We start from the raw sequence: 72,089 nt of genomic DNA, 5'->3' as shown, positions 1-72,089 counted from the left end.
TCCAAGATGTCTGGAATTGTTCCACAATATTCAAGTTTCTCTGCTATAATGTTATTATCTCTTTTACTAGCTCCACTATCTTGGTCAAAACTTGACATTACACTACAATCATATGTGATTCTCTTAGAGTCCGCAAGTTGAGTGCAAAAATGTCAACCTTCTGTCTACATTGCATTATGCACTTTATACTGCAAACCAATTAAAAATCTTAAATATAGCTTATATGTAAGAAATTTAGTATTCAACATTATACATCTCAGCAAAATACAATATATGCTAGTTAAATATTAAAACATCTTTACTTACATAGTAGTCGCATCCCCATTCTTCTCTTGTAATCTTCTCCCTCGTCCTTTCGTCTTGCTCTAGGGCATCTCTAAGCCATTCAATATTACAATCCTTTGGAAGAGCCTTTAGGTTGGGTGCGTATGCCATGTGCCTTTTTGTTGATCTCTTAAATCCTCCTCTATCTTTCTCTTTCTTGCATCTTCATATTTCTCAATCCACTTTTCCATCACAGAAGTCTTAGGAAGACAAAATGTAATGACCTTGTGTTGCATATGGACTCATCCACCTTTCGAATGCAGCCTTTTCCATGTGGCACGTGTGACACCATTCATTCATGGCATCCTTTGATTGATGCCATCTCTTTGACTCACATTCCTATCATGTGGAAATTATTAAGATATAGGCCTTGGAGCCTTAGTGAACAAGGGTGTAGAAGGTGTGTGGGTGTGAATGGTCCTAAGGGAACCACCTAACCCTAGGCCACTAGCAAGCCTATTTAAAGGCACATGCCAAAGGCATTTGTATGAAGTATGGAGCAAGAAGCCTAGTTGTATTTGAGCAACTTAATAAGCAAGATATTTTCTTGTATTTTGTGAGTCTCTCTCCTCCACATAGTTGATCTAGCATGAGCACCACGAATTCTAACATGGTATCAGAGCTTTGGTTGATTAGGCCTTTTTGTGGTGTAGAATAGGTCAATTTTATCCCTTTTTCTCTTATGGAGCTGAACCTCCTGCCAGTGGAGGAGCTCTAGCAACTCGTGGAGGCAAAATCTTGGGGAGCTCTCAACTAAGAAAGTGAAGAGGACATCCGGGCGGACATTTTTGTATAGCTCATCAGCCGAATCGCCCTCTCTCCGTCCTGGCATTGCCGCCTGTGCAGGCCGGCATAGTTCCCGGCGATGTCGTATATGAATTCAACGTCTGCAACACATAATAGGCTGCGTGGGCTTAGGGCTTTTGAAGCCCATAGCCTCAGGAGTCTACAGCTTCATTTTTAGCCCTAATGGCTGCTCCATGCTCTCACAAAATAAGAGAAAAACCATGCGCCTACTGTTTCACTTCTCCATGAAAGCTTGCTCAAGCTTGTTAATAGTGATTCTCTTTCACTAATCTCCTCTTCTTTGCTCTAATCACCTAACTGCTCTTGTGAGGGCTTGCTGATCCTATTTTTGAGTTTGAAGCGGTGGCCATACACCATGAGGTATTCATGAGCCTCATTCTCATCAAGCTCCATCATCATCATCATCTTCAAGTGCACAAAGCTTTTCAAAGTGTGCTTATAAGCACTAATAGTGTTGATCCAACACAAGTATCATTAGATGCTAAACACGTGCTTATAAGAACTAATAGTGTTGCTTAACACTATTAGTGCTTATAAGCACTAATAGTGTTGCTTAACACTAATAGTGGTCATAACCATTAAAGGAGGAGGTCTTTAACACTAAGGAGGATCTTCTTCATCAACATTGGAGGTCGGGCACACACCATAAGTGCCATATTATAAGTCTTCATCATCAACCCGCTTCTATGCTTACCTTGGCAAGCTTCCAAGGAGAAATGGTGCAACCATAAACCATTGTCTTCATCCCATAAGCCAAAGAGGTTGAAGTTTTCTGGTTTTTCATCAACAAACTCAATTTTTTTGAGTAGTTTAAAGTTCGGCACATGTACACTAAGTGCTCATCTTTAATGTTTTTGTGTATCACCCTTGAGGCTCTTGTTTATAAGAGACATAGGCATGTCATAAGCCATATGCTCTCATTTCCCAAGCCCAAGGCATGTTATTCCGTTGCATATTCAACATTTTCATCTTCTAAGATGAGTTGTAAGATTGAGCATACCATCACTAAGTGCTCGACCTTGTTGTTTGTCATGTTTTTAAGCATCTCTTGGCATTGTCTTTGTAAGAGGCATAGGCAACATTATGAGCCATGCCCTCACCTTCTTGAGCCAAGAATGATGTACCTTATTGGTTTGAGCATTTACCTCAACCACTTACTCAGCTTGTACCTTCAAACCCTAATGGGTATCATGTAACCAGCTTGTACCTTCAAACCTTCAAACCCTAATGGGTATCATGTAACCAACATGCACAAAAGCTTTTGTTGTAATCAAGGAGTAGACACTGCCCTTGACCAATCTATAAGAGGCAAGTGGTAAGACCCTCCCTTTCCCTTTCCCATATAAAGCTACCTCTCATAACCATTACTCTAAGGAATTCCCTCATTGCCCATGGAGGAGGTATGGTATGCAGAAAAGCGTCAAGCATGTTGAAGGAACATCTATGTGCAAACCACTTAAGTAAGGGTGGCAGCCTTGTTTTGATCATTGTGTGAGAATGGTCAAGGTGGAAAGCATGTGGAAGCAAATGGCATGTATGTCCAAAGCATGTCAACTACAAGAGGTCAAGCAAGCTCAAAGAGTGGGATGCACCATCATTAATGTGTACATCTTCATCGACATCGAATAAAGACTTAGATGGCATTGATAAGATTTCGTGGTGCTCATGCTAGATCAACTATGTGGAGGAGAGAGACTCACAAAATACAAGAAAATATCTTGCTTATTAAGTTGCTCAAATACAACTAGGCTTCTTGCTCCATACAAATTGCCTTCTAGCTCCACCTTTAAATAGGTGAGCTAGTGGACCATAGGTCCATTCACACACACACACCCTTCTCTTCCCCTTCTATACATAACCTTAGTCTCTTAATACCCCCCCTCAATACCAACTATGAAAGAAAATCGGAATAGGTGGTATTGGACATAGGTTGTCTTTATAACATTAGGCGTACAAGGTTGGGAATATAGGTGTGGTTACATTGAGATTTAAAATGATTTCTTAGTGGAGTTAGAGGCTAATACAAAGTTAGCCCCTCTGACTCTTTGTTAGGACATTTAGAAGTGATATGTCGCGTTTGTTTACACTTGTTACATTTCATTTTGTTGGGATATTTGATCCAACAATTATTTGCCAAATGACCCACCTTTTTGCAATGGGCACATCTTACTTTGATCACTTGATGTGACAAAGCTTGTTCGATATTCGATGAAATGGTTGCATTTTAAGATTCAGCTCCTCCCTTTGGCCTCTTTTCTTCATCAAGACAAGATTGAATGACTCCTTCAAGGGTAAGTTTAGGTATGTTCTTCAAGGTGGTGACTAAGGTGGGGTACACCTTCTTGACTGCTTTTAGCAAAATAGCCACTGCATCATCTTCATCCATTCTCGCATTCACTGATGCAAGTTGAGCCATAAGTTCCTATTAGACCTGCACCTCATTGGACCACCAACTTAGCATTATGTCATAAACTTGAGTCTATTGATATTGTAGATACATATCATGTAGTCGATGAGGATAGTTTAACCGATGATGAGTGTAAATTTTTACTCAAAAATTAAAAGGAGTTTTTTAATAAATAAATAAAGTTTATTTTAAAGGAGGTGGTGGCCAACGCCGACCACCCCCTCCATTCAGTGCTTCATGCAAGTGTCCAACGTTGACCACCCCCCATATATATATATATATATATATATATATATATATATATTAATTTGATTTTTTTCTTCCTCTCCATTCGGCGTTGGATGTAGGCCCCCCTCCGTCTTGTTTTCTTCCTTCTTAGCGCAGCCCCCACAATAAAGAATAATGGATCGTGGAGGACATGTAGAACATGGAGAACATGGGCGTCCTAGGATAATTGATTGTGATGAGGATGCTACTGATCCTCAAATAGAGGTAGCTATAAATGTCCCCCAAGGAAGTGGTGGACCATGTCGCCTTCCCGTTAGCTGTGAATATTGGATCTCCACCTCATCGTGTAAGTAGACCAATCTTGGAAGTTTTGATTAAGGAAAAAGAATTGTCTGATGCATTAAATTAGGAAAATGATTCTTTAAGAAAATAGAGAAAGGATATTTCTCTCATGTGAATATGTTTGTTGCATGATTGCTACGTGAAATGTGGATGCAAGATTTCAACAAGACTGGTACCGTGCTTTAAAGTTGTAAAATTAAATCAAGGGACATGTTCTCTTGTGAATAACCATTCCGAAGTGATCAGTTTGGGGCAACTGGGTATTCGCCCACCCAGGGCAACCAACTCTTGAGTATTACGGAGTTGAGGCAACTCAGCTTATGATGGTTAACCCACCACAAAGCAAGGCGAGGGTTCCTTCCAAGGTTGTAGACCTGAGCTTGATAGGCTTCATGATTAGTATAGGTGAGTGAGGGGACATTTCACCTTACTAATATGTGATAACTTATCACCACAACGGTTGCAATGCCCAGGTTGTATGTAACTCGGTGCACCGAGGGATGTTTTTTTTCCAGATTGTGTTGTAATCCAATTTTATGATTATATATGTTTTGATTTTAAAATGATTTATTGGCATTAAGGGATAAAGGAACCCGTGAAATAATTTAAATCAAAGAATTCTGTTACGTGATGCATCTGTACTAATAAATGTGCTTAGTAATTAAAAACCTCATAGTTCACCGTATCCTAAATCTAGAAAGTGGGTGGTAGGGTGGACCCAATTAGTTGGGTACTTCCAAAGAAGAAAAATATAGATAAATATTAGGTAAGACTCCCAAGATCATGATTGGATAGTCAAGAATTGTCTCCCAATTAGGCGATCTTCATAAGAAATCTTCGGGTGTTACTTATCAGTGAGATTCCTCCCTACCACACGAAGGATTGAAGGGTTTGGGAGGTATCTTACACGTGGTATCAGAGCTAGGTTAGGAGTAGAAAATAATAATTAATTGATTAATTAATTAAGACAATTGAATTACAGGTATGACCCCATATGAGAATTGATCGAATAATAGAAATACTCAAACTGACTTTCAACCACTTATAGCAGCCAAAACAATTGACGAACGGAGAGCTTGGGCAAGTCACTTTTTAGACTTCTATCGACCGAAAGCATCAAGGATGAAGTTTCTACAGTTTCCCTCTACCCGTGAATGTATATTCGCTCTAGGAGATTCAAACTTATGGATGCCGAGCTATGCATCCTTCAAATTTTAGAGAAGCTTAGAGTACTAAAATACTTTGTATTCTATGGAACACTTTTCCCTCATCAAATTGTCATCATAAATGGGGAGCCTCGTTACACATCCCAACATATCTACGATCTAATCACTCAATTCATCCCTAAGAGTAGAGTTTATTGTTGAGGTAGATTTGACCCAGGATTCTCAGGGATCACAGATTCCACAAAAAATCTATGCCTTGGATCTTAATAAACAACCTCCCAAGTTCGTCCTAGGGATAAACAATCTTCAAGAAAGTATTGTAAATCAACATGTAACCTTATCCCAAAATGTAATAAAAAGTGAATATTATCCTTTTTCCCTCTTTGGGCTTCCTTAAATTGGCATTAAATCGTGTTCTATCTTTTCACACCAACAAGATGACGAAGCTGAAAGGAAATTCTTGCTTGAGCACATGCAACCCTCTTCCTTCTCAGGAGAAGAAAAAGATGTGGCTAAAGATGCAGAGGCATGGATAGAGTCCATGACCAACTATTTCTCTCTTGTTGGTACTAATGAAGCCAACCAATCTATGTTGGACCGTTTTTGACTGACTGGGGATGCTAAGCTGTGGTGGAAAGAGTGAAGGGTGTCCAAGAAAGTACTATCACCTAGGAACAAATCAAGGGAGCTGTCAAGGAAAGGTACTTGCCCTTAGACTTTGAAACCCTAAAGAATGAATGAGTTCTATAGATTGAACCAAAAAAATTCATCGGTGGATGCCTACTACTTCCAATTTGTTAAACTCAAGAAGTATGCTCCAACTATGACCTTGGCTCAATCCATTAGTCGCTATGGATTGGCTAAAAGAAAAAAAAGCCACTATCCATTGTGAGACTAGATAAATCTCATTCAAGGATACCAAAAACGAGGAAGTCACAGCTTCAGGGAGGACTGGTAGACCCAACTTACAACTAGTAAAGGGTAGTAAGTTCCTAAAGGGTCTAAGGAAAAATCAAAAGGTGTTTGTAGTAAAGCTCAACAAGGCAAAGAAAGATGCTATAGGGAATGAACCTGATTAGCTGCAGGATTATAAAGATCTTTTTCCATAGGAGCTTACCTAGATGCCTCCACAAAGGAAAATCGACCACAAGATTAAGCTTATTCATGGAGCTCAACCAGTGGCAAGAAGAGCATATAAAATGTCAGTCCCAGAATCAATAGAACTCAAGGAAAAACTCCAACTAATGCTAGAACAAGGATTCATCAGGCCAAGTGTATCTCCTTGGGGAGCCCCGGTCCTATTTCATAAGAAAAAGGATGGAACCTTACAGTTATGCATTGACTATAGGGGCCTAAATCAACTCATATCATGAAGATTAAATATCCAATTCCTAGGATCGATGAACTTCTAGATCGACTTCATGGAGCCCAAGCCTTCACAAAGATTGATTTAAAATCTGGGTACTATCAGATTAGAGTCGAGGAGAAAGACATCCCAAAGATAGCATTCAACTCAAGATATGGGCATTACAAATACACCGTGATGCCGTTTGGATTGACTAATGCCCCAGCAACATTTAACAATCTCATGCAAGATATATTTAGGAAGCAACTTGACAATCATGTCTTGGTGTATTATGATCTACTCTAAGGATGAGAAAGAGCAATTAGCCCAAGTTAGAGAAGTTCTAGAAATTCTAAGAGAACACCAACTCTCTGCTAAAAAGAGTAAGTGTACCTTCCTTAGAGACAAAATTGAATATTTGGGATTCATTGTCTCCAAGGATGGAATTTCAATAGATCTAGCAAAAGTACAAGATATAATGGAATGGCCTCAACCAAAAGTACAAGATATAATGGATGGGCCTCAACCATCCAACATCAAGGAGATTCGAGACTTTCTTGGGATTACACGGTGGTAACGTATCTTTATTTAGGATTATGCAAAGATAGCCATACCTTTGACCAAACTACTTAAAAAGAATACAAAAATAGTTTGGACCAAGGAGCATCAACAAAGTTTTGATAAACTCAAGGTGGCTCTCACAACTGCACCCATCCTTCAACTACCAAATTTTGATGCAGATTTTGAAGTGATCACGGATGCTAGTGGTTTGGTGGAGTAATCACCCAAGAAGGGAAACCAATAGCTTACACTTCACGGAAACTCAAGGATTATGAGAGAAACTATGCTACTCATGATCTAGAACTTTTGGTTGTAATTCATGCTCTTAATTTATGGTGACACTACTTAATAAGCAAAAGGTTCATGCTTGCCATAGATCATAAGAGCTTAAAGTGGATTTTTACTCAGTCAGATCTCAACATGAGACAAAGGTGTTGAATAGAGATTTTATCAGAATTTGACTGTGAAATCAAATATAAACTGGGAAAAGATAACGTAGTTGCAGATGCATTGAGTAGAAAGTCCTTTGTGGCCGCAATCTCTATGCCAAGAAACTCTTTACTTATGGAAGTAAAGGAAAAAATAGATTTGGATGAGTACTTTGGACACATTTTATAACTCATCGCCCAAACAAATCACTCCAAGAAAGAGAGTAGGATAATCAAGAATTACACTCTTAGTGATGGATGCTTATTGTATCAACTAAGGATGTGTACACCAAACATTAGAGAGTTAAAAGATCGAATCCTACGTGAAGCTCATGATGTACCATCTGTCGGACATCCAGGATATGTAAAGATGCTGAATGTTCTACAAAGGAGTTTTTTTTGGCCAGGATTAAAGAAGAATGCAATCAAGTATGTCACACAATGCTTAGCATGTCAGAGAAACAAGGCTGAAAGGGTAAAAATGCCAGGCGAATTGCACCCGCTAGATATTCCTCAGATGAAGTGGGAATGTATTAGTATGGATTTCGTACAAGTCTTCCTTGTGTTCAAGGGCATTATGATTCTATCATGGTGGTGGCGGACAAATTGACAAAAGTAGCCCATTTAATTCCTTTCAAAAAGACCTTTAAGGCAATCGACATTGCAAGAATATTCATCAAGGAGATATATAAACTACATGGGTTGCCGAAAAGGATTGTCAGTGATAGGGATACAAATTCTCGGTTTTGGACGGCTCTGTTTGAGGGAATTAGAACTCAGTTAAACTTCAGCACAGCCTATCACCCAGAACCAGATGGTCATACTGAAACAGTAAATCAAGTCATTGAAGACATACTCAGGTCTTATTGCAATCGCGAGCCAAAGCTATGGCTACATTACCTACCATTGGTAGAATTTGCCTATAACTCAACACATCACAGGAGTATAGGTATATCCCCTTTCAAGGTTTTATATGGCGGCCAAGATTGTATAACACCATTAAACTGGTTTGATCCAATGAATAGAGTAGAGGGCTCTAAACAAATGCTAGATGACATGGATCAACAAATGAAAGCTCTCCAGAAGGAGATAAAGGCTGCCCAGGATAGACAAAAGCATTATGCTGATGCCAAAAGAACTCGACGACTATTCAAAGAAGGAGATATGGTCTTCTTAAGGGTACGTCCAAAAAGAAGCTCTATATCTCTAGGAAAGTACAAAAAGCTGAGCCCTCGCTATTGTGGACCTTATGTCATCACCAAAAAAATCAATGACCAAGCTTATGAACTATTGCTACTGCCTCATCTAAAAGTCCATAATGTATTCCGTGTAAGCCTTTTGAAGGCCTATGTATCTAGTCCTGATCATATCGTAGATGAGAAAATCATTATGCCATCCCAAAGCATCTTGGAAATTCAACCCAATAGAATCCTTAGTTCTAGAGAAAGGACTCTGAGAAATGGAGTCATAAGGAAACATCTAGTTCAGTGGAAAGACTTCCCAGCAGAAGATGCTACATAGGAAGATGAGTCTAAGTTATATCAAGATTTTCCCTACCTACTTTTGAGATGAGGACATCTCGATTTCTTTAAAGGGGAAAGGATGTAAAATTCTACTCAAAAATTATAAGGGGTTTTTTAAAAAATAAATAAATAAATAAAGTTTATTTTAAAGGAGGTAGTAGCAACGCCAACCATTCGTTTGACACGGAACACTAGTCGTTGTTGTGTGGTACCCCCCCCCCCCCCCCTCTCTCTACAAAAACACTCTCCAGTTCTCACCTCCCTCACCTCGCCATTACTCAGCCCCCCTCTCTCTCGACCCCCTCACCACCTCTCCCACAGTCCCTTGCTAGCCAACGCCCTCACCACCTCCCTTACTAGTCAACCCCCTTGCTACCTCCTTTACTAGAGCGAACCCCCTCGCCAACCACCCCCCCCCCCCCCCCTCACAATTTACTCTCACCAACCAACCCCCTCATCGCCCTTTGCTTCGCTCCTTTGTAACTCCTCATCCCCTATACTTCCCCTCCATCGCCAATTCTCTCACCACCCACTCATGTACTTATCTCTGCGTCTTAGTCTCCTTCTCACTCTCTCAATCTCTAGTCCCGCTCTCCCTCTCGAACTACTTCCACCTCTCTTGCTCTCTCGCTCCCATATCTCTCAGTCATTCAAAGTTCTTAATATATTCTACCTAAGAGAGGATTCCCGCTCGACTCCTAGGCCGTGTGAGTTAATTCTTGGCAACAAGAAAAGATTCAACCACAACAAAGAACAATGGCTCGTTGGAGGACGTGCAGAACGTGGGCGCCCTAGGATAATTGATCGTGATGAGGGTGCTACTTAACCTCAAATAGCGGTAGCTATAAATATCCCCTAAGGAAGTGGTGGACTAGGCCACCTTCAGGGAACCGAGAATATTGGATCTCCACCTCATCGTGTAAGTGGACCAATCTTGGAAGTTTTGATTAAGGAAAAAGAATTGTCTTATGCATTTAATTAGGAAAACGTTTCTTTCAAAAAATAGAGAAAGGATATTTCTCTCATGTGAATATGTTTGTTGCATGATTGCTACGTGAAATGTGGATGCAAGATTTTGACAAGACTGGTAACGTGTTTTAAAGTTGTTGTAAAATTAAATCAAGGGGTATGTTCTCTTGTGAATAACCATTCCGACGTCATCGGTTTGGGACAACTGGGTATTTCCCTACCCAGGGCAACCAACTCTTGAGTATTACGGAGTTGGGGCAACTCAGCTTATGATGGTTAACCCACCACAAAACAGGGCGAGGGTTCTTTCCAAGGTTGTAGACCTAAGCTTAATAGGTTTCATGATTAGTATAGGTGAGTGAGGGGACATTTCACCTTACTAATATGCGATAACTTATCGTACAACGATTGCAATGCCTAGATTGTATGTAACTCGATGCGCAGAGGGATGTTTTTTTTCCCCGATTATGTTGTAATCCAATTTTATGATTATATATGTTTTGATTTTAAAATAATTTGTTGGCATTAAGGGATAAAGGAATCCATGAAAGAAATTAAATCAAAGAATTCTGTTGCGTGATGCATCTGTACTAACAAATGTGCTTAGTAATAAAAAACCTCATAGTTGACCGTATCCTAAATCTGGAAAGTGGGTGGTAGGGTGGACCCAATTAGTTGGGTACTTTCCAAAAGGAAGCCTGCCCCAAGAGATTTATCCGACTTTCCAAGTATGCTCCTGATAGCTGCTTCCACCAATGCCAGTACCAGGCCTAATCTTTCTCGCAACACCAATCTGGTGATAAGACCCAAGCCAACTACCAACAGTGTTTCTCATGCGATTACCCTCCTAGATTAAGAAGAAGATGAGCAAGGTTAGGATCATTGAAGCTAGAGGGTGAAATAAGTGAAGCCCAATGATTGAAGCTGAAGCTCAAGGATCTCATTCAGGTACTCCATTTATCTTTCTTATTGATTCTAAGAATACCCATTCACTTTTGTCTCCATCTTGTGTGAAAAAGTTGAATCTTACCGCACAAAAATCTTTATGTGGGCTTGACATGAAATTAGCCAGTGGGATAGGGAAGATAAATCCAATTTGATAACTCAAAACCTTAAATTTACCCTTGTGCCGAGAATGAAACCTCTGCAAAATTTTGAGTGTTACCTCTAGGAATCTATGATGGAATCTTGGGAATGGATCGGCTTGTAGAGCAAAGCAAGTTGATATTGTGTAGGCAAAGGGATTGTGACTTTTTGGGATGATTCCTTTAGCAAGGTTCAACTTCAAGGAAAGCAAGGTCTCAGGTAGTGAAAGACTACCAAATCAACAAGCCCAAAACTCTTTTAGAAGGATATGAACTACAATGGCTTAGTGAATATACCGATGTATTTCCAGATGAACTTTTCCAACTACCGCCCCATCACGAAGTAGATCATGAGAAGAGTCTCAGCTCTTAGGTGAAGGATTTATAGAACCTAGCGTGTCTCGTCTTATTTATGTCAAAAGAACAAGGATGTTTTCCTTAGATTATGTGTATTTAGCCTGACAGGCATTTAGTATGGAACTACTGTCCATGTTATAAAATTAAATACAACACTTGGGTGGCATCAATAAGACAGTTTGAAGAGCGTTGTTTACTTCTCGTTGATTATGTTATGGCCCTCACCTCCACTAGCAAAGCTACTATCAATAACAGTTTTACTCTATCAATAAAGTGGTTAGGAACAAGAAGTTTCAACAGTGGAAGTTACATGTATCAAAGTTTATGGGCTTTTCCTCAAGCCACTCTGAAGAGATTTTACATCCATCTATCTTGACCGTTATTTGAGTAACCGTGGTCAACCAAATCAGCATTGCCAAGTCCAAAGTTGTCCTCATTTGTGCATTCAAAATGACAGCTAATAACACCCTCGCCTGCCGATCTGCAGGGAACCCTGGCACCTATATATTGACTCTCTCAATCAAAGAACACCACCCATAAACAGAAACAGTGTTCAATAATCTAGAACAACCAGCTTCTACAAGTGAGTCATGGGCCAACTGCCAACCAAAAGCCCATCTGAAAGAATTTCAAGATGATAACCCTGTTTATCAGGCAGACCGCTTTGTTGCAATTCTTTTTCTTCCTATCCTGATGAGATGCTGAACAATATCTTCTGTAACTGCTTCCGGTGAAAATCTTTCCACCATAGTCTGCCTGGCAAGCAAACCTTTCGCCTTTGCTTCAGAAGGGTGGGTGAACACATGCCGCATGAGTGACTGCAGATGTGTTACACACGGCTCAGCCCATAGATGACCCTTGAATGGGCCTTCTTGAACTTCTACAAATTCATCTACATGCAAAGGGTAGCTGTTTGCTTCAGTCATATACTCCGTCATGCCAGACCAGTTTGTAGCAATCACTGGCAATGCCATAGACATGGCCTCCACATGCGGCCGCCCCCATCCTTCCCCCCTTGATGGCAAAACAAATGCATTTGCTGCTTTATATAACCTTGGAAGATCCGATTGTGGCACATGGCTATCGCTAACATGCAGTGCCGGCCATCCATGTGTTGGTTCGTGTAAATCCAACCGCTTCACATAGGTTGTAATCTCATCCTCATATACTTTGTCAGTATGATAGGCATTGGTCAGAAGATAAAGAGCAACATTATCTTCAGCTGAAAACTCTCTCATGTAGGCTTTGATCAAGAGGTCCCAGCCTTTGCGGTACTCCCACTTGAATATGCTGAGAAAAACATAGCAGTCACTTGCCACAGACTTCACATGATTTGGGATTTTGGGTCCAAATATACGCCCTGTAGCCAGCAAGGCTAAGGGCTTTACTTTTTGGGGGTCGAAAAACCACACATCAACAGACTGAACTACCTTAACTAGCTTAGAAGGGTCTACACCACTTCTTGCAAAGGTCTCCCTGTTAAATTCACTTGGTACCCAGATCTCATCCATCCTGTTGCATCGCTTCACGTGTTCAGGATTCACCCTGTCTGTTTCAAACATGGTCCGCCCGATGACATACAATGGCTCGGCATAACCAGTGGGTGGGCACGGATGAGTTTCGAAAAGAGGGGGGTACCAAGCTCCAGGTTCACTATGGCAGATAACAACAGTGTCATTTAGAGGCTGCCCTGGCTTATAGGACTTGATAAGAGTGTTCTTTATATCTGCCGGTAGGCCCTTCCAAAAGATCTCACTCGCCAGGTCTCCGTGTTGTTCTATACTTAAGTGGGGAACAAGCCCACTAGTTGCCAGACCAAGAATGAATGACAAGGCTTCAGAGCAGTACCCTCCACCTGACAAGAACGGAGCCATCCATAGTAGCCGATGAGAGAAGACACTTTTCCCCTTTTCTGCAAGTAGTCGTCCTGGTCTTTTCATGAAAAAATGCATCTTTTTCAGGCCCCATGCTAGATTGTAGAAGCCTATGGAATGATACACTCTGCAGAGTAAAGGCTCGGAGCTTGTACAGAGTAACCCACGGGCCAGCAGACTGATAGCGATGGCAAATATGCCTACCCATAGAGCAGCCCCCCAGATGATCCACTTCTTGCATGACATTTTCTGCCACAGATTCTAAACTGCAGAAGCAAAAAGCCATGTCAGTTACCGAGAAAACATTCACAACCGGAAGAAAAGAGGGAGGGAGGGAGGAAGATGTCAGCAAAGTGATCTCCGCAATAGGCAGGAGAGAAAATATGGTGTTTCCAATTTTGAACAGATAAAGACAATAATTAAAGATCTTATTGTTACAGTGTCCCGTGTATGTACACGTACATACATACATGAAAATGTGACCTCTTAAGTGTTTTGAAAATGGCAAAAAATGAAAATCCTAACACCACATTATCTTGCCACATCACACCACGTCGTAGTAGATACATTGTAGTGTTACTTTGAGAACGACACTTTCAAGAAGAACTGAATAATACAATTATTTACATGTGTAGAAAGGAAAGAAAGACTAGCATCAAATGTATTCCAAGACTTGTGTAAAGCTATAATTTCTTGAATTCGAGGAGAAAAAATCCCAACTTGCATGTCAACAGCGTTGGAGTCCATTGAGAACGCCATTGAGAACCGTTGACTGGAAAGTTGGAATGAAAATGTGGGGCATACATGAGAACAGCATTGGGACTCCAAAAAAGAATTGTTTTGACAACAATGTATGTATGGATGTATGTGTATATGTTGCCACATGCATGCTTCTCAATCATTGGATGCATGTGTCATGCAGCTTAAAATTCAGGGTTTTAGGATTAGGCCACCGGTATGTTAGAATTCGGGTGTCGTAGAGAATCAGTCCATGTTGCCAGCCCTAAATTAAAAACGGACCAAAGTGGCTGTTTTAGTGCAGTCAACACAAGACGCAAAATGTCCAGGCTGGTGACACAAACAGCCCAAGAAATCTCCAATCAACACCTCAAATCAGTAAACCCTCGACATCTCACTGTCTCCAAGCTTCAAGCCACCTGGGGCTCTGATACCATGTCAAAATACACAGCAAAAATGAAGACAACTGTTGTAGAGAGCAAAACGCAGATGAGAGAGAGAGAGAGAGAGAGAGAGAGAGAGAGAGAGAGAGAAGCTGTGTAACTCTGCTATATACACATAAGAAAATCTCAGAACTACAACAGACAATGTGGGGGGCAAGGGGCCATTTTATATGGCCCCAGGCTGCTGGTCGGTAGTCTAAAACAGGCCGACAGCAGCACCTGCTCACGACCAGCACTAGGTGTGCTGACGACCTACTATATGCAGGTCAGCCAGGTGACCAGCAGTCGGCCAGGTCACCAGAAGGAGTCGGGTAGGAAATCAGTAATCGGCCAGCATCAGGAATCAACCGACAGCCCAATCACACCTCAAAAAAATGGAAAAAATACATGGAGAGTGAGGAAAAATGGAGAAACACCAAAACTGGGCGAGCACACCCACAACAGAGGCCCTAGTGTAGTGTTCAGACAGGAGATGACTGCTAACAATAATGTGTCCCAAATATTCAACTTTCTTTTGACATAGAAAAGTCTTTTGTTTATTAGCATACAACACATTTTCCCTAAGCACGCCAAATACTATAAACAAGTGTGGTTCGTGCTCCAATAAAGATTTACTATAAACCAAAATATCATCAATAAAATCCACCACAAATTTTCCTATGAATGGCCTAAAGACTGTCAGAATGCAAAGCAGAAATGAAGATAACTGCTGTAGAGAGCAATACACAGATGAAAGAGAGAGAGAAGCTTGTGTAACTCTGCTATATACACCAATAAAATCCCAGAATAATGCATGGAAGAGTGTGGGGGCAAGGAGCCATTTTATATGGCCCCTGGCTACTGGTCAGCCAACCCAGAGTCAGCCGACAACAGCCCATGACCAGTAAATGCACAGTCGGCCAGCAGAAGGGCAATCGGCCAGCACTAAAATACAGTTGGGCATCACTGTAGGATCGCGGGGCAACAACTTCCCGGGAGGTCACCCATCCCAGTAGTGTTCCAGCGCAGGTGCGCTTAACTACAAGGTTACACAAATTGGTCTAGCCATCTAGACCCCAAAACCTTAAGGTGTTAGGGACCTCCGGTCTAGCCAATTTATGCAAGCCTTGCCACAAGTTGGGCTTACCCCAACAACCACCCCCTTAAGCCAAACTTGGGACTCACTTGTCCCCCTTAGTACCAACATGGTCCAACCGGCTCAGAGGTTGAGAGCTTCAACGTGGCCTCTGCCCTGGCTCAGAGGTTGAAGTCACCTTCAACATGGCCCTTTCCATGGACTCAGAGGTGGGACTTTCAACCATGGCTCTGATACCACTTGTAGGATCGCGGGGCAGCAACTTCCCGGGAGGTCACCCATCCCAGTAGTGTTCCAGCGCAGGTGCGCTTAACTACAAGGTTACACAAATTGGTCTAGCCATCTAGACCCCAAAACCTTAAGGTGTTAGGGACCTCCGGTCTAGCCAATTTATGCAAGCCTTGCCACAAGTTGGGCTTACCCCAACAATCACGAGATCAATTGGGCAGCACAAACACAATCGCACAGGCAGCCGACAACCCACACACAGCTCGAGAAAAATAGGAAAAAAATATGGAGAGTGAGGAAAAATGGGAAGACACCAAATACGGGCAAACACACCCACAACAGAGGCCCTGACATAGTGTACAAATAGGAGATGACTGCTAACACCCCCTCTCAGCTCCTGGATGTGGAGTGAGCTAGAGTGCCGCCAGAGCATAGCCTGAGGTAGAGACTTCGTGAAGAGGTCCGCTGCATTGTCCTCCGTCAAACAATAAAGAAGCAAGATGTCACCAGTGAAACCGATCCCGTCAAGTGGGAAAGACTCCGTTGGACACCCACACACTTAATAGCACAACTTTAAAACCACAAATATGAAATGGACAACTTAAAACAACTTGAAATTTAAATGAAATGAAATGGAAAGATGGACACCAGCACTGGGGCCGGAACGGGCCGACCCCCCCCTCAATATATGATATATTTATTGGGAGTATTTAATAAATACAATGCTCCATGGGTTCCAAGAACCAGATGATGTCCATGTACATATGAAAACAGTACCAAACAAATAGGCTCGAATTTCGATGTAGAAGCTCGAAGCAGAACGACCACTAGTGTGGCTCAATCGCTACGGTCCTTGTGCTTTCACTCGACTCCGCGGAGAGCGCCTCACTGGTGTTCCGAGACCACGCACAAACAGGCGCTCTCGTACTAACGCCTGGCTCTCCCGATCTCAGCACCTTTGGACCGAGGTTCGCCAAAATAGCTTGGAAAACCCGGCACCGAACGGGTGTTGGCCGAGCGGGATGAATCTTTTATCAGATTTAAACATATAATACTTTACTCAAATCTGAAAATCACTTACTTGTAGATGGTTGATAGGAAACCAATACCCATGTGTGCAGTTACTAGTGACGAACACCAAGATGCAACAGCACGTCGAGGGGAGTAGTGGCCTGTAGAAAGATATAGCCTCCTGAAGAAGAGAGAGCAACCGCCTATGAAAGAAGACACAACCTCTTGCCAAAAAGAAGTTGGAGTAGCCGCCTTAGGAGAGAAATGCCTTGCTGACTGCAGTGGAGGAAAGGCAGCCTGATGGAGGAGATGGAGGCACACAGCCACCTGCAGCCTGCTGGACAGAGGGAGCAACCACCTTGTTGAGAGAGCACAACTGCCTGCAGGAGAGGAGGTGGAGTATGCGCAGCTGTTTGCTGTAGATGGAGCAACACAGCCACCTGACTTCGAGGAGGAGGTGGTGTAGGCGCCTGCAGGGAAGGTAGGCGCAGCCAGCAGCAGTATAAGCAGTCCCCTGCAAGTTTCAACGCAGCCACCAGCAACAGTATTCAGCCGCCTGTAGAGGGGCAGGCGCAGCAGTAAGGAGGAGATGGTAGTCGCCTGCAGATGGAACGCACAGTCCACCAGAGGAGCATGCGCAGCAGTCTTCTGTCGCCTGGGAGCCAAGGAAAATGCACAGCCGCCGATTCTCACGTAGGGTGGAAGCGATGGATTCTACGCTTGAAGGGGCCCTTTTTTTAATAAAATTTAAGTGTAGTTAACCTTAGTGATACCCACGAATGCATGTGGGGGATTAGTGGGGGTAGGTGACCATGCCCACCCCCACACTCACTTAAAAGTGGGGCTCCCCACCTTGGCCCCAAAGTGGGTGCCCAAAGGGGGTGCCCACTTTTAAATAAGTGTGAACACCTAACCTTATAAAACAAAAGGGTTAGAATTAAATATTAAAAACTACATGTGCAACATACTTACCACCTGTTCACATGCACTAAAACTCGTCAGAATACAGAGCAGACTTCACGACTCACTGGCAGGCGTCCCCGCTCGGTAAGTAACACGTCAAGCAGGCAAACACACAAATACATGTCATGCGAAAACAGTTTCAAACATGCAAAATATGTGTGCATGTGCAAATAGTAACATGGACATATCTCCCGTTCATGGAACAAGTACAAAATATCTGTCGGCACAAAACTGGCACGACATAAAAACATAAAAACCTGGTCTTCCTATGGAGTGACAGTCCCATAGGTAAGACACAGTTCCAGGCACGAGTTTCCCTATGGTGTGACAGTCCCATAGGCAAAACACGGCACGAATACTGGCTCTTCCATGGCGTGACAGTCCCATGGATCGAACACAGTCCAGGTCATACACGGGTGGCACTGGTCTGGCTCCCGTCCATATGACACCATCCTGCTAACACACGGGTGGCACCAGTCTAGCTCCCGTCCATGTCAGCAAAATACTGGCCTCTTCACATGAGACACCGGCCTGGCCTCAAGTGAACGAGACGCAAAAACTAGGAATGGACCAAATGGTCGGCCAATTGGTGACATCCCCCCGGGCTTCTAAAGAGTTGACCTCAACTGAAAAGCCTCAAGATATGCCTGCAACAACTGCGGATAATCTGCAAAATAATCCTCATTTACCCATTTGGCATCAATAGGCAAATAATTCTTAAACTTCACAAGGTATCTCCTGGAAAGCTTTCCTGTAGGTAGCTTTCTCTCCTTGTGAAAAACAATCTGTTCTGGCTGGAGGATCTCCTCAAGCTCTTCAATCTCTGGCGGATCTTCTGTGACAAGCTCATCAGGATCTGGCCCCACATATTTCCGAAATAGACTCACATGAAAAGCATTGTGAATCTTCCAATGACTAGGTAAAGCAAGCCTGTAGGACACTTCATTGATCTTGTGAATCACCTTGAAGGGTCCATAATAGCGAGGAGAAAGCTTAGGATATGATCCTTCTCGTCCTGGCCTCTTTCGAAGCCTAGCCTTCTCAAATTTCAGCAATACCCAATCACCTTCTTTGACTTCCATGTCCCTTCTATGCTTGTCAGCAGCCATTTTATGCTTATCCTGAGATCTTGCAATGGCTGTCCGCACCTGACTAAAGGCAACATCCAAGTCACGAACATATTCATCAGCTGCAAAAATCTCATCCTTTGTACGAAGGATGGGTGGCAAGACCACTCTGCCATAAATAATCTCAAACGGAGCCTGTCCTGTGGAAGCATGGATTGTATTGTTGTAGGCAAACTCAACAAGTGGAAGATACTTCTCCCATGCACTCTTTTGATCTGCTACATAACACTTCAACAAATCCAACACGGCTGAATTTGCAGCTTCACTTTGGCCATCCGTTTGGGGATGATAAGCTGATGAAAACTCAAGCTTAGTACCCATATTATCAAACAAAGCCCTCCAAAATAGGCTTGTAGTCCTTGGATCTCTATCCCCAACAATGGATTTAGGCATACCATGATGCTTGAAAATATTAGCAAGAAAAAGCTTCACCATATGATCAGCTTTAATGGTTTTCTTGACGGGCAAGAAGTGAGCTTGCTTGCTAAACCTGTCCACAATAGTCCAAATAGCATCATTCCCATGCTGGGATCTAGGCAAATCCATAATAAAATCCATCGTGATACTTTCCCAAGGTTGCAAGGGAATAGGCAATGGCTGAAGCAAACCTGGAGGATTTTGCCTATCAAATTTCACCTTTTGGCAAGTGATACATGCACGCACATAAGCCTCAATGTCTTTACGCATGCTTGGCCAAAAGAAATACCTCTGAATCATGCGAGTAGTAGGCATAATACCTCTATGACCAGCATAAGGTGGAGCGTGACATTCGTCCATAACCTTTGGACGCAGATCCTTCACCACACATAGGCAATTATTCTTCATTAGATAACCCTCATTGATAACATAAGAGGCATGTGAATGACCAGCCATCAAATCAGTCCATATATGGCAAAAATCAGCATCCACATGATACAAATCTCTCATAGCAGATAGATCTCCATGAGAGGCCACTAAGACTGCAGCAACATAAGGCCTCCTAGATAGTGCATCGGCCACTACATTTTTCTTTCCTGGAGTATGCACAATCTGAAAATGAAACATGGAAAGAAAATTTGCCATTCTCATCTGCTTCTCTGAAAGCTTGGTTTGAGATAGAAAGTATCTCAAGCTTTGATGATCTGTCTTGACTACAAATTCAGCCCCAAGAAGGTAGTGTTTCCAAATCTTTAAGGCATGAATTACAGCCAAGAGCTCTTTCTCATAGATATCCATATGAAGCTCAGCATCATGCAAACGACGGCTCTCGTATGCAACTGCATGCCCTTCTTGATTTAGGACAGCTCCTATGCAATCACCACAAGCATCACATTCAACCACGAATGACTTGTGCAAGTCAGGAACAATCAATACTGGACCACATATGATCGCATGCTTGAGCTACAAGAAAGCATCCTGTTCCTTTGAAGTCCATTTGAAAGCAGTTTTCTTCTTCGTGAGATCATGTAGAGGAGTGGCAATCATAGCAAAATGCCTTATGAAACGCCTGTAGTATGAACATAATCCCAGAAAACTACGTACTTGATGTACGTTTTGCAATTCGGGCCAATTCCGAATAGTCTCTATCTTTGCAGGATCCATTGTAACTCCATCCTTGGATACACAATGTCCCAGATAATGAATCTCTGAAAGGAAAAACTCACTTTTCTTGGCATTGACGAAAAGCTTATGCTTCCGCAACTCTTCGAACACTGTGACCAAATGAGTTCTGTGTTCCTGCTCATTCTTGGAGAAAACCAAGATATCATCAAAGAAGACTCCTGTAAACTTGCGATGGGGTCGGAATATCCTATCCATCATACAATTAAAAGTAGCAGGAGCATTGGTGAGACCAAAAGGCATTACCAAGAATTCATATAATCCGAAGGCTGTTCTGAATGCAGTCTTATGGACATCTTGTGGCACCACGCGTATCTGGTGATAACCACTCTTCAAATCAAGTCTGCTAAAGCAAGCTGAACCATCAAGCTTATCCAAGATATCATCAATACGTGGAATAGGAAATCTGTTCTTGATGGTAAGCTTGTTCAAAGCTCTATAGTCCACACACATACGGAATGATCCGTCCTTCTTTTGAACAAGAAGCACAGGAGAGCAGTAAGGTGAGGAACTGGGCTGAACCAAACCTTTCTCTAAAAGCTCGTTTACGTGCTTCATAATTTCTTCTTGTTGTGCAGCACTCACTCGGTATGCGGGTTTGTTAGGTGGGAACTACCTGGCACAAGATCTATGCGGTGATCTTCGGGCCTTTGGGGAGGTAATTCACCTGGCAATGAGTCAGCAAAACAATCGTTGAATGCATTAAGAAAATTCAGCCTATCATTAGACATAGCATCCACATTTTGATGATTTGGCACAAGACTATCACGCACAAAAACCAAGTACGCTGAAAGACTCTTTTTCATTGCTTTATTAATTTGGATGTGTGATACAACTGGGATGGAATCCCCTTCTTTGCCAGCATCAATAAAGTGCATGCGGCCTTTATGCATAAAAGAAATCATATTGGACTTGTAGTCTTTGCGGGGCTCAAGCCTATGATGCCACGGCTTGCCCAACAATACATCACATCCATTCAGAGGAGCAACTAGAAAATGCTCATTATCAAGATAGCCCTGAATATGGATACGCAACTTCCCAATCAAAGGGGTAACCTGCACCTCTTTACCAATAAATGCAGCTTCGGCTTCAATCTGAGGTCCCATGTTTTCAACCTCAATACCCAATGCAGCTGCCATTTGCATAGAGATGAAATTGTCAGTTGCACAGTCATCAAACATGAAGAGTGCGAGCTGATCCTTGATTTGTCCCCAAGCCTTGCAAACCATACGCTCTTTTGCATCATGCCCTGTATTACCTTGCACATCAGGAACTGCATGTACATTAGCTTTGGTGTGCTTGTCCTCGTGCTTTGATTTGCGATCTGGGCATTGCCGAAACATGTGGTCTTTGCTACCACAAGAAAAGCATTTTCCATCCTTAGCATATTGCTCTCTTTGCTCCGGGGTTAGTCCAAATTTGTTCTTCCTTGGGCCCTGTTCTTTAGATGTGTTATTTTCAGCTTTACCACCCTTGTAGGGCTCCCGGAAGTTCTTTTTAGGTGGCTGTCCACCCTTTTGCTGATTTGGGACAGCCTTGTCCTTTCCCTTGGAACCTCCTTGATCCTGCTTGATCTTGAGTACCAATTGCTCCGTAGCAAGAGCAGAAGCTGTGAGTTGTTGCAACGTATGTTTCGGGTGCAATTCAATGCCCGAACGGTATGCTGGTTGCAGTCCAGAACGAAACTTCCTCTTTCTTTCATCCTCAGTGATTAGCATGAAGGGAGTCACTTCCAGCAACACTTTCCAGAATTTGTTAACATACTGTTGCACACTCTCATTATCTTTTTGTTCCAGCCTGTCCCACTTTTGAAGTGAGAGTTTGCTCCGCATTGGGTGGCAAGAACTGAGCATAAAATCTATCTTTGAATTCCTTCCAAGTAGAGATGGGATCCTTGGTGATCTTTTCAGTGATCCACCAATGGGCAGCAGTCCCTTTTAGAAACATGCTAGCATGGCGCACCTTTGATTTTTCTGTCAAATCCTCATCGCTAAAAGCAATGTCGAACTGTGCCACAAACGCTAACACCTTAGAAGCATCATGTTCACCATGAAAGACATCAAATTTGACAGATTTATCACCTGCTTTGAATTCCTTGAGCTTCCTGGCATGAGGCTCATGGTCTTCTCTTTTTCTTTTCCCCTTATCCAACGGGGTAGCCCTGTCTGCATGGGCTCCATGGGCCGTCATAGAAGCTTCATGGGGCACGGTGGCATGTGCTCCACGAACTCGAAGTTCAGATGCATGTGACTTACCTGCATATGGCATGGTCTCTCCATGAGACAACTCAGAAGGCAAAATTTTTCTGGAAGCAGACCTGTCACCATGAGATACATATCTTGCATGCATGTGACTTTCATGCCCTCCATGAGCACTGGCATACATATATCTATCAGGCTTTGTGCCTTGGGGAGGGGATGCATGTCGAGAGGTGACAGTCACCTCTTCCTTTTGCATAAAAGATTTCAGCCTCTGGGATGCGGGATCTCCATGCTTCAAACGAGGTGGATTTCTGAATTTCAGCTCTCCGTCATCCCCCTCTTTGATATCACCTTTGCGAAGGAGATAGGCAAGTGCCAACTCCCTTGGTTTCTTGCCCACTTCACGAGCCATTGATTCAAAGGTTACATCAACCATAGCATCAGCCTTCCTGGCTTCAATAGCACTTTGCAGATGGGGATCTTCATGCAAAAACTTTAATTCTTGCTCTTGAGCCTGCAAAAGTTCTCATATGTTCCATTTCAGCCCTCATAGCTTCAGGCTCTTGTTCAAGCATAACTGTCTTTCCCGGAGACAGTTGACCCTTGGATTCACTATCAAGAACCCTTTCAAGGGGCTTGTGCCTTCCACGCAGGGCATCAGACCCACGAGAAGCACTAGATGGACCCCTCGAATTTGGTACTTCCAAAGGGTTGCCTTGCCTGTCCATTGTGTTCAAAGTTTGCTAAAAGCGGGATGTCCAGTACACAGGTTCGTTTCCCCACTAGGAAGAGGGAAACAACCGTGCTCTGATACCAATGAAACCGATCCCGTCAAGTGGGAAAGACTCCGTTGGACACCCACACACTTAATAGCACAACTTTAAAACCACAAATATGAAATGGACAACTTAAAACAACTTGAAATTTAAATGAAATGAAATGGAAAGATGGACACCAGCACTGGGGTCGGAACGGGCCGACCCCCCCCTCAATATATGATATATTTATTGGGAGTATTTAATAAATACAATGCTCCATGGGTTCCAAGAACCAGATGATGTCCATGTACATATGAAAACAGTACCAAACAAATAGGCTCGAATTTCGATGTAGAAGCTCGATGCAGAACGACCACTAGTGTGGCTCAATCGCTACGGTCCTTGTGCTTTCACTGGACTCCGCGGAGAGCGCCTCACTGGTGTTCCGAGACCACGCACAAACAGGCGCTCTCGTACTAACGCCCAGCTCTCCCGATCTCAGCACCTTTGGACCGAGGTTCGCCAAAATAGCTTGGAAAACCCGGCACCGAACGGGTGTTGGCCGAGCGGGATGAATCTTTTATCAGATTTAAACATATAATACTTTACTCAAATCTGAAAATCACTTACTTGTAGATGGTTGATAGGAAACCAATACCCATGTGTGCAGTTACTAGTGACGAACACCAAGATGCAACAGCACGTCGAGGGGAGTAGTGGCCTGTAGAAAGATATAGCCTCCTGAAGAAGAGAGAGCAACCGCCTATGAAAGAAGACACAACCTCTTGCCAAAAAGAAGTTGGAGTAGCCGCCTTAGGAGAGAAATGCCTTGCTGACTGCAGTGGAGGAAAGGCAGCCTGATGGAGGAGATGGAGGCACACAGCCACCTGCAGCCTGCTGGACAGAGGGAGCAACCACCTTGTTGAGAGAGCACAACTGCCTGCAGGAGAGGAGGTGGAGTATGCGCAGCTGTTTGCTGTAGATGGAGCAACACAGCCACCTGGCTTCGAGGAGGAGGTGGTGTAGGCGCCTGCAGGGAAGGTAGGCGCAGCCAGCAGCAGTATAAGCAGTCCCCTGCAAGTTTCAACGCAGCCACCAGCAACAGTATTCAGCCGCCTGTAGAGGGGCAGGCGCAGCAGTAAGGAGGAGATGGTAGTCGCCTGCAGATGGAACGCACAGTCCACCAGAGAAGCATGCGCAGCAGTCTTCTGTCGCCTGGGAGCCAAGGAAAATACACAGCCGCCGATTCTCACGTAGGGTGGAAGCGATGGATTCTACGCTTGAAGGGGGCCCTTTTTTTAATAAAATTTAAGTGTAGTTAACCTTAGTGATACCCACGAATGCATGTGGGGGATTAGTGGGGGTAGGTGACCATGCCCACCCCCACACTCACTTAAAAGTGGGGCTCCCCACCTTGGCCCCAAAGTGGGTGCCCAAAGGGGGTGCCCACTTTTAAATAAGTGTGAACACCTAACCTTATAAAACAAAAGGGTTAGAATTAAATATTAAAAACTACATGTGCAACATACTTACCACCTGTTCACATGCACTAAAACTCGTCAGAATACAGAGCAGACTTCACGACTCACTGGCAGGCGTCCCCGCTCAGTAAGTAACACGTCAAGCAGGCAAACACACAAATACATGTCATGCGAAAACAGTTTCAAACATGCAAAATATGTGTGCATGTGCAAATAGTAACATGGACATATCTCCCGTTCATGGAACAAGTACAAAATATCTGTCGGCACAAAACTGGCACGACATAAAAACATAAAAACCTGGTCTTCCTATGGAGTGACAGTCCCATAGGTAAGACACAGTTCCAGGCACGAGTTTCCCTATGGTGTGACAGTCCCATAGGCAAAACACGGCACGAATACTGGCTCTTCCATGGCGTGACAGTCCCATGGATCGAACACAGTCCAGGTCATACACGGGTGGCACTGGTCTGGCTCCCGTCCATATGACACCATCCTGCTAACACACGGGTGGCACCAGTCTGGCTCCCGTCCATGTCAGCAAAATACTGGCCTCTTCACATGAGACACCGGCTTGGCCTCAAGTGAACGAGACGCAAAAACTAGGAATGGACCAAATGGTCAGCCAATTGGTGACAACCAGCCAAGATCTTCTCACGAACAAAGTGATATTGTATCTCTATGTGCTTGGTCCGGGCATGGAAGACCAGGTTCCGAGCAATAGTGATACAACTATGGTTATCGCATTGGATGACCGTGGGCTCCTACTGTGGAAATCCAATCTCGCCAAGCAACCTCCGCAGCCACACAACCTCGCAAGCAGCACCACAAGCAGCCCAGTACTCTGCCTCTGTAGACGACAAGGCAATAGTTGGCTGCCTCTTGCTGCTTCATGAAAAAGCTCCTGAGCCGAGGGTAAAACTATAGCCTGATGTAGATCTCCTCGTGTCTGGATCTCCTCCCCAATCTGAGTCACTCCAACCTTGGAGTCAAACTCGTTCCTTCGTTTCACCTCCAGTGGTGTGTAGAAGTGTCCAAGATCCTTCGTACCTTGCAGATACCGTAAGATCCGCAATCCTGCGTCCCAATGAGACTTCAACAGCGTCTGCATAAACGAGCTCGATAGCCCCGCAAGAAAGCTCAAGTCCAATCTGGTGTTCAGCAACCAGATCAATGAACCAACTAGCTTCCGGTACAAAGAGGCATCAACTGGCTCACAAGGCTCATTCACTGTAAGCTTCGTGTTCGGGTCCATCGGTGACATGATAGGCTTACAGTTCTCCATCCCAAAGGCCTCAAGCAACTCATGGACATACCGCTGCTGAGAGACAAAGAACCCCCTCTGGGTTTGCCAGATCTCCAATCCCAAGAAGAAGTGGAGTAAGCCTAAATCAGTCATCTCAAACTCCTTTGGCAAGGTAGCCTTCGTCACTACAATGTGCTCCATATGACTGTCGGTGAGAATGAGGTCATCCACAAAGGATGATCAACATGACCATGCCACGTTCCCGAAAGAGATATAGGTAAGGATCTGCAACCGATCTCTGAAATCCAATCCGTAGAAAGAAGGAATCAATCTTTTGATTCCAAGCCCTGGGAGCCTACTTAAGACCATACAAGGCCTTCCACAACTTGTAAACCATCCTCTTTGATCCTAGAGCCTCAAAGCCTGGAGGCTGCTCAACATACACCTCCTCCTGAAGGTCACCATTAAGGAACGCAGATTTAACATCCATCTGAAAGACGGGCCACTGCTTAGAAAGAGCAAAGGCCAAAACAGTCCAAATCGGCTTTGTGTTTGTCCACCGACCCATCTGACATATACTTGGTCTTGATGACCCACTTGACACCAATGACAGACTGTTTCGACGGCCTTGGAACCAACTCCCAAGTGTTATTCTTCTCTATGGCATCCAATTTCACCTACATGGCTTTCCTCCAAGTATCCTGTGCAAGGGCTTCCTTGACAGAAGTGGACTCTTTGTCGTGCATGATACGAGACATCAAAGCATAGTTTACCTGTGAAAGCTCCGCTGAATGACTTTTGTCACAAACTCTATGCGATCTTCGAGGACCGTCCTCTTCTGTGGTCCCATTCGGAGGAAAGCTCCGTAACACCTGACTCCCAAAGGGTGTCTACCAACCACCTGGGTACTCGAACAGAACGTGGAGCCTCCTGCTGTTGTGGGGGCTCATCTCCTCAACCTCCTCAACTAACTGAGGCTGTCCAGTGGAACAATCGATTGGGAATCATCATCAGAATCATCTGGGTCTCCAAGAAGTGGCAGCTCATCAACAATGGAAACTCGAACATGCTCATCAAAAACCACATCCCTGCTGACGACGACCTCGTTCCTCTCTTGATCATACAACCTGTATCCCTTGGAAAGAGAGATATATCCCACAAAGACAAGCTTTTGGGACTTTGAGTCGAGCTTCCCCCTCTGCTTCTTTGGAATGTGAACACATGCATCACTCCCAAACACACAGAAATGGGAGACATCTGGTTTCCTGCCAAAATACGCCTCAAAGGGAGTCATGTTCGGTACTCAAGTCATCGGAGAATGGTTGAGGATATGGACAGTCGTAGCCACAACCTCTCCCCAAAGTGGACGAGGAAGATCACAATGCTCCAGCATTGTCCTCGCCATCTCCACCACAGTCTCGTTATTATGCTCAACTACTCCATTCTCTGACGACGAACTTGTATTGGCCAACTCCCGCTTGATGCCATGTTCCGCACAAAACCGCACAAATGCATTGGAAGAAAAAGGTGATGGAGACCCTCTGGAGATGATATAATCCAACACCTCCTCTTCAACGCTAGAGGAGCGGTCCAATACCAACACGCGGAAGTAACACCTCCATAGTAGCTCTCGGAAGTGGCTTGGTGAAGAGATCAACCACATTGTCCTTGGTAGAACAGTAGGCCAATCGAAGAAGGCCCAACTCGATCCAGTCGCGTACAAAATGATAATGCACTTCAATATGCTTGGATCGTCCCCGTATCACAGGATTCTGTGCTAGAGCAATAGCACTCTGAAAATCTGAGAAAATAGTAACCGGGGAAGTGTCGGCACAGCACAAATGCTCCAGAATCTGATGAATCCAAAGTGCCTCAGTAGAGGAGAGAAGGTAGGATTTATACTCACCCTCGGTGGAAGAAGCAGAAACAGTCCTCTACTTTTGAGACTTCCAAGAAACCAATCCAGAACCAAGCATGAAGCAATATCCAGATGTAGACCTCCGAGTATCATTACAACCTGCCCAATCAAAATCTGTGAAGCCAACCAAATCAGCACCACAAGAGTAGGTGATGCCATAATCTGAAGTACCTCGAAGATAACGAAGAACTCTCAAAGCTGCCTGCCTGCCAATGAGACCTTCGAGCGGCTGATGAGAACTGGCTGAGAACACTCATAGCATAGGAGATGTCTGGACGGGTGTTGGCAAGGTAAAGCAATAAGCAAACAATCTGCTGATACTCTGTGGAATCCACCAAGGGTGTATCATCCTCCTTGGATAACTTGGCATTGGGATCCATGGGACAAGAGAGAGGTGTACAATCTGACAACCCATAAAGTGTCAGCAGCTTCCTCACATACTTCTACTACTGAGAAATGAAGATACAGTCATCTTTCTGCCAACCCTCCAGCCCAAGAAAATAATGTAGAAGGCCAAGATCAATCATCTCAAATGTCTCTAAAAGCTTGGACTAAACCTGTGTGACCAACCCAGTATCTAGTATCTGAGCCAAAAAGAATGAGGTCATCAACATACAAAACAATGACACAAATATCTCCATCAGAAAGAAGCACATAGAGATTGCTATCAGCATATGCCCTCTCAAAGCCAAAAGATAACAAGAAGGCATCAATCTTCTAATACCAAGCACGGGGTGCCTGTTTGAGACCATAAAGAGCCTTCTGCAAAAGATAAACATGGGTGTCATGTCCCTGAATCACAAAACCAGGAGGCTACTCAACATAAACTTCCTCCTCTAAATCTCCGTTCAGAAAAGCAGATTTGACATCCATCTGGAACATGGGCCATCTGAAGTGTGCAACCAGAACCAAAACAATCTTGATGGTGGTATACCTGGCTGTAGGAGCAAATGTCTCATCAAAGTCTTCACCTGCCTTCTGAGCATATCCTCGTGCAACAAGGCGGGCTTTGTACTTGTCCAAAGTACCATCTGCATGAAACTTGACTTTGAAAATCCATTTCACACCAATAACACGACGATGTAAAGGCCATGGTACCAAAGACCAAGTGTTATTCCTCTCAATAGAGGCCATCTCTACTTCCATGGCTTGCCGCCACTGCGGCTGTGAAAGAGCCTCCTCTGGACTCTCAAGCTCATCAATCTCCTGGAGAGAACTCATGAGAGCATAATTCACTGTGTGATGAGATATGGAAGCCTGAGATGAACGGCGAGGGCCAAGGGTGGTGGTAGAGATCTGGTTATGGAGTTGTACATCAGTGAGACCATAATCTCTAAAGAGTTGCTAAACCCACCGAGGTAGGCCAGCCTTCCTCTCAAAGCGTGAAGAAGAAGATCCAGCTACAGTATAGGACTCATCCGATGCTGCTGGAAGTGGTGATGAGGTAAGCACTGGTGAGGGTAAACCCGGAGTCAAGCAGGACTCGTAGAGGGACTGGGAGCTGCAAAAGCTGATGCAACGGGAACAGGTGACTGTAAAGGAGTAGCTGGCACCGGTGTTGCAGCAGGGGAAGGAGGAGGAGCTGGACGTGGAAGAGGTAAAAGATCACTAACATCTGCCAAGAATGGATCATCCAGAAAGTCGGAAGATGCATCAGGTGGAGAGGAATCAATGCCAAACAAGCTCTCATCAAATCGAGCCTTTTCTTATCTGGGGCATGCACATAAACAACACAGCCGAAAACACGAAGATGAGATACAGAAGGCTTGTGTCCTGTTGTAAAGGCCTCCTCCGGAGTCATCCCCTCAACCGCTTTTGTGAGAGAGCAGTTAATGAGATAAACTGAGGTAGCCACAGCTTCACCCCAGAAAGCAGGAGGGAGACCTGCATGATGCAACAAAGCACGAGCCATCTCTTTGATGGTCTAGTTCTTTCGTTCCACAACTCCATTCTGCTGAGGAGTGTAAGGAACTGTAGCCTATCAGTGAATGCCCTTCCAAGCAAGGAAGTCATCAAATGGTACAAACTCGCCACCATTATCAATCCGAAGGAATGAAACTCTACCCCCAACCTAATTTTCCACCATTGCGATCCAAGTCCTGAAACTGGCAAAAGCATCTGACTTGTGAGCCAGAAAACATACCCAAACTTTGCGAGTGAAATCATCCACAAGAAGAAGAAAATATCGAGCCCCGCCAAGAGACCTCCATAGGTCCTGCAAGATCTGCATGTATAAGCTCCAGTCTTCGGGTTGCTCGATGAGTGGCCTCCTCTGGAAATGCATCTTGATGATGCTTGCCCATCATGCAGGATGAGCAGATGTGTGAGAGACCTGAGCTGAGGTAGTCCCCTGACAACCTGCTTAGAATGGAACTTCTATAAGGCAGCAATGGGTACATGACCGAAGCGAGAATGCCACAGAGAAGTATCTGCCTCAGAAACCAAAGCCATCACGAGTGAGAAAAGCTAATGAATATGGGAATCAATGTGAGGGATCTAGGAAGAAAAACTGGTGATCTTGTAGAGACCCCCATCATGGACTCCATTGGCAACAACCGAGAGAGTCTTCCTGTCGATTACTTCGATGACCTCATCATCAAAGTACACACCAAGTCCCTTCTGAGAAGCTTTGTATGTTGAAAACAGATTTTTGGAAATTCGTGGTACATGCAGAACATGTAAGGTGGCAGAGGAACCCAAAGATACATTACCAACACCGGTGACAAGAAGCGAAGAGTTGTCGCCGATACGAACTGAAGAAGAGATAGTCTGGTAGTCCTCCAAGATATGGGCCTAATTGGTCATGTGGGCAGAAGCACCACTATCACCAGCCCATTCCACCGCTTCAGGTGTGACACTAACCTCTTTAGGAGAAGTCATATCTGTGATCAAGAGGAATGAATCCTTTGATGAAGAAATGGATGAATCTATGACTGCCATATAAGCAACTTTGGCATATCCCTGCTCTGAAACTTTGCCTTTATCTTTGGTGTTGTCCTTGTCAGATGCTTTAGAAGCATCCTAGGCTTTATACTTGGCTTTTGCTGCTCAAGAATCATCACGACTAGTAAAGCAACGAGCCTCAGTATGACCTGTCCTGCCACAATAATCACATTCATTGCTTTTGTCCTTGGATTCCTTAGAATCCTGTTTACCCTTGCCTTTGTCTTTGTTTTTGATGTTGTTGCTGCTGTTGTTGGAGTTTCCTTTTCCGCCTTTGCCTTTGCCCTTGTCAGAGGCAACAAAAGCAGACTCCAACTTGCCTTTTCCGCAAAGCATGCACTTGTCGTGGAGATAACTCACGACTTCCTCAAAAGGGGGGAGAGGATCACGGAAATAATTATTATCCCTGAAAGAATCAAAGGAAGCACGCAACTTACCAAGAAGTTTATGGATGGGATTGTTGATGGTACTCCCGTACTCCTCAAGTTGCAGCTTGATATGGGAAAACTCTCCAATCTTCTCAATCAAGTTATCTGACTCAATGATGGTAAGCTTCTGCAGATCTGACTCCAATTTGGCAGTCTTCACTGTCAAAACTCTCCCATACCTCCTCCGGATCTCTATCCACATCTGATGAGCATTACTCCGAGAGGAGACAAACTGTGCCTGTATGGATGGAGTCATGCAATGGATGATGATAAGACGAGCCCGAGCATCCAATATGCTTCTCAAAGTAGGGTCCACCAAGTGAGGTGTGGAGAGAGCCATCCACACACCGGCTCCTTCCAGCAACAACTGAGTGTAGAAAGACCAAGAATGATAGTTGGTTGTGGTAAGCTTCATGGAGTCACTGACTTGGGGAGGATTGTAGGATGGTATGCGGGTAGGGGTGGGAGCAAGACTTGGATGAGAGAAACTCAGAGAGGAAAGATTGGGAATAGGAACCACCTGTGGAGCGGCGGGAGCAGGGGATCTAGGCCATGATGGTGCTAGAGAATCAACAGGAGAAGGAGCAACAGTAGAGAAACCTTGTGAAGCCATGTCCTCTGCCAAGAAACTTTCTCTGAAGAAAGGGGCTGAAAAAAAATCAGCAACCTCTCAGAATGTGCATAGCAAGAAGAAAGGGAGGGAGCGTGGGAAACTGAAAGGAGAGGAAGAAGATCTCTCCAAGATGTAGTTCCCTGGCCAAAGCACCTAGAAGAGAGCTTCAACAATCAAAAAAATCAGCAATCTTTGCTGAAAATTCAGAAATACAACAAACGCAGCACTCTTGAGGCAGCCTCTGCTCCCGGAAGAAAACGCAACACCTTCTACGCTGAAATCTGCAGAAAACGCAGCAAATTGTCGAAGCCTCTACTCCAAAACAGAAAACGCAGCTTCCTTCTGCTCACAGGTCAGCGTTTTTCTCTAATACAATGAAAGAAAGTGAAGCAAATATAAAACACAGATGTAGGCCAGGTACAAGACCTGTAAATGCTGGAAACTGGTGTTTATTGCTGAAATCTGAGCACGAGGGAAGCCCGTAGGTGCTATACAATGGTGAGAAGCAGTAGCAGCTGGAGATATATAATGTCACCAATTGGCCGACCATTTGGTCCATCTCCAGTTTTTGCGTCTCATTCACTTGAGGCCAGGCCGGTGTCTCGTGTGAAGAGGCCAGTATTTTTGCTGACATGGACGGGAGCCAGACTGGTGCCACCCGTGTGTTAGCAGGTTGGTGTCGTATGGACGGGAGCCAGACCAGTGCCACCCGTGTATGACCTGGACTGTGTTCGACCCATGGGATTGTCACGCCATGGAAGAGCCAGTATTCGTGCCGTGTTTTGCCTATGGGACTGTCACACCATAGGGAGACTCGTGCCTGGAACTATGTCTTACCTATGGGACTATCACTCCATAGGAAGACCAGGTTTTTATGTTTTTATGTCGTGCCAATTTTGTGCCGATAGATATTTTGTACTTGTTCCATGAACGGGAGATATGTCCATGTTACTATTTGCACATGCACACATGTTTTGCATGTTTGAAACTATTTTCGCATGACATGTATTTGTGTGTTTGCCTGCTTGACGTGTTACTTACTGAGCGGGGACGCCTGCCAGTGAGTCGTGAAGTCTGCTCTGTATTCTGACGAGTTTTGGTGCATGTGAACAGGTGGTAAGTATGTTGCACATGTTGTTTTTATTATTTTATCTCTAACCTCTTATTTTATAAGGTTAGGTGTTCACATTTATTTAAAAGTGGGCACCCTCTTTGGGCACCCACTTAGGGACCAAGGTGGGGAGCTCCACTTTAAGTGAGTGTGGGGGTGGGCATGGTCACCTACCCAAACTCCCCACCCACATGCAAGCGTGGAGTAAACTCCACATTAATTTTAATAAAAGAAAGCCATCACCTCCATCAAAGGTATGCCGGCGATCATCTCTTTGAAATTTTTGTGGTTTTACAAACGGCGCCATCTTCACGAAAACGGCGGGCGGTTGTATTCGCTCAGGCGGCTACCTCTCCCACCTTGAACTGGCGGCTCTTCTCCCTGCGCTACAGGCGATACAAACTGCAGTCAGCCGCCTCTTGTTCTTACAGGCTGTACTGCAGCCGGCGATTCCTCCTGGACCAGCAGGCCGTGTGGTGCCCCCAGTAGACTGTTGCCAGCAGACGGAGCTGCCTTTGTAGGCGCCTGTGTGCTCTCCTGCGCATCTCTTCCAGCAGGTTACCTTTTTCCACTGCAGGCACCTACACTACCTCCATCTCCTCTTTGCAGTTAGAGCGTTCATCTGCAGCCAGGCAACTTTATACTGGTTGTTTTTCCACACCTCTTGAGGCTGAGCCACCTTCTCCTATACAACGGGTGGCTGTGTTCCTGCAACGAGACTTTACTTCTCCCAAGGCAGTTTTTCTATCGCCTATTTGCACGAGGTTGTACTTCTTTTCCATTGGCGGCTACAAGAAGACTTCACATCTTTTGGGTGGTTTTCAAATTCTACACAAACACCACAAGTATTGGTTTTCTATCAACCATCTACAAGTAAGTGAATTTCAGATTTCAATAAAGTATTTTATGTTTAAATCTGATAAGGGATTCATCCCGCTCGGCCAACACCCGTTCGGTGCCGGGTTGTCCAAGCTCTATTGGAGAACCTCGGTCCAAAGGTGCTGAGATCGGGAGAGCCAGGCGTTAGTACGAGAGCGCCTGTTTGTGCGAGGTCTCGGAACACCAGTGAGGCGCTCTCCGCGGAGTCCAGTGAAAGCACAGGACCGTAGAGATTGGACCACACTAGTGGTCGTTCTGCTTCGAGCTTCTACATCGAAATTCGAGCCTATTTGTTTGGTATTGTTTTCATATGTACATGGACATTATCTGGTTCTTGGAACCCATGGAGCATTGTATTTATTAAATACTCCCAATAAATATATCATATATTGAGGGGGGGGTCGGCCCGTTCCGGCCCCAGTGCTGGTGTCCATCTTTCCATTTCATTTCATTTAAATTTCAAGTTGTATTAAGTTGTCCATTTCAAATTTGTGGTTTTAAAGTTGTGCTATTAAGCGTGTGGGTGTCCAACGGAGTCTTTCCCACTTGACGGGATCGGTTTCATTGGTATCAGAGCACGGTTGTTTCCCTCTTCCTAGTGGGGAAACGAACCTGTGTACTGGACATCCCGCTTTTAGCAAACTTAAAACACAATGGACAGCCAAGGCAATCCTTTGGAAGTGCCAAATTCGAGGGGTCCATCTAGTGCCTCTCGTGGGTCTGATGCCCTGCGAGGTAGACACAAGCCCCTTGAAAGGGTTATTGATAGTGAATCCAAGGGTCAACTATCTCCAGGAAAGACAGTTATGCTTGAACAAGAGCCTGATGCTATGAGGGCTGAAATGGAACATATGCATGAAGATCCCCATCTGCAAAGTGCTTTTGAAGCCAAGAAGGCTGATGCTATGGTTGATGTAACTTTTGAATCAATGGCTCGTGAAGTGGGCAAGAAACCAAGGGAGTTGGCACTTGCCTATCTCCTTCACAAAGGTGATATCAAAGAGGGGGATGACGGAGAGCTGAAATTCAGAAATCCACCTCGTTTGAAGCATGGAGATCCCGCATCCCAAAGGCTGAAATCTTTTATGCAAAAGGAAGAGGTGACAGTCACCTCTCGACATGCATTCTCTCCACAAGGCACAAAGCCTGATAGATATATGTATGCCAGTGCTCATGGAGGGCATGAAAGTCACATGCATGCAAGATATGTATCTCATGGTGACAGGTCTACTTCCAGAAAAATTTTGCCTTCTGAGTTGTCTCATGGAGAGACAATGCCATATGCAGGTAAGTCACATGCATCTGAGTTTCGAGTTCGTGGAGCACATGCCACCGTGCCCCATGAAGCTTCTATGATGGCCCATGGAGCCCATGCAGATAGGGCTACCCCGTTGGATAAGGGGAAAAGAAAAAGAGAAGACCATGAGTCTCATGCCAGGAAGCTCAAGGAATTCAAAGCAGGTGATAAATCTGTCAAATTTGATGTCTTTCATGGTGAACATGATGCTTCTAAGGTGTTAGCATTTGTGGCACAGTTCGACATTGCTTTTAGCGATGAGGACTTTACAGAAAAGTCAAAGGTGCGCCATGCTAGCATGTTTTTGAAAGGGACTGCTGCTCATTGGTGGATCACTGAAAAGATCACCAAGGATCCCATTTCTACTTGGAAGGAATTCAAGGATAGATTTTATGCTCAGTTCTTGCCACCCAATGCAGAGCAAACTCTCACTCAAAAGTGGGACAGGCTGGAACAAAAAGATAGATTTTATGCTCAGTTCTTGCCACCCAATGCAGAGCAAACTCTCACTCAAAAGTGGGACAGGCTGGAACAAAAAGATAATGAAAGTGTGCAACAGTATATTAACAAATTCTGGAAAGTGTTGCTGGAAGTGACTCCCTTCATGCAAATCACTGAAGATGAAAGAAAGAGGAAGTTTCGTTCTGGACTGCAACCAGCATATAGATCGGGTATTGAATTGCACCCGAAACATACGTTGCAACAACTCACAGCTTCTGCTCTTGCTACGGAGCAATTGGTGCTCAAGATCAAGCAAGATCAAGGAGGTTTCAAGGGAAAGGACAAGGCTGTCCCAAATCAGCAGAAGGGTGGACAGCCACCTAAAAAGAACTTCCGGGAGCCTTACAAGGGTGGTAAAGCTGAAAATAACACATCTAAAGAACAGGGCCCAAGAAAGAACAAATTCGGCTTAACCCCGGAGCAAAGAGAGCAATATACTAAGGATGGAAAATGCTTTTCTTGTGGTAGCAAAGACCACATGTTCCGACAATGCCCAGATCGCAAATCAAAGCACGAGGATAAGCACACCAAAGCTAATGTACATGCAGTTCCTGATGTGCAAGGAAATACAGGTCATGATGCAAAAGAGCGAATGGTTTGCAAGGCTTGGGGACAAATCAAGGATCAGCCCACACTCTTCATGTTTGATGACTGTGCAACTGACAATTTTATCTCTATGCAAATGGCAGCTGCATTGGGTATTGAGGTTGAAAACATGGGACCTCAGATTGAAGCCGAAGCTGCATTTATTGATAAAGAGGTGCAGGTTACCCCTTTGATAGGGAAGTTGCGCATCCATATCCAGGGCTACCTTGATAATGAGCATTTTCTAGTTGCTCCACTGAATGGATGTGATGTATTGTTGGGCAAGCCGTGGCACCATAGGCTTGAGCCCCGCAAAGATTACAAGTCCAATATGATTTCTTTTATGCATAAAGGCCGCATGCATTTTATTGATGCTGGCAAAGAAGGGGATTCCATCCCAGTTGTATCACACATCCAAATTAATAAAGCAATGAAAAAGAGTCTTTCAGCGTACTTGGTTTTTGTGCGTGATAGTCTTGTGCCAAATCGTCAAAATGTGGATGCTATGTCTAATGATAGGCTGAATTTTCTTAATGCATTCAACGACTGTTTTGCTGACTCGTTGCCAGGTGAATTACCTCCCCAAAGGCCCGAAGATCACCGTATAGATCTTGTGCCAGGTAGTTCTCCACCTAACAAACCCGCATACCGAGTGAGTGCTACACAACAAGAAGAAATTATGAAGTAGGTAAACGAGCTTTTAGAGAAAGGTTTGGTTCAGCCCAGTTCCTCACCTTACTGCTCTCCTGTGCTTCTTGTTCAAAAGAAGGACGGATCATTCCGTATGTGTGTAGACTATAGAGCTTTAAACAAGCTTACCATCAAGAACAGATTTCCTATTCCACGTATTGATGATATCTTGGATAAGCTTGATGGTTCGGCTTGCTTTAGCAAACTTGACTTGAAGAGTGGTTATCACCAGATTCGCATGGTACCACAAGATGTCCATAAGACTGCATTCAGGACAGCCTTCGGATTATATGAATTCTTGGTAATGCCTTTTGGTCTCACCAATGCTCCTGCTACTTTTAATCGTATGATGGATAGGATATTCCGACCCCATCGCAAGTTTACAGGAGTCTTCTTTGATGATATCTTGGTTTTCTCCAAGAATGAGCAGGAACACAGAACTCATTTGGTCACAGTGTTCGAAGAGTTACGGAACCATAAACTTTTCGTCAATGCCAAGAAAAGTGAGTTTTTTCTTTCAGAGATTCATTATCTGGGACATATTGTATCCAAGGATGGAGTTACAATGGATCCTGCAAAGATAGAGACCATTCGGAATTGGCCCGAATTGCAAAACGTACATCAAGTACGTAGTTTTCTAGGATTATGTTCGTATTACAGGCGTTTCATAAGGCATTTCGCCATGATTGCCACTCCTCTACATGATCTCACGAAGAAGAAAACTGCTTTCAAATGGACTTCAAAGGAACAGGATGCTTTCTTGCAGCTCAAGCATGCGATCATATGTGGTCCAGTATTGATTGTTCTTGACTTGCACAAGTCATTCGTGGTTGAATGTGATGCTTGTGGTGATTGCATAGGAGCTGTCCTAAATCAGGAAGGGCATGCAGTTGCATACGAGAGCCGTCGTTTGCATGATGCCGAGCTTCATATGGATATCTATGAGAAAGAGCTCTTGGCTGTAATTCACGCCTTAAAGATTTGGAAACATTACCTTCTTGGGGCTGAATTTGTAGTTAAGACAGATCATCAAAGCTTGAGATACTTTCTATCTCAAACCAAGCTTTCAGAGAAGCAAATGAGAATGGCAAATTTTCTTTCTATGTTTCATTTTCAGATTGTGCATACTCTAGGAAAGAAAAATGTGGTGGCCGATGCACTATCTAGGAGGCCTTATGTTGCTGCAGTCTCAGTGGCCTCTCATGGAGATCTATCTGCTATGAGAAATTTGTATCATTTGGATGCTGATTTTTGCCATATATGGACTGATTTGATGGCTGGTCATTCACATGCCTCTTATGTTATCAACGAGGGTTATCTCATGAAGGATAATTGCCTCTGTGTAGTGAAGGATTTGCGTCCAAAGGTTATGGACGAATGTCACGCTCCACCTTATGCTGGTCATAGAGGTATTATGCCTACTACTCGCATGATTCAGAGGTATTTCTTTTGGCCAAGCATGCGTAAAGACATTGAGGCTTATGTGCGTGCATGTATTACTTGCCAAAAGGTGAAATTTGACAGGCAAAAGCCTCCAAGTTTGCTTCAGCCATTGCCTATTCCCTCGCAACCTTGGGAAAGTATCACGATGGATTTTATTATGGATTTGCCTAGATCCCAGCATGGGAATGATGCTATTTGGACTATTGTGGACAGGTTTAGCACGCAAGCTCATTTCTTGCCCGTCAAGAAAACCATTAAAGCTGATCATATGGTAAAGCTTTTTCTTGCTAATATTTTCAAGCATCATGGTATGCCTAAATCCATTGTTGGGGATAGAGATCCCAGGACTACCAACCTCTTTTGGAGGGCTTTGTTTGATAATATGGGTACTAAACTTGAGTTTTCATCAGCTTATCATCCCCAAACGGATGGCCAAAGTGAAGCTGCAAATTCAGCTGTGTTGGATTTATTGAAATGTTATGTGGCAGATCAAAAGACTGCATGGGAGAAGTATCTTCCACTTGTTGAGTTTGCCTACAACAATACGATCCATGCTTCCACAGGAAAGGCTTCGTTTGAGATTATTTATGGCAGAGTGGTCTTGCCACCTATCCTTCGAACAAAGGATGAGATATTTGCAGCTGATGAATATATTCGTGACTTGGATGTTGCCTTTGGTCAGGTGCGGACAGCCATTGCAAGATCTCAGGATAAGCATAAAATGGCTGCTGACAAGCATAGAAGGGACATGGAAGTCAAAGAAGGTGATTGGGTATTGCTGAAATTTGAGAAGGCTAGGCTTCGGAAGAGGCCAGGACGAGAAGGATCATATCCTAAGCTTTCTCCTCGCTATTATGGACCCTTCAAGGTGATTCAGAAGATCAATGAAGTGTCCTACAGGCTTGCTTTACCTAGTCATTGGAAGATTCACAATGCTTTTCATGTGAGTCTATTTCGGAAATATGTGGGGCCAGATCCTAATGAGCCTGTCACAGAAGATCCGCCAGAGATTGAAGAGCTTGAGGAGATCCTCCAGCCAGAACAGATTGTTTTTCACAAGGAGAGAAAGCTACCTGCAGGAAAGCTTTCCAGGAGATACCTTGTGAAGTTTAAGAATTATTTGCCTATTGATGCCAAGTGGGTAAATGAGGATTATTTTGCAGATTACCCACAGTTGTTGCAGGCATATCTTGAGGCTTTTCAGTTGAGGTCAACTCTTTAGAAGCCCGGGGGGATGTCACCAATTGGCCGACCATTTGGTCCATCTCCAGTTTTTGCGTCTCATTCACTTGAGGCCAGGCCGGTGTCTCGTGTGAAGAGGCCAGTATTTTTGCTGACATGGACGGGAGCCAGACTGGTGCCACCCGTGTGTTAGCAGGTTGGTGTCGTATGGACGGGAGCCAGACCAGTGCCACCCGTGTATGACCTGGACTATGTTCGACCCATGGGATTGTCACGCCATGGAAGAGCCAGTATTCGTGCCGTGTTTTGCCTATGGGACTGTCACACCATAGGGAGACTCGTGCCTGGAACTGTGTCTTACCTATGGGACTATCACTCCATAGGAAGACCAGGTTTTTATGTTTTTATGTCGTGCCAATTTTGTGCCGATAGATATTTTGTACTTGTTCCATGAACAGGAGATATGTCCATGTTACTATTTGCACATGCACACATATTTTGCATGTTTGAAACTGTTTTCGCATGACATGTATTTGTGTGTTTGCCTGCTTGACGTGTTACTTACTGAGCGGGGACGCCTGCCAGTGAGTCGTGAAGTCTGCTCTGTATTCTGACGAGTTTTGGTGCATGTGAACAGGTGGTAAGTATGTTGCAAATGTTGTTTTTATTATTTTATCTCTAACCTCTTATTTTATAAGGTTAGGTGTTCACATTTATTTAAAAGTGGGCACCCTCTTTGGGCACCCACTTAGGGGCCAAGGTGGGGAACCCCACTTTAAGTGAGTGTGGGGGTGGGCATGGTCACCTACCCAAACTCCCCACCCACATGCAAGCGTGGAGTAAACTCCACATTAATTTTAATAAAAGAAAGCCATCACCTCCATCAAAGGTATGCCGGCGATCATCTCTTTGTAATTTTTGTTGTTTTACAAACGGCGCCATCTTCACGAAAACGGCGGGCGGTTGTATTCGCTCAGGCGGCTGCCTCTCCCACCTTGAACTGGCAGCTCTTCTCCCTGCGCTACAGGCGATACAAACTGCAGTCAGCCGCCTCTTGTTCTTACAGGCTGTACTACAGCCGGCGATTCCTCCTGGACCAGCAGGCCGTGTGGTGCCCCAAGTAGACTGCTGCCAGCAGACGGAGCTGCCTTTGTAGGCGCCTGTGTGCTCTCCTGCGCATCTCTTCCAGCAGGTTACCTTTTTCCACTGCAGGCACCTACACTACCTCCATCTCCTCTTTGCAGTTAGAGCGTTCATCTGCAACCAGGCAACTTTATACTGGTTGTTTTTTCCACACCTCTTGAGGTTGAGCCACCTTCTCCTATACAACGGGTGGCTGTGTTCCTGCAACGAGACTTTACTTCTCCCAAGGCAGTTTTTCTATCGCCTATTTGCACGAGGTTGTACTTCTTTTCCATTGGCGGCTACAAGAAGACTTCACATCTTTTGGGTGGTTTTCAAATTCTACACAAACACCACAAGTATTGGTTTTCTATCAACCATCTACAAGTAAGTGAATTTCAGATTTCAATAAAGTATTTTATGTTTAAATCTGATAAGGGATTCATCCCGCTCGGCCAACACCCGTTCGGTGCCGGGTTGTCCAAGCTCTATTGGAGAACCTCAGTCCAAAGGTGCTGAGATCGGGAGAGCCAGGCGTTAGTACGAGAGCGCCTGTTTGTGCGTGGTCTCGGAACACCAGTGAGGCGCTCTCCGCGGAGTCCAGTGAAAGCACAGGACCGTAGAGATTGGACCACACTAGTGGTCGTTCTGCTTCGAGCTTCTACATCGAAATTCGAGCCTATTTGTTTGGTATTGTTTTCATATGTACATGGACATTATCTGGTTCTTGGAACCCATGGAGCATTGTATTTATTAAATACTCCCAATAAATATATCATATATTGAGGGGGGGGTCGGCCCGTTCCGGCCCCAGTGCTGGTGTCCATCTTTCCATTTCATTTCATTTAAATTTCAAGTTGTATTAAGTTGTCCATTTCAAATTTGTGGTTTTAAAGTTGTGCTATTAAGCGTGTGGATGTCCAGCGGAGTCTTTTCCACTTGACGGGATCGGTTTCATATAATCCAACAGGCATAAGCTCCTCCCATGTGATGGTGCTGAGCCTACCACCACTGGTGATCAAAGAGGAGTAAAATGCTGAGTACTGAGAGGGCAAGTGTGACAACAACGTTATGGCTATATCCTCTCCCGATATCTCTTTCCCGGCCTGGAGAACCTCCTACTGAAGAGCCTGCAACTTGTTGATGTGCTCCTGCATCGTCGACGACTTTGCAGGATTCATCACCCGCATCTGAACTTCCAAGGAGATTCTCTTCATGGGTGATACCCTGTTGTAGAGAGAAGCCAAATGCTGCCAAATCCCTCTGGCCAGCGTCATATGCTTTATGTGATTGATCACCTGTGGTGTGCAATTGAGGAAGATGAAAGAACGGACTCGGACATTAACACGATCCCATAACTGTGCATGTGCCTCCCGTTCCTTCTAAATAGAGGGTAACTCCCCATCTTCCAACTTCGGCCGTGGAACCCCAACAACAATGAAATCAGCCAAGTCATAGGACTCCAAAACAGATTCCATCATTACCTTCCATATGCCGTAGTTGTTCTCGTCCAACTGTCGGTCCACTGGGAACGTGGGGAGTGTCGAGATCTTCCCATGCTTCTCAGCCATCCCAAGCAAATCTGCCATCTCAAGGGTTCACAGGGTCTTGCGAAGGGAGGGTGGGAGGTTGCAAATAGAATGCAAGGTGGCTGTCCAACGGTGATGGCCGCCTTCTACCCGATCTCCAAGTCCCATACAGCCCAAGCAGTCTCCAATCAGCACCTCAATCAGCAAACCCTCGACGTCCCACTGTCTCCAAGCTTCAAGCCACCTGAGGCTCTAATACCATGTTAGAATGCACAGCGGAAATGAAGATAATTGCTGTAGAAAGCAATACACATATGAAAGAGAGAGAGAAGCTTGTGTATCTCTGCTATATACACCAATAAAATCCCGGAATAATACATGGAAGAGTGTGGGGGCAAGGGGCCATTTTATATGGCCGGCCATTTTATATGGCCCTTGGCTGCTAGTCGGCCAGCCCAAGACAGCCGATAGCAGCCCACAACCAATAAACGCATAGTTGGCCAGCAAAAGGGCAATCGGCCAGCACTAAAATACAATCGGGCATCACCAAATCAATTGGGAACATTGGATATCGATGTTTTACAGCAATTTTATTTAAGGCTCTATAATCAATACACATTCGATAAGAACCATCTTTCTTCTTAACTAGCAAAATCAAAGAAGTAGACGGTGAGAAACTTAGACGAATGAGTCCTTTCGCTAGATACTCCTCAATCACCTTCGACACCTCGTTCTCCTCAACCAAACTCATCCGGTACAGAGATCTATCGACCGCATTTGGACCGGGCACAAGCTCTATTTGATGCTCCACATTTAAGATATTTTAAGCATTTGTGTAACAGTAATTAATGCATTCTTGGACCATCTTCATAAACTAAAGCCATTTCTACAACTTTGGATAAAGTTTGACAGTTCTCATGGCACACCAATGGTCGAAGTTTATCATTTAATCCCAAGGTGAATTTATGAACATGTAAGAAGCTTGGTAAAACTTGTGCAATTTTCATAAGCACCTCTCGATACTTGCCAGCATACTCCTGAACTGAAAGATTCTTTTGAGAGATAAAAACCAAGTATCAAGGGCTCTACTCTGCTCATCTAGTGGCACAAGATTCTGAATAAACATATCCTTCAATTTTTCCCAAGTATTCGGGATTGCCATGTTTTTTGAATTTCCCTCCACCAACGATGAGCCACATCTTGTAAATTATATGCAGTATGCTGGACTCTAATGTGCTCATCTATGATATCACAAAGTAAAGCATTGTTCCCACTTAGAAAGTCACTGATCTACTGCATCAGCCGTACGAGAAGGTAAAGTACCAATGTACTTTGGTGGTTTCAAATTCTTTAGTGCAAGTTTTGTTTTTAATCCCTTTTCGGTGTACTATCACGACTACCCAGATGATGGGTATCCAAAGTCCGTTGAGGTATTGCAGGTGTTAACATAGTGCGGATATTATTCATAAATGAATTCATTTGCTCCCGTAAATCATGCATTTGTTGACTAAGAGGGACAAACTCTGGTGATTGTGGGGCAGAGTGATCGAATTCCATTTTTACCAATAATATGCAAGAAGTACTAAACGACAAAAAATAAAAAGACAAGGAATAAGTGAGTCCCCTGGTTTCAAAGACGTCCAATGTTGATGTAGGCTATAGCCGTGTAGAGCTACACCTTCGTGGAACGTGCCACCAACAGAAGACTATGCATGAACTTCCTCTTAGAACCTTTGAATAGAGAACCTTAGGCCTTTTTTTATATATACCTAGATGAATCCACAAACATGTCCAAATTCACCTTTAGACATCCCTACTAACATCATCAGTGCCCAATAGCGGGTGTAGAACTTTGTATAAGATATGCTCTCACACACGCACTCCACACACACACACACACATAAGAGCATATATTCACACAAAGGCCTTCATGCTGAGTTTTTGTCAAACCTCCAGTGATGCACGGCAGACTCAGCCATAATGAAGCCTAGCACTAAGGGAAGTAGCAAATAGAAAGAATTAGTACAGCAAATAAGCAGTTGATAGGGTAAATGCGCTGCATGAACTTCCTCTTAGAACCTTTGAATAGAGAACCTTAGGCCTTTTATATATATATATATAAGCTTTGTATGAAAGTTTTGCTCCACAGGGATATGACGGGCGATGATGACGACCTACTAACGCTGGAGAGAGAGAGAGAGAGAGAGAGAGAGAGAGAGAGAGAGACCTAGCCTAGCTGTGTAAAGAAGCATCTAGCCTTGGTGCTTGTGGCTTAGCCACCACCCTCAAAACCCACAAGGCAACAGCCGACAGCGAGAAGCGACAAACGGCAACGGTAGCAACGAATGGAATCCAATGTCGACGTATGGGGAAAAAAAAACAAATCTGTTGATGATGAGCATGAAACACCTCCCTTCCAAGCTTAAATGGACACCAAGTTTTCCTCCATAGCCATGAAGAAAACCCTAAGCTCTGATACCAAATGTCAAGCCCCCATGCAAGCAAACCTCACTCTGTGAACCCTGCTTCATGCAAAAACGTGCGAGAAAAGAAGAGCTCCAAAATAGCAAAAAGAAACCTAGCTTAGCATACCACATTTAACCACCCAACCGTTATTTATACCAGTGACCGTGGGCGTTCAGTGTGTACCTCATCATGACACATCATACTCACGTGCCCCCTGTGTCCCCATTGGTACCTCGTGCTACACATCACTAAGTCTTTGGCCTACAACCGCCACCCACGAACGTTACCTGTTCACACTTATTAATATAAGTGATGATGTGCAATAGTATATCGCCACTAGATTTCCCACGCAACGCCCATGTGTCCCACGCAACACCCACATGTCCCACGCATTATTAGCATGTAAACCCCATGTATCGGTGTGTACAGGCCCCATGTGTTGCCACGTGTAAAGGTCATAACACACCATGCTCACTGTCCCCTGTGTCCAACTAGTCTCCCATGCTACACATCACTCCCATGGCATTGAATGGGCGCTTGCCCCTATGAAGGAAGATAGAAATGTTAGGTAGAGTCCGTTTCAAACATGTTTGGTACGAGTACAAAAAGTCCGCATCACGATAAAGTACATTCATGTTCTTTTTTACATATTTTTAAAAAAATGAAACATTAAAAAGTGAGAAATTGGAAAAATTTAGGGAAAACTGGGAGACTTGGAGGAAATTGAGGGAAAATTGGGAAGATTGGAAGAATTGGAGAAAATTGGCAAGAATGGAGAAATTTAGGAGAATTTGGAAAAATTGGAGGGACTTCATAGAAATTGAAACAAATTGGGGGAATTCAAAAAAAAAACAGAAATTTGAAAAATTGGACAAGTTAAAGAAATTAGAGAAATTGGGCAACACTCGAGAAATTGAGAGCAATGAAAAAAAATTAAGAGAATTCGAGGAAATTGAAAAAAAAAATAGAGAAAATTTTGGTAGACACGACATTCAAGTTGTTAGAAGTTTTTTTCCTCATTTTCAACCAAATTAGAGGGATATATATGTATGTATGTATACGTACTTGTACGGAACAAACAGTCTGACTCCATTCTTGAGGACAGAATCTCGATAATGCTTCCAAAACTCATACTCCCTTTCCCAAGTTACATCTGACAAGAGATGTCCTTGTCATTTTAGAAGGAACTCACAAAGAGTACAATTTTGCAATCACCTTTCACTTCATTCCAAAAAATTATTTTGTGATTATCTTGATCATGCTCTTGCGAAGAAACCACACAATCCCAATTCACAGACGAAGATCTGTTGTTGTATGTTATGCAAGACACTGCTACATGCATAACCTGTTGCCAACCTGCTTATGGAAGACGTCTCCTCCTGATTCCCACCCTTCACTGCAGCTTGCCAGAGGGCTTGGATGCTCTCTACAGCCCTTCATACTCTTGCCCTAACTGAGGGACTTCTCATCACAATAAGATCCGGTTCCTAAAACAAACATCCACAATCGGCTCCTAAAGATATGACCATATTTGCAGCCAGAGGAACACTCTAAGGGGGTTTGTAATAGTCACTTGGGTTCGTGTTTAGGAGATCCGTGGGGTTGTAACATCCAGATGCCTTGGTTGTTACTACCCTTTGCCTTGGTTCTCTAGCCCTTGGTGTTGGCTTGGAAACCTCTGTATTTGAGTGCTCAAGAATGAACCTTTGCCTACCTTTATATAGAAAAGTGATAGCAAGTCAGTGTTAGGGTCAGCTAGGGCTTTCATGCCCCCAAAAAGTCATCCAAAAGGGCTTTTCTTATGTGCCCAACTTGTGTCCCAACTATAAGTCCAGGTCATGGGCACCTATTTGGGCTTCCAGAACTGCCCACATTGGGCCATACTCTGCCCTATACTTTCCTAGAAGGTGGAGGGCCCAAACACCTGGTCCACTACAAGGCCCACTCAGGCAGAGAACCAGACAGGACAGGACCCACCTTGCAAATACCCACCCTCCCGGCCTACAGAATCCCTCCTCATCAACAACCACCCCCTCATCCCCAGGATTTTCTCCAGCACCGGACAACCTACTTCGGCGGACCATCTGACCCTCCACCAACCCAGCAGAGTCCTCCCTCAGCCATGGTCAGATGGTCATCATGGTTCTACTGGCCTTACCAAGGGCAGACAAGCTCACCACACCCTGCAGATGGGTTACCATCTTGATAACTCGTTCTGGATGTGTTTTGTGTTCAAAATTCTCTCTCTGTACTCCCTCCCTTTGAATCCACATGTGGTATTGCAGTAGTTTCCCCAGGATCTGACCTCCTCAAAACGCATAATTTTATACTATTTCTTTGGTAAATACTGTACGTGTGTGCTTATGTATTTGCTATTTCTTCCTCCCATCTGATACATATGAATCTGTGATGTGTGCGTGTGCGTGTAGCATGAAATCAGTTCAATGCGGGGCTTGGAGCACACCAATTAAAGCAAGTTAAAAATTACAAACCTGCGATTGCATTTGGCACGATTGGTGCCTGCACGCACAGAGGGGGAATCGATGGCAGCAGCTTGAGAAGCCCTACTTTCCAAAAAGAATAATTCAACTGCTTTGCGCAGATGTATATGGATATTAATGGGATTTTTCTACTGAAAAAGAGACACTATGAAAAAATATACGAAGGGGGAAATCTCAACCTTGTTGGCACCACAAAGGTACCTAGTCATTAATTAACTATTCATTAAGAAACCATTAACTAGTCTTTTGGTTAATCCGATTCTGGGGGGACTTCCAAACTCCACTGCATTTGATGATTCTTGCTGGCTTAAAGATTGGATGTGGTTTAATGGGGTTAAGGTGGACAAAGGGTCAGCCAAAGCGTTGTATCTAGAACTCAGAAAAACAGATCTGAATGCTAAATATTGCAACAAAGCTTGGAAAGTAAAATGGAAAGCTGGAACTTGGAGAAAGAGATGGAAACTCATCTGGGAACCTAACTAGCCCTTGAAATTTCAGGTATTCCTATAGAGAGTGTGCTTGTTAGCTCTGCCAATTGGATCCAAACTTCTTCAAAGAAACTTTACCTTAGGTTGCTACCCAAGGTGTAGGTCAACCTTGGAAGATGGGAAACATACATTCTGGGGGTGTCCTACTATCAGGGGATTTTGGGCTAGGATCGGGAAATGGGTGGCCAGATGCTTGGGAGTTCAAGGGTGATGGGGAGACTGGGTCTTGGGAAGGGAATCAGAAGAGGTTACTAACTGGCTATTTAGTATTATTACATATGGTTGTTTATGGGAGATTTGGATATCCAAGAATAGCTTAGTGTTTCAAAGGGGTGAGAAAACTGGTTTGAATGTCATTGAAGCAATGTATAAATGTGTTCATTTGTGCAGATCTATATATATTGTTAACAAGTTGAATGATACTAGCATACTTCAGGCAATACAATCTCTCCACAATAATGGAATCAGATGATCTGCAATATAATAGACCTTGGTACATACTAGGAACTCTTAACATAAGATTGTATACAGGTTTGCCTAACTGAAGATGTGAAGATCAAGCTGCCCAAGTTTGGACCCAAGACCAAAAGATGGTATCTCAAGGAAAAACGTCCAGTTTATACATTTGTGGCATTTGCGAAAAATCCCTTGGGTTCTAGACCTATGGTTAAGGTTTAGACAGGCAAACGTGTCTTGGAAAGGCTCCCACCTAAAGGTTTCACCACTAAGCCCATGATGATAGCCTGTATATGCAGTTGGGCTACTATGTGTCCTAGAGTCAATCTTCTTTTGTTTGGGAGGATGAAAGATGTGATATGCTTTGCAAATTACTGAATTGTAGTAAATATGACTTGGTGTAGGCTTGGGATACAAGTACTTTTGGTGGAAGCTTTGTAAGATAATTATGTGCTGTAAATATCTTCAATTTAAATATTATTAATATTTTCCCAAAAAAAAACCATTAACTAATGACAAAGGGTCCAACCTTAGCATTAAGGTTGGACCTTAGGACACATTACTTTTACTAGGGTCCCCCCTCCTCCTTCTCCTTCATCTTTGCCTATGCCTCTAGGTAGTCTAGCCTACTCACCTCCTCCTTCTCCTTCCATCCTAACCCCTTACACCTTGAATCCTTGCATTCTAGAATGTTACCATATTATAGTAGTGATGTGTGTGAACACACTTAGGACCGCCGGGGCACTTTTTCCCTCACTAGGAGGTTTTTTCCCCCGTGCATTGTATATACGCCCATTATCTTCTAGGGCTTGTTATCTTTCATTTTTGGCACTCATAATACACTACTGTTTTTGTGCTCAAGCTTCCTCATCTTCTTGAAGTTGTGTGTGCATTCCTGCAACCCTAATTCCAACAATTGGTATCAGAGCAGGCTTCCTCCTCCCGGGCAGCATCACCGGCACCTGCCGCTTCATCTCCTCCGATTGCAACGAGGTTTCACGAGCGTCTGCAGGTTAGTATATGCCGTGGGAAAGCCCGTAGGGCTTGGTCATTTCAGAATTTTGATCTGAAGTCATTTCGCCCTCCGTTTTTGCATTCCAAGTACTGCGCAGGCAAAATCGTCCTACAGTGCAGATTTTCTGTCAAGATTAAAATCTGCAGGACAGGTGCCCATTCGTCTGTTTTGGGCTGTGCTATATAGCACAGGTCGATTTTATACAGGTTTTCCTCTTGCAGACAGCATTTACATCTAGTAGTACAGTCATTGGCCATGGCTGACAACAATGATGTATTCCGCATGTTGGCTGCTGAGGATAAGTTGGATGGCACCAACTATCCATTGTGGGCATATATGATGCGACATGTATTGGTAGCAAAGGGGTTATGGAATATTGTGCAGGGTATTGATGCACGTCCTATTGTGGCTGGGAATGCTGCAAACACATCAGAAACAGGTACTGTTGATGATGGTGCAGGCACAAGTGCTGTAGCAGCTGTTCGAGAACCACCACTTTCAGCAGAGCAGATTCGTTGGGATGGTAGAGATGCGCAGGCTCATGCCTTGATTGCGCTGTCTGTCAAACGTACCATTATCCCACATATTCGCTCCTGCAGGACTTCTAAGGATGCTTGGGATGTACTTGCCACATTGTATCAGGCAAGAAATGAGGCTCGTGTTGCTTATCTCCGAAAACAGTTGGAGAATGAGCATATGAACGAAGGTGATTCTATGGATAGCTTTTTGACAAAGATCAAGGATTTCAAAGAGCAGCTCATTTCTGCAGATGAAATCCTGTCAGACAGTTCACTTGTGCAGACTGTTTTGAATGGTCTACCAGATTCTTATCAGGGTTTTGCTTCCACTCTTCGCTTGATGATGAAAGGCAATCCCAATGCCTTATCATTTGAGGAGTTAGTTTCTGTTTTGCTGCAAGAAGACCAGTCAAGGCAAAACAGGAATAGTATGCGTGTCGCAGATCAAGCTTTCGTTGCTAATCAGAGAAGCGGGAAAGGTAAAGCTGGCTTTTCTTCTAGTAAGCAGAAATCTGCAAATGCTGCGCAACCAAAGAAGGAAGACAAAGATGAGAAGAAGGGTGACAAACAGAAGACATTTTGCAAGTACTGTAAGGGAAATGATCATGTCATCAAAGCGTGTCCTAAGCTGGCTGCGAAAGAGGCTAAGAAGAAAGAGGCTGGTATGGCTGTTGCAGATGCCTCTCCTTCTAACAATGAATCTGCTAATGTTGTGCTAGATACAGAATGGGCATTCAATGCGCAGTGCAGTTATGACCCATCTTTGCATGACACATGTATGTCTGCAGTAGATTCAGATGTATGGTACTTTGACAGTGGTGCCACTAAGCATATCACCTCGCAGCGCAGTTTATTCACTTTCCTTGAGTCTGCTCCCACAGGGAATACTGTCACTTGTGCCAATAACTCCTCTTATCCCGTTAAAGGAGTTGGACAGATTGTGCTGAATGTTGCAAATGGCAACACCTTTACACTTTTTGATGCATTGTATGTGCCAGGGATCAAAAAGAATCTGCTGTCAGTCTCCGCATTTGCCAAAACAGGTTTGGTTGTAAAATTTGTGGATGACAGATGTACTGTTCATGATCTCTCTTGTGGTGACATCATTGTAGCATCTGGTTCACTATGTCGAGGGCTGTATAATCTCAATATGGATGGCAAATGTGTAGAGGATTCAGCATGTGCTATTATGGATACGCAGGCTATTTCAAATGCAAAACTGTGGCATGCACGTTTTGGTCATCTGAATTTTGCAAGTTTGCTGCGCCTGCAGAAATCTGAAATGGTGTCTTCTTTGCCTAAGCTTGAGGCACCTGTCAAGCATGTTTGTGAGGGCTGCATATTGGGTAAAATGCAGCGTGCTTCCTTTCCCAAAGATGGATCAGTGAGAGCTGAACGCAGATTGCAGCTTGTTCACAGTGATGTTTGTGGTCCCATGCAAACTCCATCATTTGGAAACTACCTTTACTTCGTGACTTTCATTGATGATTTTACCAGGCATGCATGGGTATATCCTTTGAAGGCAAAGTCCGAAGTGTTTTTGTGCTTCAAACAGTTTTTGGTTATGGCTGAAAATGTGTCAGAAAGTAAGATGGGCACCCTCCGTTCAGATCGAGGGGGGGAGTATATGTCTTCAGAATTTAATGCATTTCTGGCTGAGCGTGGGATAAAACACCAATGTACAGTGCCGTATACACCACAGCAAAATGGTGTGGCTGAGAGAAAAAACAGGTCTCTCATGGAAATGGCAAGATGTATGGTTAAGAGTCAAAGTCTACCACATGGTTTTTGGCTTGAGGCTGTCATGTGTGCCACTTATGTACTAAACAGGTGTCCCACCAAAGCATTACAGGTTGTCACTCCATATGAGGCTTGGCATGGCCGCAAGCCATCTGTTGGCCATTTACGTGTTTTTGGTTGCCTGGCATATGCATTAGTGCCTGTGCAACATCGCAGAAAATTGGATGACAAAGCTGTCAAATGTATTTTTGTTGGATATAGTGCTGAGAGCAAAGGCTATCATTTGTATCATCCACAGACAAAGCGCATTTTGGTTAGCCGTGATGTTGTATTTGTGGAAGATGCAGTTCAGCCCTTGGTTTCATGTACTAAGGAGACAGATATCAGCTCACGTGATGTCTATGATACATTGTTGCCTCTTTTCAGTGGTGCACAGTCAAGTGCAATACCTCATGAGGCAGTTTTTCAGCCTATGCAGGTTTTAAATGATGGCACAGATCAGCCTATATCTGATGCAGATGTGCATGATGCACTTGAGGATGAGAGACAAGAGATTGAGGGCTCTAGGAATATGCCTAGATGGCTGGTGCAGACTTTGCGTGACAGCAAGTTGGATGCCCCTTTGTCTAGTCGCACTCGTTCTGGCTCTCATGGTGCCTCTTATGCGTCAGATTGTTATGCATTGGCTGTTTCTAGTATGTGCGATGAAAGTGAGCCTGTTTCATTTGATGAGGCACAAAGTTCAGAAAATTGGATGGCTGCTATGCAAGCAGAATACGATGCTATTATGAAGAATGGTACATGGTCTTTATGTGACTTGCCCCCTGGCAAGAAGGCCATTGGCACTAAGTGGGTATACAAATTGAAGCGTAAGCCTGATGGCACAGTGGATCGCCATAAGGCTAGGCTTGTTGCAAAAGGTTATGCTCAAGAGAAGGGCATTGATTTTGATGAGACTTTTGCTCCCACATGTCGTATGACCACTGTTCGTAGCATCTGTGCATTAGCAGCTCATAATGGTTGGAATGTACATCAGCTGGACATAAAGACTGCGTTCTTAAATGGAGATTTGCATGAGGAGGTGTATGTATCGCAGCCTCGTGGTTTTGTTCAAAGAGGGCAGGAAAACAAAGTGTGCAGGTTAAAAAAGGCTTTATATGGTTTAAAGCAAGCTCCACGAGCTTGGTATGAAAAAATACATGCATATTTGACTGCACATGGGTTTCAGAATAGTCCAACAGAAAGCACTTTGTATGTTAAACGTGTGGATGGTGTACATCTAATCATTGCTCTCTATGTCGATGACATGCTGCTCACAGGACCAAATAAGAGTCATATTGCTGATTTTAAGGCTGATTTGAATGCCTCTTTTGAGATGTCAGATTTGGGGCATTTGCATCATTATTTGGGGATACAATTTAAGCAGTGTGATGGAGGTATTGCTTTGTGTCAGACAAAGTATATTGAAACATTGTTGCGGAGATTTGGCCTTGAAGACTGCAAGCCTATTGCTACTCCAATGGAGACAGGTTTGAAGTTGAGTCTTCATGATGCTGGAGATCACTTTGATGTCACACTCTATCAGACAGCTGTTGGTTGCCTCATTTATGTATGCATTACGAGGCCAGACATTCAGTTTGCAGTCTCACAGGTGAGCAGATTTATGCATAGCCCAGGCATTAAGCATTGGCAGGCAGTGAAGCGTATCTTTCGCTATTTGAGTGGTACTCGGCATCTTGGGTTGTTTTATCCCAAGGGGGGATCATTGCCGCCAGATTTACATGCTTTTTCAGATTCTGACTGGGCTGGTTGTTATGACACACGCGTGTCCACGAGTGGTTTTTGCTTCATGCTTGGAAGCTCATGCATATCATGGTTGAGCAAGAAGCAGCCTACTGTGGCCACTTCTAGTTGTGAAGCTGAGTACAGGGCAGCTTTCACAGCTACGGTTGAGTGTGTGTGGCTCAGACGCCTTATGGCTGATTTGGGTGTTGGGCAGCCATCTGCCACCACCATCTTCACTGACAGTCAGAGCGCATTGGCAGTTGCGCGGAACCCAGTGTTCCATGCTCGTACGAAGCACATTGAGGTGCACTACCATTATGTCAGGGAGAGACTCTCTGCAGGAGAGATCAGTTTGGCTTATGTGCCAACACAGGATAACTTTGCAGACCTTTTCACAAAGGCTCTGCCTCGTGAAAAGTTCGAAGCTTTTCGCAAAGCTTTGGGCTTACTCCCTTTTGTGGATTCGTCCACATAGCTAGACACTTCCCTATACATGAGTGCTAGCTCTTGTTCACCGCATCACTCCAGGGGGGATTTGTTACCATATTATAGTAGTGATGTGTGTGAACACACTTAGGACCGCCGGGGCACTTTTTCCCTCACTAGGAGGTTTTTTCCCCCGTGCATTGTATATACGCCCATTATCTTCTAGGGCTTGTTATCTTTCATTTTTGGCACTCATAATACACTACTGTTTTTGTGCTCAAGCTTCCTCATCTTCTTGAAGTTGTGTGTGCATTCCTGCAACCCTAATTCCAACATAGAAAAGACCACAATACCAACAGAGTCCCAATGCTCCGACCTTCACACTAAAGACAAAAATCACCCTAGCAACCAGCGAGCCTCTCTGAGAAGGTTGGATGCATCCCCCCTACGAGAGAGAGAGAGAGAGTAGAAGCAGACGATGATGCATGGTGGAAGCATATCCATCAAACTTCCAAAAAGGGCAAAATGAAATCAGGTATCAAGTTCTATACTATGAAAAGAACTATAGTAAAACATTTGATGGATAAATTCATTGAAACCCTAGTTAGGGTCTTAATTAGAACACAAAAGAGCATATGGGTACCCTATCGAATTAATTAACACCCTAAAAAGCATTTCAGTGTCCTATTGGTCCATGTTTAAAATCAATATGATGTGTTTTTGAATGGGTGGGTATACTATGTCTACGTTGTTGATATGAAATTAAGTGTGGTTATAAATGGGTGGGTATATTGTGTCTAGGTTGATGACGTGAAATTATGTGTGTGTAGGTGTAGTTAATATTTTACTTTGTTAGCTCTTGAATAATTGTAGCCTTACTCTAGCCATTTAAAAAAATTAAAGGTCATAGGTTATGTCTAGATGAGCTTCACCTATAACCTTTAACTAAGCATGCGCAAGATAATTGACATTGGGCTACCTAATATCACAACACCAACGACAAATCTTTATAGCATTCTCTTTGAATGCAAAATGTGTGTTTCGAATCTTGCATTGTCATTATCTTGTGATTAAGCCTAATCACTTTTCCTCTTCTTTTATTATGCAAGTATGAGTAGATTAATCCACTTCTATCCACTTTAGTGAGCTCCCAACTTAAATTTTTACCAATCTACGGCTCTATGCAATTAAATTAGCAATTAGTGATTAGCACTAATCTCTTCACTAATCTCATCTTTACCCCCCTCTATAAATTAGCTCAAATATTGGAGGAGTTTTACTACTAATTAGAGCTACTACTAAATATTGGAGGAGTTTTACTACTAATTAGAGCTACATACAAGGTCCCAAGCCACTAGTGATCGCCCACAACACCGTAATCATAAGATTGAAATAATCCGAAAGTGCCAAAAATCTACATTAATTTTAACTTGCCTTAGAAGAGCTTGTTCTCATCAAATCTGAAGAACCGGGTGCAAATTAAAGGTATACATGGTGTCTAGTCACTAAAAGTGCAGTGTTTATTGTTTCAATTGCTTTAAATATCCTCTATAACGGTGATTTCTAGCAGCTTACTCAATTATGGAATTTTTGCTAATCACGATCAATATGATAGTAATATTTTTTAGTGATTGAGGGCTCAAACAACTATTTGGGGAGTTGCTCTAACTCTTTCCATCATCATTTCTTACTTTCCCCTTTATACTCACAACTGTGGCAAAAAAAGTTCGGAATGGGAGAAAACACACTTGGTCATAAAAACGATCATGGTAGAAAGTGAGGGGGTAGCAATGTGCTAGTTGCCAAAACAACCCTCTCAAACAACGAACAAAATTTCCATCAGGTTTTGGGCGAATAATGCCTGCACAAGTGATCTACAAGAAAAAGCAAAAACTTTCGCCGAGCAGCAGGTAATGTGAAGAATATGTAAGAGAAAGCAGTAGGATAAGAAAGAAGAAGGAGGCAGGGATAGTTCTCTAGAGTATGACTTGTGGGAGGACCTCAAGTATATCAAACTATCTTGTTTGACAAACTCCTCTCACTTGTCCAAAATTACAGGCAATAGTTACTAAAGAAGCATGTAGCCCCAAAAGTGTTAAGGGGAGATGAAGATTCATTGGACCAAAAGTGTTAAAGGGGAGATGAAGATTCATTGGAATCAAAAAATGAAGTGGATTGTGACAAAATAGAAGTAGAGGTGTTACCAAAAGTGGACACAAGAGTACTAGAGGTAACGAGAATGATGTGCGAGTGATGTATTCCAAATGTCCTATTAGATAGAGGCTCTAGTGTCAATGTAATGTCAAATGCCATAGCAAAAAGGCTAGGCATCATAGAAATACAGCCTGCACCATTTGTAGCCAGAATGGCAAATGAATTAAGAGTCATGCCTCTTGGCAAACTAAGGGATGAACAAATAAGCATCGCTAAATACAACTTTTCCAATTGTCTTTGTGGTACTAAGGATGGGTGCCATAGAAGGAGCATACCCCATGCCATTGGGCCATGGCTCCGACATGGCAAGATTAAATTGGATTGGAAGAAAGATCAGATCACAATCCAAAAAGGGAAGAAAAAAAACAGTGGTAGTAACTCCAAAGTGAAAGATAACTCTTGCTATTTTCTCAGGATGATGAAGAAGAAACAATTCTCAGGAAAACCTCGAGATCATCTCATTGTGTTTGAGGTTAGTGTGGATAGTTTCCCGATACAACCCATAAATCATGGCAGTGCATGCGAAAACTTTTACTACATCCACAAACTTAAGATCATCTCATTGTTTGAGGTTGATGTGCAACCTACAAATCATGCATGCGAAAACTTATACTACAACCACAACCATCTTTGGAGGAGATGAAGGCCTAGATGGAAGCAAAATAGAAAACACAATCATCTCTGGAGGATTTCCCACAAGCATCTCTGGAGGATGTACCTCAACCATCTCTAGAGAAGATGAAGGCATGGATGGAAAACATAATCATCTTTCGAGGATTTCCCATAACCCTCTAGAGGAGATGAAGGCCTAGATAGAAAAACAGAGTATAAAACACAACCATCTTTAGAGGAGATGAAGGCATTTATAGAAAACATAATCATCTTTGAAGGATTTCCCATAACCCTCTAGAGGAGATGAAGGCCTATATGGATAAATAAAGTAGAAAACACAATCATTTTTAAAAAATGGTGATAGAGATGACCTAACAAACATGTATTTGAGCAACATGAGAAGTGCAAAACTAAATGAAGAACTCAAGCATCAAATGAGAGAATAGCTGGTATAGAATACAAAGATGTATTTGCCTAGAGTTACATATATCTCAAAGGTATTGATCCCTTCTTTTACTAGCATCATTCCAATCTCAAGAAAGATACAATTTTGATCCGGCAAAAAAGGTATTGGACAAATCCAAAATATGCTACAACAACAAGTTAAGGAGAATTGACAAGTTGCTCAAAGTGGGGATTCATTTATCCAGTGCGAAAAAGGCAAGTTGGATATCAGTAATAGTGCTAAAGAAAAATGGCAAACTCATTGTGTGTGTGTGTGGATTACAAGAAGCTTAATGTTGCCACTATTTCTAATACATTTCCTCTACCTTTCACAGATTTGATACTTGATGAGGTAGCTAGACATGAAATGTACTCTTTCCTTGATGGATTTAGTGGGTAAAATCAAGTTTGCATAGCCTAGAGGAGAAGGAGAAAAAAACCTTTATAATGGAAAAGGGAGCTTTCACCTCCAATGCGATGAACTTTGGGCTAAAATTTTCACCTACAACCTTTTAGCCAGTAGATAGCATACGAAATCTTTAACAAGTACCTCACATGAAGGTGTTTATGGATGCTTTCAGTGTGTACACAAAAGAATAAAACACCTACACTACCTTTGGTTTTGTCTAGAAAAGTGCAGGCAAGCATGGCTGAACGTGGCCAAGTGTGCTTTTGCTATCACAAGCACATCATTGCTCGAACACCTAAAAACGATGCCAATCAGGGGCTTAAGTGCAAGTTTTGCACGAAGAAACTCCTCTAAAAGCAAAGATGATGAAGGCGAACTATCATTAAACACCAAGTCATTCTCAGAGAATTCCTCGAAAAGAGAGAAGCTCAACTCAAAAGAGCAATTAGAGCCACAGATGTACCAAGCCGCAAGGGGAAAGAATAGAATTTACAATATATAGAAGCCTTAAAGGCAACGAAGGAGTTTTGCTCTAGCTGGAAGGGTCTAATGAAAAGACCTAGTGTGAATTCCATGAAAATAGATCCTGAAATAGCTAAAGTGCTAGCCCATGAGTACCCCTACAATACGGTTTCAGCCTTAAAGAAGGAAACGGAGGCATTTTTCTCTAGCTAGAAGAATCTAATGAAAAGACCTAGCATAAATGCCATGAAAATAGATCCTAAAATAGATGAATGAGTCTATAATATGGTTTCAGTGGACTCCAAAAAGACATTTAAGTCTGGACAAAGAAGAAGAAACAAGTTCATGGGATAGTCAAGAAGGGCTAAGCCTTCGAGCCCAACTATTAGTGATCAAGAGGAGGACTCTAAAAACAAGTCCTTTCTCGATTCAAGAATTATAAAGTCAAAAACCGGAAGGTGTGTGTCCCACCACTAAAGAGGGAAAACCTGAGGAACTAGAAGAGTCCTATCATGGACTAGAAGATGCAAAACAGGTGGATCTAGCATTGTTTGGGGAGGAGTCCAAATTGGTGTGGATAGCAATAGACTTAACTCAAGTGGAGGAGACAGAGCTGGTCGTAGTTCTCAAGGAGTACAGAGATGTGTTTGCTTGGAGCTATGCAGATTTGAAAGGAGTCCCTCAAGAAGTTTGCGAGCACACAATTACTTTACTAGATGGTGCTAGGCTGATCAAATAAAGACCTTACACATACAGTGAAACCTACAGTAAAGAAATCAAAGATGAACTCAACAAACTTATCAATGCAGGTTTCATTTATGAGTTTGGGAATACAAATTGGGTATCACCAGTCCTGATCATGCCCAAGAAGAATGGTAAGACCCGCATGTGTATTAACTTGAAAAATGTAAATGCACACGGTAAGAGATCATTACCCACCATTACAATACATTGAACATGTTCTTGAAAGAGTGGTAGGAAAAGAAGCCTGCATCTTCTTAGATGGATTTTCTAGGTATAACCAAGTATCCATATACCCAAAGACCAGCACAAAATAGCATTCACTATAGAATGGGGAACATTTATGTATAAAGTAATGCCGTTTGGTTTAACTAATGTGCCAGCTACATTTCAAATAGTTATGTGTACAATGTACAAGGATTTCCTAAGGAATTTCTTAGATATCTTCATGGATGATCTTTGTGTAAACTCAAAGTTGAGACCAGAACACATACCCCATCTAAGGCTAGTGTTGGAAAGTTACCGATGACACAAACTATGCCTGAACCCTAAAAAGTGCAAGTTCATCATGTGATACATGGTGTAATCCTAAGGCATGTGGTGTCAAAAAATAGAATCTCCTCATATCAAGGAAAGATTCGAGTAATCGTAGAACTTAAAAGACCCGACACACCTAAAGCAGTCCAAAGATTCATGTATGCAAACATTTCTAGACTATTATATGCCCAGTTGATATGTTTTGTGTGGACAAAAGAGTGTGAAGAGTCATTCCATAAACTCAAGGAGTGTGAAGAGTCATTCCATAAACTCAAGGAGGCCTTGACAATAGCTCCAATTCTTAGAGATCCAAGGGGGGATGACATCTTCCATGTACACATAGATGCATTAGCTTATGCTATAGGATGCATTCTAGCTCAACTTAGTGAAAAGAACATGGACTTTCCTTCTATTAGTTATGCCAATAGATAACTTAATGATCCTAAGAAGAATTACACCACCACAAAGAGGAAAGGCTTAGCAATGGTTTATGCAGTAAAGAAGTTTTGCCACCATTACCTTTTGGTGAATAAATCTATATTTTTTGTTGACCATCAGGCATTGCTCTACCTTGTGGATAAACCGTGTGCCACAAGGCAAATTACCTGGTGGTTATTACTTCTTCTTGAGTTCGATTTCATGGTGTCAATTCGAAAAGGAATGTCTCATGTCAAAGTTGATCAAAACATCAGGCCTTGCTATACCTTGTATAAACAAACCATGGACCACAAGGTGAATTACCCAGTGGTTTTTACATCTTCTTGAGTTCAATTTCATGGTGTCAATTTGAAAAGAAACGTCTCATGTCAAAACAAACTATGCACCACAAGGCGAATGACCCGATGGTTATTACTAATTCATGAGTTCAGTTTCATGGTGTCAATTCAGAAAGAAACATCTTGTCTAGAATTTCTAATAGGGAGAGACCAACAGGGGTCAAGGATGATCTTCTAAATATGTCCCTATTTCAAATAAGCTTAGTGCCGAGGTAGAGTTATGAGATTATAAGAATATTTAAGCAATGTACGAGACCTTGTCCCTAAGAAGAAAATGCTAATGATGAAGGAGGCATATACGAGGACGAGTATGTTGATATTCTAGAATAAGCTTATGCAGGAGTCACCAAAGGACACTTTGCAGGAGACATCACAACAAGAAAAGTTTTGTATGTAGGAGGACTATGGTGGCCGACACTCTTTGGTGATGTGATGGAATATGTTGAACATTGTGATGAGTGCCAATGCTTCGCCATTCCGCAACAAAAGAATAGAATTCCTTGCAACCAATCATGTTTGCCAAAAGGGGCATTGACTTTGTATAGGACCCATTATCCCGGCCTCTAGAAGCATACAATAGTGATACATCATTCTGGCACTGATTATGTGACCAAGTGGGTTGAGGCTAAGGCCCTAGTAGTGGGAATGACTACCAAGTTCATTTATTAGCATATTATCACAAGATTCAAATGTCCTCTGGAGCTAATTGGTGACCAAGGGACCAATTTCTTAACTGATATGGTGGAGTTTCTCTTAGAAGAACTAATGGTGGTAATGCACTACAAGTCTTCCCCGTACTATCCACAAACAAATGGGACAGGTTATAAAATGTTTTTACAAAGATAGTTGAAGCATTGAGGACAGATTGGGAGCAAAATCTCTCATCCACTTTATGGGCTTATGAAACTACCTACAAAACTTTGATTAGGACTATAACCTAGTTTTTAAACTTGATGCTATACTACCAATAGAATTCATGATCCCAACTTTGAGGGTAGCAAAGCAAATGGAATGGATGAGCAACAAGTTATCTGAATGACTCATAGAGCTCGAGAAACTTAATGAAGTAAGGCTACGTACACTGAGAAAAAAAGAAGAAAATGGTGGTTCGATGCTAGCCTCAAAACCAAGAGGTTCAAGGAAGGGGACATGGTCCTACTTTATAACCTTAAGAAAAACGAAATAAATTTGAAGTTAAGAGGGGTGGGCCCTTTTAGAATCTACAAACGCATAATGGGAGTGGCAATAGAGACCCTTGATGGAGTCCAAATGGAAAGATTCCTTAATGGGAGTAAACTAAGGAAGTACTATGGGCCATTGTCCTATGAACAACTCTAGGTCATTCATAAGGCTAAAGAAAGGAGAAAACGGGATGTTGAGATGAAGAGTCGAGTCCAACAGGAAGCTAAAGCTTAGGTAGTTAAAGAAAAACAAAGGAGGGGTATACATGTCCACATGGCTGAAATGCATAACGATCACGGCGAGGAAGAGGTTAAACCCACAAGGCTTTGCTTAGACTTCCATGTAGACACATAAACAATAGCCAAGTTATTGTATATAAGATCAATACTTAATAGCCAGGCTTACTTAATTGGATATAGGAGCAATACTTAATGTCATATGAGACTTGGGTCTCATTAGGAAAACCTACCCTTGATCCTACTCAAGCTCTTATACAAACTATCTCATTCATGCCTATATAATGAATGGAAAGGAATGATAAAGCTCAAGTGGAAGGTAGTTTATGGTATGATTATAGATACAATGCCCGAAGAGATCATCCTCGAAAAAGGATGGATAGCCAAACATGAATGTAGCATAGATTGGACACGGACAACCACAATCAAGCTTGCATAATTGTAAACGTTCTTCTTGTGAAAGGAGAGCTGGGACAGACCTCTACTGAGATCCAAAAGTAATGATGCTAAAAGAAGGTCCCATCAAACCAGTAAGTGCAATTATCCTTAAACTTAAGGCCTCATCCCACCAACCCTCTCCACGTCCCGTAAAACCAAAAGCCAAGAAGGTAAAAGTCTAACCAAAAGAGAAAAAGCTTCCAAAAACCAAGGAGACACCATAAGAGAAGCTTCGAAATACCAAGGAGATACCATAAGAGAAACCAATTCTTACAATCCTGCTACATCAGTCTGTCATAAATTCTCAAGGACCTAGATAAAGCAAGTGTGGGTACCGAAGGCATCAAGGGACCCAACTCATGTGCCCCCACCAAACCCAAGAAGAAAATCCTAAATTGGTATGGATTCCAAAGGAAAGTGTCCCCAAAATGCCAATCAAAGTCAACGATAATCTGAAGAAGCTAAAAGCCAATCATTGATCCAGCACAAAGGTATGGGTGACTACATAAAGGTCACTAGCCCAAGGATACTACCAAGGAAGAAGCTAAATCTAGATGCCAAGTCCCCATAAAGATGCAACCCTCCTAGACTGACAAAAGGTCACTAATAGCCCAAAGATACTACCAAGGAGAAGAAGCCAAATCTAGGTGCCAAGGATGCAATCCGCACAAAGATGCAATCTTCCTAGACCGAAAAGTTAACCAAACCATCATCATGCTCAAGGACCAAGTATCAACAAGTCACACCAAAGTAGGTATGGATGCCCAAAAGGTAAGATAAGGGGAAAGCAAAGATTGAGCACACATGGACTATGGAAGAGTATGAACAACTTCAAAAGAGAATCCAAGAACTACCCTCTTCTTCAGTCTTGCGCGAAATCCCATCATCCCTACTTGTCAAAGCCTCTGAGGAACACAATGTAAGGATTGTCCCTAAACAAGAAGACCCAAATACCATCAAAGCCTCATTCTTCAGCCTTGTGCAAAAACACAACATCCATACCTCTCAAAGCCTCTGAAGAACACGGTGTAAGGATTGTCCCTACATAAGAAGACCCAAAGACCATCAAAGCCTCATTCTTCAACCTTGTGCGAAATCCTAGCATCCCTACCTATCAAAGCCTTTGAAGAACACAGTGTTAGGATTGTCCCTGCACAAGAAGGCCCAAAGACTATTCAAGCCTCATTCTTAACTTAGGCAGAAGATAAGCTCATTAAGATAATGCAGACACCCTTGCTTGAATAACAAAGCTAAAGACGCTATCACTTAAAGCATAGGAAAGCTATCACAAGTAAGCATCCGACTCTAAGTCACTATGGAGGCCAAAATGCACCAATGGCATAAGAGTTCAAAAATCAAGTTGCCAATAGCCAAAATGAGCCTAAGGCAGCATAAGAGATAACAGTCAGGCTTCAAAAGGTCAAAACGAGCCCAAGTGTAAATCCTTAGGGAGCCACATCACTAGTACATCAGTACAAAATTCCATTTTTCAAAGTTGAGTTGCCTATGGGTGGCAAGATGTGGTAGGCATAAGGGTCAAGTCCATATATGTCAAGAGGAGCAACATAGTTAAGTCCTTGAGATACATAAGGGACTAGTAGAAAGAATTTTTATGAACCTCACCATCAGAAACCCCAGACCTTCTGCTCACACTACTACTTACACCACATGCTCATTTATTAGAATGTGATTTTCAAAAGCATTTAGGTGTCACACATGATTTGACACATGTATTAGGCACTCTTTTATTCATTGGCCTCCCAAGCACTTACAAAATGCCACATCACTCGTGCACTGAACACACAGGCTATAAAAACCTCGACATTAAAAGCCCACAAAAACTAAGCATCTTGCACATCATGAGAAAACCACAACGAGCATAACTAGGGCACTAATACTACATGGTGCAACATTAAGCACAAAAACTTATTGAGATCTAGGCACTAGCACTTTAAAATTTTCAAAGGAATATTCTTAGAACATAATGATCCAACTCTGAATTAATCCTACATGAATTATCGATCAGTTTGCTTCTAGGATCACCAAACATGTGGCATCATCAATATGGATCGACGATCCTACCTCTATAATCACCCACGATCTCGTTGGAAATAGGGTTGCATGAATGCACACACATAGTGGAGAAGCTCACGGGAGCACACAATGAGATGATAGATAGATAATGAATGTGTGTTGTACTAAAGATGATAAGGATATCCAAAGATGGGTGTATACTAGCACATGTATACTAGCACAGGGAAAAAAACCTCCTAAAGAGGAAAAAAGTGTCTTGGCTGGTCCAGGTGTGTTCACACGCATTACTACCAAATATGGCTACAAATTATCCCTGGGAGTGATGATGTGAACAAGGGGTGAGATGGCACTAGAAGTACATAGATGTGCTAGGCTCTTTGGACTGTGATAGGAGCCCAAACTAGTCCCCAAAGGAAAGTAGGTTTAAAGCTTTGTGAGAAGCTTCAAACTTCTCTCATGGGAGATCCTAAACAAATCTACCAAGTTGTCATGTGTTGGCACAGAAGCGACACTGATTTTGCCTACAGAGCATCTCTCCCTAACATAATGATAGTGCACCTCAATGTGATTTGTGTGAGCATGAAAAACTGGATTCCTCTGCAATGGTGCTCTGACTATAAGTGGCCACAGTGGGTTGCTTCTTGCTGAACCATTATATACATGAATCACCAAGGCGAAAGCAAAAACCACTTGTAGGCGTAATGCTTTAATCTCTCTTTTGGAACTTTCACTTACTCTATTTTTGGAAGAATCTTCTTGATCTTATCCTCTAGATTTACCAATTTTCCTTTTCTCATCGGTATCAATGGTCATAATGTCATTGCCTTGACAACTAATCATGCATTGCATTTGTGCGTGCGCTTTAAGGTCTTCTTCTTTTAGGCCTCTAGTTCTTGTTCATTACCATTCTTAGGCTAATGCAGCCTTTGAAGCTTACACCTTTAGTGCATGGGGGAAACTGGCTTTGAGGTCAAGCTTGAGCTTTCTACTTATTCCATTGCCTTGGATGTTTCCTTAGCAAATTGCCCTCTACTTGGTTTGGAGCCTTCTAATAGCATTAAGGGGGGGGACTGTATGAATAAGTCCACCTTATACACTCAACAAGTTAAGGCTCATCAAAGTGGCATTTGACACTCTATGCTTGTATGATTTTAGTAATAAATTGTGCACCAAACTATGTCTCTTTTGTGGGAATAGATACAGGTGCCTTGCTTGAGGTGCTAGTTGGGGCTGGCCTTGGGACTAGCCTTGCCCTCTACTAGACTAGTAGACTTCTACATCCTTATCTTGTAGGTTATTTACTAGGTCTATTGCCTCACGCACTCATCAAGATGTAGTACCTAGACCTATAGAGATGGTTGTGAAGCCTCTTACTCTTAAGACTGATCATAAATCGATCAATGAGTGATAACTCATCTAGTCAGCAGGTGCTACATCTCATGTGGAGATACTTGGTTCTAGCGATATAGTCCCTGTTAACCCATTTCTAGGGTTAACAAGAGCTACCACCATTATCTTACATCAAGGAGTCAAGATAGATACACCAAAAGGTCATACATTCAAGATATGCCAAATCTACAATTTGGATGGGCGCCCATAATGATCCGATGGAATACTTAAGGCGATTCCCACTTCAAGAGGGTGTGGTAGCAAGTTAGGATGAAGTCCCAAGTGACATACTTCGTGGATATATTATGAGAGTGGTCATTGTAATAGCATTAGGCCTCTTATGAGCCTAAAGTGCCCGTTTGGCCACAGTTTAAGTGAGTGTGAACATTTATGGTGGCCATGTATATAAGTGAATATCTCTCAAAATACCATGATACTCTCCCATTGTAAAATAGAGTCTTGATCTTGCTAATCCTCTTACTAATCTCTCTCTCTAGTGTATGCTAGTGAGTGTGTGTGAGTGATGTGAGGAGAGAGGAGGGACGAGTACACGTAGTGCAACATGACAGTGTGACAACGCTTGCGCGGGAGACGCAGTGGAATTGCTTCTCAAGGAGTTGTAGAGCTTGAAGACCTCAAGGGTTATGAGTTCGACCATTGGAAAGATCCTCACGACAGTTGTAGTTCACCATGTAATCTCTTGTTGGATATGTTTCAAAGGAGGGTTAGGGTGAGCCATAACATTTTTTCGCACCGCTGTCGAGGAGTTATCCCTTAGCTTTTTCCATCGTTTTTCTCTAATCTACGCATTACCCATTATCTTAATTAATGGTTTTCCATGAAAAAGATGTGGATTTAATAGAGATTTGTGTGTGATTTGGTGAGAAATAGCTCTCTTTTTTGTTTTGTAAAGAATGCTTTTTTGCTTAATCTTTAGCTTAAATTGTTGTTTTTGTTGTTGTTAAAGTGGTTTTTAATGTTCCTAGGACTTGTACATAGTGTGTATTAGGTTTAGTTTGTAACCATTACAGCAAACAATGCAATAGAATGCAATTTGTAGTGATTTTTAACTCTCTTTAGAGTTAAGCATAGAACTAGAATCATTAATTTTTGGTTGATTTGTATGTTTCTTATTTGATTTGTATGCATTAGAGTATTAGTAAGTATTAGAAGTAGCTTAATTATTGAAAAAATTTCTCAAAAACATTAAAGACCTTTGAAATCAACTAATCTTTCTTAATTGTCTGGTTTTTGTATTAAGGGTGATTAATCTAATTCAATAGGCAAAAAGATTAGAAAATGTGTTTTTTGGGATAAAATTTGATCATATAAGAGGTCAAAACTAGTGTTTTTGGATGTTTTGTGAGCATCTAGATGCATCAAAACATCCAATTGCATCAATTTCATCAATTTGAGGAATTGGCTCTCTTTTGCTTAATTTTGCATAAAGAGGAGACTAAAATTAAGAGTTTAATTAATCTCTAATTATACATTAATCTACACATTAGTTTATGCACATAGCTTAGCAATTCCATGCTCTATCTAATGATGTGCTCAATGGTGTGAATTAATTAGTGATTAGTGGTTAACTAGAGTCCTTTATTAGTCTAAAAGAAAAAAATATTAGTGAGAGGATTAATATTTGATTAATTCTTAATCATTTTTTACATAACTCATTAAGACTAATGAGCATTGAATGAAAAGATGCCAATTAGTTGTCAAATTGTCCATTTAAGGGGTCATTTTTATGAAAGGTGTAAGGGGGTGTCATAAAAGGTTTGACTTTTTTGATTCCCACTTGCCTTTTTTGGAAAATGTCCATATCTCCCCAATTTAAAATTCAAAAAATATTCCCCCCAAATAAGGAAATTCAAATTCCCCACTAGACTCTAAAAAAAAATCACAACTTAAGGTTTCATGCCTTAAGGCCTCACATAATTTTTTTTTTTGGATAAAATCTGTCAAGTCCGTTTCACACCTTAAGGGTTCATGGCGTGAAATCCTTAAGTGTCTCACGACATGAAACAGTCCCCATGCCCAAAAAAATCAAATTTGATAAAATCAGTGAAGTCCATTTCATGCCTTAAGGGTTCACGGCATGAAACCCTTAAGCGTTTCACGGCATGAAACAGTCCCAGCATCTTTTATAAAAAAAATCAAATTTGATAAAATCCGTAAAGTCCATTTCATGCCTTAAGGGTTCACGGCGTGAAACCCTTAAGCGTCTCACGGTGTGAAGCAGTCCCCGTGCCTTTTATTTAAAAAAAATCAAATTTGATAAAATCCGTGAAGTTTGTTTCATACCTTTACAGGTTCACAGTGTGAAACCCTTAAGCGTCTCATGGTGTGAAACAATCCCCATGCCCAAAAAAATTAAAAATCAAATTTGATAAAATTTGTGAAGTCCATTTCACGCCTTAAGCATCTCACGGCGTGAAACAGTAGAAATGCACTAGATGTTGTGCATCAGATGTATGGGGTCCTACGAAGACCATGTCTGTGGGAGGCTGCAGGTATTATGTGACATTTATTAATGACCACACAAGGAAAGTGTGGGTATACTTCATGAAGGAGAAGCACTTTCAGAATTTCAGAGTTATGGTTGAAAAGCAAATAGGGAAATATGTAAACTGCCTAAGGTCAGATGGAGGGGGAGAGTACTTCTCCAATGAGTTCTCTGAATTTTTGAAGAAGAATGGTATTCGGAGATAGTTTACATACAGATACACTCTGCAGTAAAATGGAGTTGCTGAGCAGTAAAACAAGCACATTGCTGAGATTGCATGAGCATTGATGGAAGAGAAGAATATGCCGCATAGCTATTGGGTTGAGGCTGTTTCTACAACAGTTTACATCATGAACAGGATTCCAACTGCAGCCATACATGATGTAGCTCCAGAGAAGAGGTTTACTGGTAGAAAACCTGATTTGTCTCATCTGAAAGTCTTTGGATGCATTGCATATGTGCATGTGCCACATGAGCTGAGAACTAAGCTGGATCCAAAAGCTAAAAAATGTGTGTTTATTGGGTATTCCCTTGAGCAAAAGGATACAGGTGTTATAACCCTGCTACACGTGAGTTGAGAGTAATCAGGGATGTTGTTTTTGATGAGATGAGCAGCTGGTATGCTGCTAAAAAAGAAGCTATTGGGACTGATGTGAGTGGAAGTGTGGTTGCACAGAATGCAAGTCAGCAATCACAGTCTTTGAGTGGACCAGGAGAGTCCTCATCTAGTGGTTCTGTTGATAGACCATGGAGTGACAGGCTGCATCATAATACCAGTCCTACAAATGTGATTAGTACATCACATAAAGGCAAAGAGAAAGTGGTCGAGCCCCCCCCCTTAGTATGCCTGACATTTCTACATGGCATTCTCATGTTGATGGAGAGTCTAGTGGCTCAGAGATGAGCCTTGATGAGGATCTTGGGATACCAGCTATGAGAACACCTAGTGTAAAGAAGGCTATGGAAGCTATAAATGCAAAGCTACGAAGATCTGGGAGAGTGAAGAATCCTGTGCAGAGGTATACCTATGATGGTTATGTGGCACATCACTATGCATACATGGCAAAAGTTGTACAGGTTGTAGAGCCCACATGCATTGATGAGGCTGTTGGAAATGTGTGTTGGGAGGAGAAAGCTATGGATTATGGGGATTTGCAGGAAGAGGTGTATATGTTGCAGCCACCTGGTTATGAGGATGTGAGTCAACCCGAGCATGTGTGCAGGTTGAAGAAAGTCACTATATGGCTTAAAACAAGCACCAAGAGCATGGTCTGACAAGATTTCTAAATATCTTGTCACTATTGGCTTTCATGTAGCCAATGGAGATTTCTCGCTGTATGTGAGACACAGTGATAGAGAGGTTGTGCTTGTTGTCATCTATGTAGATGACCTGATCATTACGAGGGACCATGATGTAGAGATCTTTGATGTAAAGATCTTGCTTAGACAGAAGTTTGAGATGAAGGATCTGGGAGAGCTCGGATATTTCTTAGGCATTGAGGTGATTAGGTCACCACATGGTATTGGATTACTGCGCATAGATAGTATGGCTTGGACATGTTGTCCAAGTATGGTATAAGTTGTAAGCCTATCTCACTGCCATTGGATCAGAATGGCAAGTTGAGTACAGATTCAGGAGAGATTTTGGAGGATTCTACTATGTATAGGCGCATAGTAGGAAGCTTGATCTACATGACAATCACCAGGCCGAATTTGAGCTATGCTGTTGGGTTGGTGAGTTAGTTTATGCAGGTTCCATGGAAGCCGCATTTGGATGCATTGAGACGCATACTGAGGTATGTGAGGTCTACTTTGCATTGTGGATTATTTTATGGAACTCGGACAGAGATATGTGTACATGGGTACACAGATGCTGATTGGGCTGGTAGTATCTCAGAGATATGTGTACATGGGTACACAGATGTTGATTGGGCTGGTAGTATCTCAAAGAGAAGATCTACTAGTGGCTTTATGTTTTCTTTGGGGAGTGCTGCTGTGACTTGGTGCAGCAAGAAGCAGCCTACGGTTGCTCTATCCAGTACAGAGGCCGAGTACAGAGGTGTTGCTATGGTAGCACCTCTGTACTGCTACTACCTCACATGCTGCTATGGCAGCAGGTAGCTTGGTTGAGAAAGCTACTTGCAGATTTGGGTCTATCAGTGGTGGATAGACAAGTTGTCATTTTCTGTGACAACATTAGTAGTATACAGTTGGCCACCAGGAACCCAGTTTTTCATGCTCGCATGAAGCATATAGAGGTCCACTACCATTTTGTCAGAGAGAAGGTTTTGGCAGGAGACATTGACCTTTTTTATGTCAGCACACAAGATCAGGTCACTGACATCTTCACCAAAGCGCTGGGTACAGAGAAGCTCCGCAGATTCAAGGCTTTGCTTTGGTGTACATGAGATGGAGTTGAGCTCGAGGGGGAGTGTTGAGATATCGAGCTCATCTAGTGAGGCGGTGGACACTGATGACCCGCCTGGGGGATAGGCCCCACACTTACACCACTGGCATGGTTGGTGAGATCATGGGTGGTATGCGGCCAGTGGGATGACAGGCTATGTGACAGCCATTTTAGAGACTGGCATAGTTATAGTGCCAGCTCATTTATTTAGCTTCACACTATAGAGAACCCTAGTATGTATTTGGTTGAGTATCTTTTCATATGGTGTGTACTCTTATCTTTGTATATGGTGTGTTGAGTGTTGTGAAGAAGAAGAAGATTTTCAGCCTCTCACCTTGTGTGTTCTCTTTTAGGGTTTTGTGAGTGTGTGTGTGTGCTTGCAAGAGCTCAAGCTCTCTTCTCCCCTACATCTTTTCATCATACAGGGTCATCGTTTGTGATTGAATCTCATAATGCCAATCCTAAAGAAGCGACCAAAATATAAGAACCTCTGAGGAGTATCGCTTCCCCTTTCAAGAGAAAGATGTACTCTTTATAGAAGAGTCAATAGAGGTAGATTGCACAAATTATGCGGTTAAAAAAGCACGTAAGGAATTCAATGAATCCCTTATGAAATTAAAGTAGTCTCTCAAATCCTCATTTAAAGGAGTGCTCTTCTCTCGTGATGAAGCCAGCATAGCGTCAACACTTGCACCTTTAACGACTAAACATGAGTTATACAAAGACATCAAGAGCTACATAGAATGGGAATGTATGGATTCACAAGTTTCCAAATAGACCTTAGTTAGAATTGTTAGAGGACCGAGTGTACCATTGTACACATTGGGTACTATTGAAAAAGCTGAGAGCCAAAAAGAGGATGAGAGTGAACGGGAATATAAAACCAAAACGGGATCTAAAGCTGAAACAAAAACTAAAATATCCATGGTTTCTCTTGAAGATTCTATCATGGTATGGTTAGTTTTAACCCAATTCTAGGGTTAACAAGAGCTACCGCCATTATCTTACATCAAGGAGTCATGATAGATACACCAAAGGGTCATACATTCAAGATATGAAGCCATAGTGTCCAAAGCTTTAACTTGTACGAGTACCCGTAAAATGGTGTCACGGAGTATTTATGGCGATTATCGCTTCAAGACCCTGTGTGGCAGCAAGATAGAATAAAGTCCTAAGTGATGTACTTCATGGATATATTATGAGAGTAGTCATTGTAATAGCATTAGGCCTCTTATGAGCCTAAAGTGCCTGGTCGACCATAGTTTAAGTGAGTGTGAACACTTATGGCTATGTATATAAATGAATATCTCTCATAATACAATATACTCTCCCATTGTGCAATTGAGTCTTGCTCTTGCTAATCCTCTTACTAATCTCTCTCCCTAATGCATGCTAGTGAGTGTGTGTGAGTGAAGTGAGGTGAGAGGAGGGACGAGGACCCGTAGTGCAACGCGGCGGTGTGACAACACTTATGGGAGATGCGGTGGAATTGCTTCTCAAGGAGTTGTAGAGCTTAGAGTCCTCAAGGGTTACGAGCTCGGCCATTGGAAAGATCCTCACGACAGTTGCTATGTGGTTCACCAGGTAATCTCTTTTTGAATGTGTTTCAAGGAGGGTTAGGGTGAGCCATAATATTTTTGGTGCCGCTGCCGAGGAGCCATCCCTTGGCTTTTTCAATCCTTTTGTCTCTAATCTACGCATAGCCCATTGCCCATTATCTTGATTAATGGTTTCCCGTGAAAAAGATATGGATTTGATAGTGATTTGTGTGAGATTTGGT

The 72,089-nt window shown here is 43.0% G+C and overlaps 1 protein-coding gene across 2 annotated transcripts; it reads right to left on the bottom strand.

Moving 5' to 3' along the window:
- Positions 1-11,784: 11,784 nt before the first annotated feature.
- Positions 11,785-47,642, bottom strand: LOC147604602 (UDP-Glycosyltransferase superfamily protein). Of its 2 annotated transcripts, none has more exons than XM_086794625.1 (2): positions 47,486-47,642; positions 11,785-13,682 (listed from the first exon to the last, which is right to left on the bottom strand). In XM_086794625.1, the coding sequence occupies exon 2, from the start codon at positions 13,660-13,662 to the stop codon at positions 12,193-12,195; it is 1,470 nt and encodes a 489-aa protein (XP_086650751.1). In that variant the 5' UTR covers positions 13,663-13,682; positions 47,486-47,642; the 3' UTR covers positions 11,785-12,192. The 2 variants fall into 2 exon arrangements, with proteins under 2 accessions (XP_086650751.1, XP_086650750.1); XM_086794624.1 differs by having other exon boundaries at positions 11,785-13,665; positions 47,486-47,617.
- Positions 47,643-72,089: the final 24,447 nt, after the last annotated feature.

This window comes from Cibotium barometz, chromosome 61 (assembly GCF_041138505.1).
Source record: "Cibotium barometz isolate CiBa-2024 chromosome 61, ASM4113850v1, whole genome shotgun sequence".
Classification (NCBI taxonomy): Eukaryota; Viridiplantae; Streptophyta; class Polypodiopsida; order Cyatheales; family Cibotiaceae; genus Cibotium; species Cibotium barometz.
This window is presented reverse-complemented; position numbering and strand designations above follow the sequence as displayed.